At 36.1% G+C, this 71,191-nt stretch overlaps 7 protein-coding genes across 8 annotated transcripts in view; 4 read left to right on the forward strand and 3 right to left on the reverse strand.

The window, feature by feature from the left end:
- Positions 1–9,672: 9,672 nt before the first annotated feature.
- On the forward strand, positions 9,673–10,339 carry LOC131958327 (large ribosomal subunit protein bL27-like). The gene is made up of 2 exons (XM_059323292.1): positions 9,673–10,041; positions 10,319–10,339. Exons 1-2 carry the CDS (start codon positions 9,673–9,675, stop codon positions 10,337–10,339), a joined length of 390 nt encoding a protein of 129 aa, XP_059179275.1.
- Positions 10,340–10,708: 369 nt separating this feature from the next.
- Positions 10,709–17,508, reverse strand: LOC131958328 (germ cell nuclear acidic protein). Its single transcript, XM_059323293.1, has 12 exons — positions 17,413–17,508; positions 14,906–16,257; positions 14,710–14,759; positions 14,270–14,330; positions 13,924–14,043; positions 13,182–13,483; positions 12,754–12,886; positions 12,507–12,591; positions 12,289–12,418; positions 11,692–11,788; positions 11,426–11,533; positions 10,709–11,037 (listed from the first exon to the last, which is right to left on the reverse strand). The coding sequence occupies exons 2-12, from the start codon at positions 16,168–16,170 to the stop codon at positions 10,761–10,763; spliced, it is 2,628 nt and encodes an 875-aa protein (XP_059179276.1). The 5' UTR covers positions 16,171–16,257; positions 17,413–17,508; the 3' UTR covers positions 10,709–10,760.
- A 1,288-nt stretch (positions 17,509–18,796) lies between these two features.
- On the forward strand, positions 18,797–22,563 carry LOC131958329 (uncharacterized). Its single transcript, XM_059323294.1, has 6 exons — positions 18,797–18,921; positions 19,818–19,932; positions 20,114–20,202; positions 20,928–21,044; positions 21,274–21,330; positions 21,480–22,563. The coding sequence occupies exons 1-6, from the start codon at positions 18,853–18,855 to the stop codon at positions 21,591–21,593; spliced, it is 561 nt and encodes a 186-aa protein (XP_059179277.1). The 5' UTR covers positions 18,797–18,852; the 3' UTR covers positions 21,594–22,563.
- Positions 22,564–24,671: 2,108 nt separating this feature from the next.
- Positions 24,672–28,940, forward strand: LOC131958330 (uncharacterized). Its single transcript, XM_059323296.1, has 3 exons — positions 24,672–24,731; positions 26,282–27,358; positions 28,328–28,940. Exons 2-3 carry the CDS (start codon positions 26,291–26,293, stop codon positions 28,457–28,459), a joined length of 1,200 nt encoding a protein of 399 aa, XP_059179279.1. The 5' UTR covers positions 24,672–24,731; positions 26,282–26,290; the 3' UTR covers positions 28,460–28,940.
- Positions 28,941–30,317: 1,377 nt separating this feature from the next.
- On the reverse strand, positions 30,318–42,904 carry LOC131958331 (ribonucleoside-diphosphate reductase large subunit). Its single transcript, XM_059323297.1, has 18 exons — positions 42,784–42,904; positions 37,672–37,760; positions 37,260–37,437; positions 37,050–37,150; positions 36,868–36,927; positions 34,766–34,805; positions 34,604–34,680; positions 34,402–34,487; positions 34,127–34,268; positions 33,847–33,930; positions 33,518–33,759; positions 33,137–33,338; positions 32,781–32,930; positions 32,357–32,611; positions 32,065–32,269; positions 31,603–31,739; positions 31,348–31,470; positions 30,318–31,143 (listed from the first exon to the last, which is right to left on the reverse strand). Exons 1-18 carry the CDS (start codon positions 42,800–42,802, stop codon positions 30,877–30,879), a joined length of 2,457 nt encoding a protein of 818 aa, XP_059179280.1. The 5' UTR covers positions 42,803–42,904; the 3' UTR covers positions 30,318–30,876.
- Positions 42,905–45,190: 2,286 nt separating this feature from the next.
- LOC131958333 (zinc transporter ZIP1-like) lies at positions 45,191–55,302 on the forward strand. The gene is made up of 8 exons (XM_059323301.1): positions 45,191–45,331; positions 45,610–45,715; positions 46,593–46,831; positions 50,172–50,356; positions 52,165–52,421; positions 52,603–52,763; positions 54,350–54,488; positions 55,085–55,302. Exons 3-8 carry the CDS (start codon positions 46,595–46,597, stop codon positions 55,300–55,302), a joined length of 1,197 nt encoding a protein of 398 aa, XP_059179284.1. The 5' UTR covers positions 45,191–45,331; positions 45,610–45,715; positions 46,593–46,594.
- A 4,000-nt stretch (positions 55,303–59,302) lies between these two features.
- LOC131958334 (putative methyltransferase NSUN7) overlaps positions 59,303–71,191 on the reverse strand; it is a gene marked incomplete at its 5' end in the record, with an annotated part of 13,251 nt that continues 1,362 nt past the window's right edge. Inside the window, 11 exon segments of one of the 2 annotated variants that reach the window (XR_009389222.1) lie at positions 59,303–59,535; positions 60,071–60,110; positions 61,546–61,575; positions 63,722–64,038; positions 64,542–64,673; positions 66,223–66,347; positions 66,811–66,912; positions 67,339–67,482; positions 68,446–68,662; positions 69,460–69,652; positions 70,777–71,060. Coding sequence is in view for 1 of the 2 variants with exons in the window: in XM_059323302.1 (XP_059179285.1) it covers positions 59,529–59,535; positions 63,722–64,038; positions 64,542–64,673; positions 66,223–66,347; positions 66,811–66,912; positions 67,339–67,482; positions 68,446–68,662; positions 69,460–69,652; positions 70,777–71,060 (1,521 nt within the window). 2 annotated transcript variants of the gene reach the window in all.

A 71,191-nucleotide genomic window follows, 5' to 3' on the forward strand; every position in this document is an offset into this window, starting at 1 on the left:
AACTCAAAACTTCATGTAAACAACCGGGAGCTCTAGTGCGCAACCACGCAGTTCCATAAACCTAAGTTGAAATCCAGAACTTGTCTGAGTTTAAAATCAAAGTCAGCAGTGGGATGGAAAAGCAATTAGACCCTAATTACCATTACATTTACACGAATGCCTCGGTAAAGAAAGTTTTTAGACCTTACATGTGAAGTCACACTTCACATGAATATAACGTGCAACAAAACCACACTGAAGGTGAATATAATGTGTTACCCAGCACAACAGAAATGTGAATATAACGTTGGCCTATAAACTAGTATAAACCAAACCAAATAGAAACGTGTGAGGTTTAAAAAAAAATGCAATGAATACCTAGCTCTTACCATCAGTCTAAATACCAAAAGATAAAATACTTTGACATTGTGGATAACAAAAAAACATAAAATTTGGCTTAAGTTGACTTATGTGATCTCGTGTTACGACTGTTTAGAGGCTTACACAGGCTCTGTAATGGAGTTTTTATTTCAATTTCCTTCCAGTGGCTAACCACGTTTAATACACCAAGCCGATTGTCTGGTATCTCTAACCCATTAGTGTTTGAATGTCAAATGTGTTGTGTTCCGGTTCGTGGTCTGACCTAAAATCCAGCCAGGGTGAAGGAATCCGAGTGTAACGTTAGCCTCCAATGCCGTCGTGTCTTCTTTCTTTGTACTCTCGTTCTTTATTACTTTTCGCGCCGAGGTGTCTATTGAAATATCCATTAGCATATCCTCACAGGAGGGAGGTCAACAATTTTCGCAAAGTCATCTTGCTAAAATGTTACCAGCTCTGAGAGAACCAGGACCAAAACAGTTTTGTTCACACACAAAAAAAATAAGCGTAGTGTTTGACATCAAACAAAAGATGACATTCGTGAGACTAAGATGACAATGTTCCTGTGTTGTTAACAACAGTTTACAATACACATTAGCTTATTTTGTCATACCAAGTGCCTTGCATCGCGTTTTTTAGCGGTTCTCAAAGATTGCCCAAGCAGCTTCGGTGATATTTTTGGGCAGCATCTTTTACTATTTAGGGGCCTATTTTAAGTAACTTGTTAGTCCAAATTACAAGAGCGCTCATGTCTTTATCATTGATAGCAAACTAAAAAAATTCCGATTAAAATATGTTTATTTTTAAAGCCCTTTGAGCATTTATTAATGTTATTTTGAACAATATCCTTTAACCTTAATCTTTTTAATGATAATCTTGAATAAAGAATTCCTAAGAAACAGTATGCTGAAAAAATTCAAACACTAGATTATATTACTTTTACCCGAAAATACAGGTATAAGAGTATCATAGAGGGCTTAGTTACCAGAAGTCTCAGTCGTTTGTCTCTAAGTCATCTGGAATTTCAGTCAACTGGAGGTTCAGTATTTCTAAGTTTCAGTCACGTGATGATCCAATCACGTGAAATCATTCGGAAGTTTGGTCATCTGGGAAGTTTAATTAATCTGAAATGTAATTTTTCCTTTAAACTAATTTTTTTTTTTTTTTAGATCTATATGGTTTCAGCTAAATTACCAATATTACCATGTCTTAAGCTTCAACACCCCAAAAGCAAGTGACAATTTTAGACTCTTTCGCCAGAGTCATTTTTGTTTCGTGAAATCCCGCGAGATTACGTGCCCGAATAAAAATAATTACCCAGCATTCTTTCAAACTCCACGAATTCAGTATTCATGTATTCGGAGTTGTGTCCCCTCTCTCTCTTTGCGTATTCAGCCTTGCAGAACGCTCGTGTCAAATAAATAACCAACCATAAAAGAAATCTTAAAGATAAAAAAGATTCACCTGAGGAGTTTAGAATTGAAAATATAAACCGCTCGATACGGCTCCATAAACACAGGAGAAATAGTTCGTTTAAACTAGGATGTCTTAAAGTAGCTAAGCAATCGGGAATTAAACACTATCTTTATATATATACTAGGCATGCTGCCCAGCTTCGCTTAGGCTTTCGAAAACATTGAGAATTTTAATGCTTAATTAATTCGCCTGAGGGTCGATCTACGACCTCAAGAGTTATGAAGAGGTTCCTCCGTGGACATTTTTTTTCGATTTATAGCTCATATAAGGCGCCGGTCAGTCGAGGTCAGTTTTGATCGTAGACTTTTCGGCCAACCGGCCCTCGTGTTCTGTCGCCCCAAGGCAAGATCCTGCCAAATTTGAAGCGCCTGCGGCGCCGGGAAGTGCCCTATCGGACACCCGACAACTTTGCTTTATATATTATAGAGATTAGCAAATTGCATAGATAAACAAAGATTTCAATAAAGTAATTAAGGCCTGAAATACTTTAGTATAGAAATGTATTGTTTGAATAGATTCTAGATCTAGGTAGGGTCTTCATCTGTGTAAGGCTAGTTTTTCCGTAAATCTAGATCTAGATTCCTAATAGAATTTTTTTTTAAGTTTAGCCCGAGCAAAATAAAATAAAAAGATTAACCAAATTGACTTGGTGTGTCTCGAACCCGCACCACCTGCGTGGGTTTAAACACACTATCATCTCCGCTATATAGGCACCTTATACATTTCCAGTGTTTCTTCCAGACTTTTTTCTCCGGGGGGGCACTTGAAATCTTCGGGGGGGCACTTGAAATCTTCGGGGGGGCGGTAAACTTTCTTCGGGGGGGCGGACACTGTTAAAAGTATATATTTTCTATATAAATTATATAAATTTCATTTCGTTCGGGGGGGCGGTAAAAAATTTTCGGGGGGGCGAAGCCCCCCCGAAGAGATGCCTGGAAGAAACTCTGTACATTTCGGAGAATGAAAGACGTATTTTAAAATCTTAACTTACGCGAATATGCCTATTCTTTCAAATTAATTTTTTATCCCAAATGTTGAAATTAGCCAGTTCCAAACAAAGATTTTGTATAAAATAATTATGTCTTGAAATAGTTTAGTCCTAATATAGAAATTTATTTTTGGAATAGATTCTAGAGAAGTTAGAGTCTAAATCTAGATCTTAGCGTCTACGTCTCGATCTAGATCTAGATATTGCGTAGATTTGTAGATTTAGATCTAGATCTAGTGCTAGTCTAGATCTAGAATCTCTAGATCTAGAATCCAAATAAATAAAATAAATTTTATGAGTTTAGGCCGGAAAAATTGTATTGTGTACATTTCATAGTGTACGTAGATCTAAATCAAATTTGAATGAAATAGTTCATTTCTTTTTATTCTAACACGGCAGATGACGTCATTAGTAAGCAATAGTGACGTCACAGTTTTATGCGTTCTATTTCACATCTATTAATGCTTTTCCGGTTGCATGAATAAAATTGCTTTTCTACATTCGAATACGCCTATATTTTTTATTTTTCTTCTTTAAATAAAATTGTGGTTATACATTTAAAACATCTACCATATTATTTTCAACAAAAGTCTGTATAAAGTTCTCCATATATCGCTGCCGTTTCTGACGTGATGTCCGGCGAAAATATTTTGCGGACAGACAGAGAGAGAGAGAGAGAGAAGAGCGCACATGGCGTTTTATATATTAGGATATAGCTTAAAGCAAATTCAGTAGTTTTTAGCCTTAATTTTTTAAATGTATTTTTACAAAAAGTTACACATGTAAATATTTTTCCTTTAATTCATGACTGTTGACTTCCATTTACTCCTCTACCATAGACCTGACTAATAACTACTGCTTGTCATTCCAACAATATACATGAAGACTTCTTTTACTTTCACCTGCGTGGTTGAATGGTAGAGCATTCGTTTGTTATCCTGAAAGCCTCGTGTCAGGATCCCTGGTTCGAGTCTTAGCATTTCCCTGAGTCCACCCAACTCTGGTGGGTATCTAACTCACGTTGGGGAAACCAAAGTCGACTGGGCATAGTGCTGACCACACTGTCCCTTCATATGCCGTGGTCATTGAGACAGGAGAACTCCCTTATACCTGCATCGTGTACCGTCGGGTAACTTTACTTACTTTACTCATTTACGTTAAACTGACCAAAGCTGAATCAGAACGGATGTTTAAAACTATGAAGCTGATTCTTTATCAGTGGCGTAGCGAGGTCGGGTGTCACCCGGTGCGGCACTTAATGGTGTCACCCCCCCCCCCCCCCAGAGGCATAGAGACCCTTCCCATGGACAAACTTTCAAATTTTCGATTTGCATCCCCCCCCCCTCAAACTTTCGATTTGCACCCCCCCCCCCCCTCGAGTTTTCGATTTGCACCCCCCCCTCGAGTTTTTCTCTATATATTTTGCTATTTTTTGCCTTGGTATCACCCCCCTAAATGGTGTCACCCGGTGCGGTACGCACCCCCCGCCCCCCCCCCCCCCCAGTGTTTCTTCCAGACTTTTTTCTCCGGGGGGGCACTTGAAATTTTCGGGGGAGCGGTAGACTTTCTTCGGGGGGGGGGGGGGCGGACACTGTTAAAAGTATATATTTTCTATATAAATTATATAAATTTCATTTCGTTCGGGGGGGCGGTAAAAATTTTTCCGAAGAGATGCCTGGAAGAAACTCTGCCCCCCCCCCCCCCTCGCTACGCCCCTGTTCTTTATTTATAGCTTTGGTCGCCAAAATGTGTAAGAGATCTCATGAGCGACCAAAGCTTTTATTAAAGAAAGAATTATGTTTTTATTTTCTTATTTTCCGTACATTTAAAAGTCTTATTAAAACAGTTTTTTTTTTCATTTTTTTTTCGCAGCAGAAGCCAACCGAGAAGTGTTTAATTAAAGGGATGCTATTCAAGAATAACATTTTAATACATTTTTTGCCATGGATTACCTTTCCTTTTAGTTTGTAAAAGGGTCGTCTATAATACATGACATCACCCAACACCGCCGAGACGGCACTACTTTTTTAAAAACTTTTAATGCCAGAGAAACCTTCGCTGGAGTGTAATCAACAACTATTCCCAATGGTTCATGACGTTAGTGCGAACGATGACAATGCATAAAAGACAGACCTACAAACAACATACTTTCTTATATATATATATATATATATATATATATATATATATATATATATATATATATATATATATATATATATATATATATATATATATATATATATGTATATATATATATATATATATATATATATATATATATATATATATATATATATATATATATATATATATATATATAGGCCTATATATATATATATATATATATATATATATATATATATATATATATATATATATATATATATATATATATATATAAGTGTGTGTGTGTGTGTGTGTGCGACCACGATATAACAAAATAATAAGCCACCCCAACCCGCTTTTTTCTATATTATGTTTTATCTGTAGATTACGATTTTGATTTTATTCGATGGGAATACAATCATTACGCAAGGCTGCACCACATAAAAAATTACATTAAAAATTTAATCGATTAAATTTTTAATAGTGGTAGCCTGCACTATTAACATTTATAGGCTACCATAAGTCTTCTTGGCAACCTTTGCAATGTAATAAATATATCAATATATTGAACTGGCTACTAATTGGGTTAACTCGAGTTGTTGTTAATTTTGTTTTTGGTGTTTGGAGAGATCATTTAACCTCCAAGAAGAGAGTGAACCCCCTTACTAACAAAAAGAAATCTGGTTTGTAAATCTTGGCCTAAAGCATAACATAAACATATTTGTTAGTAACCCTTTGTCTCGCTTTGTTTTGAGTCTTTTCATACTATTTAAATTAGGTTTAGCTCTAGACTATATGATATGGTAATCGGTAAAGTAGAATCACGATATGATATAGATCTAGATCTAGTTTAGTTAGCTTCGGAAATTATCTGGTATTTGAATTTGTTGAGTTTCGGTAACATTCGACTTCGTTACTGAATACTAGTGAATACTGTATGACATTGTCAAGACTTTAATAGAAGTATACTGTGATATATTTGTGTCGAATATTATAGATAAATGAATAAAAACCTAAATCAATGGCTGAACATATATATTATATAGGCCAGAAATTAACTTTAAACAGCAGTGTTTGCGAGCAAGATTTGCTATATAAAAAGCAGTCATTTGTAAAATAGAGTGGCTTCCCCTGAATCTGCTATAAGTTTACATGAAAATAATAATCATTAAAAAAGTTTTAAAAAACCCACGTTTTCTGATTGAACTAAAAAGTAGAAAATAAATGCTATACATCACAATAATGCAAGCGATCACTCTACTTAACTATAAGCGATGAAAAACGTGGGGCGCCGAAGTAAAAGTTATATTACTATTGATTAGATCTTTTTTTCTTCTTCGTTCTTAGTTATTAGTGTTGAAGGTGATCGAGATTTATCGGCCAGTGGGTTTGAACTCGAGACTTTGTTCGAATGTATCAACCATGAGCTTTTTTGCCGACTCGACCACGCCTCCAACACAATTAAGCGTTACGTGTCAACTGGTTATGCGCCATTGAGGCCATTGACTCCGATTTCAGCCTGCTTTTCTTTTTGGATTTGCTTCCATAGCCTTTGTCCAACCAAGAACAAACTACAAGGCAGCAGTTGTTTAATTTTGGAGTTGTCTCTCCTAAAAGAGTGGCTGTCTCCAGCTAACGAGCCTCATCTGCCCGAGGGTTCGAACTCGAGACTTTTCGGTTTAGCAACCATGAGCTTTACCGACTCGACCACGCCGACCCCTTATTGATTAGATAATACTATTGACTTTTATTAGGGAGCTTGTAGAGAGTCAACAGTATTGGAAACTGTAAGAAAATCACGGCGCCCCACGTTTTTGATCGCTTATAGTAGAGTGATCGCTTGCATTATTGTGATGTATAACATTTATTTTCTACTTTTTAGTTCAATCAGAAAACGTGGGTTTTTTAAAACTTTTTTAATGATTATTATTTTCTACTTTTTAGTCTTTGTCTGTTTGTTTGCATTAAAATCTTGCTATCGATTTTATCTTTTCACTTTTTTTTGGGTAAACGAAGACAACTCGTAAAAAGACAACTTGTAAAAAACACGTTGTGTGAATACGTTACTGACTAGAACACATAGATTTGAACCCGTGTCGAGTGGGATAGCAATCGTGTGCCCAACCACTCGACCGTATCGTCTCCCCCATACTGGCCACCAGTTGTTACGGTTGTTTGTACACAAACACCGCGTGAACACTACTCAGTAAGCAAAGAGGGAGAGTACCGAACCTTGTTTTCATCAAATTACAGTTACTGGGTGATGTCCCTTTTTCCCCACGTTTTTACTACAATTATATAGCGGTCTAAAATGCTCAATAAAATGTTTCCATGGATCAATTTAGTAATAATAACAATTGAATATTCTATTGTCATCCAAAACAAAGCTTCCCTGAAAATTTCAGCGCGCTAGCTAAGTGGGAAGTGCCAGAAATTTCGATCGCAAGATTTGATCGGAAAAACAGAGACGAAAGCAAGTTAAAGAAAACGTGGGAACAAACGTAATCAAGATGTCTGCTATAGTAAATGAGCATGTTTCATCTGTTGGAAACATCGCTAGTCTTCTTTTATTACTGAAAAGTTTTAATTCAATTGTTTAAAAACAGATACATAAATGAAACAAGGAAACATTTTTGTATTTTTCAAAACATAAATCCTCCTCAAAATGTGAAATAATTATTAAAATTTAAGGAGTCACCTGTTTTTCACATTACTAGTCGCTGGCGATTTTACGTACCTAAAACGATAGATTACAAAAAAATTAGCAGCAATGGACACCAGCGAGAAAAGTCTTAAAGGTGTTTGAGAGGTCGATAAATTAATTTTAAAATCTTGCACGGCGTAATTACAATTAATATGGTTATAAAATCCTGTCTGTCTGGTTTTTTTCGGACTTTACTAAAGATTGGATATATTTGATGTTTTTAATATTTTCGGTAACTAAATAAAAAATTTTAAAAAAGCAAAAACAATTTGGTTTTCACGTGTAATGGCGACATAAACAATGGCATCCTGCTATTCGATAGGCCGCTATAAATTTTATTGTACACATTGTAAGCTAAAAATAGAAAAACTGGGTCATGGTGTTTAAATTTGCATTGTTATTTAAAAACTTGATCTGCAAAGTTTTGTAAACAAAATAACTATAAAGTGGGGCTGTCAGAAATCGATCACGGAGTTCCTTTACAGCCAATCAATGTTTGTCTTACGAAAGTGTAACATATGGTTATAACTTAGGCTTGATGAAAATAAATAGAAATGTAGCCTTAAACTCAACAAATTATTTTCAAGTTCTCTGGATCTGCAACTTGTATAGCATTGATTCTAAAAATATTAAATTTCTGAATTAATTTTAGGCTTAAGTTTTTAATAAAATTTTATCTTTTATTTTCATGGTCCTAAATCTAAAAAAGCACATTTTTATTCCATGTCAACAACATTACGGAAGGATTTTCGTCAACTCACTGGTGTCCATTAGATCTAGGCCTAGTAAATCTAAATATTATTAAATAAAGTCGAGTGTAGTTATTAATGTTTTTTAAGAAACAGAAAAACCTGCAGAAGATTTGCGACAACTAGATCTAGCTCTAGTTCTTTTAGTAAAATAAGACGATTAGATTTACTTAAGTTTAAAGTAGTAAGAAGAACTAGAATAATGTTTAGTATTGTTTAGTAGCAGCAATAATTAGCACAGACACTTAAAATAATTAGAAATACAAAATAATTAGCAAAACAGTATTTAAAATGCAACTAAAATCAACCCTTGCACATTTTTAAACATTATGGATTAAAAATAATATGGCGGCAAATAAATGATGGTTTACAGTATTTCCAGAACGGCTCGACAGACTAAACCATGGTTTTACTGTTTTTTACTGCTGTACAGTTCTGGAATAATAACCGACGCTATATCGTGATTTTACCATCAGTATAACTTCATTTTAGCGAATTTTTTATTCCCTGCTTTGATCAATTCCTATTACAATTTATTTCTTAAACGCAAAAGGCTGTCTGAATTACATGAGTGCAAATAAAGTTTGAGAAATGTAGCTGCAGCACTTAGCTTCTCGTGGGCCCTGAAAGTATTAAGTCAATGTCTGTCAGTTGCATTACTCTGTTTACAACACACACAACCACTTCTTTTTATTGTTTAATTATTTCCTCTACTTACATTGTCATTTTCTGGTGCTTTAATTATTCATTTTGTGTAGTATAAAAATAAGTGACAATTTAAAATAATTTAAATTTAAAGTATTTCATTCTTCTGCTACTAATTTTTTAACTGGTGTTAGTCCACAAATCTGTTAACAATTTATATGGCGATTTTGTATGAGATTGTGTCTTGCCAGATTAATTTATATGTAATTTAATGTATAATATCATGATTTATTATATTGCACTAAATCTAATTTAACATGTCTATAGAATGTATTTACTGATGCATTGACAAATTTCATGTTTTAAACGCAATATAGCTCAACAGCTGGTTCCAACTTTTCTCCAACCATTAAATCACTACAAAGTATTTGTTCAAATATTTTAATCAATCATTTGTGTAGAATAGTGTAATGTTTTTTCAAACATAATTTTAAGGGTTTTAATTCTCCTAACCTTAGTAAAACTCTTTTCACAAAAAAATCAGTGATAAAATAAACTCTAGCTGTACCAAGACATTTTTTATTGTAGAATATTATAATTACAAACTCGAAATTTTTTTATTTTCAGGTACTAGCTTATGAAACATGTCTTTGAGCCAGCTTTTCACAAGCTGGAAACTGCCCTCCGCAGCCGTGACATTACTTAAAGCATTACCTGCATTAAATAATCAGCCTGTCAGGTTTGCAGCTAAAAAGGCAGGAGGCACAGTGCGAAACCCAATTGGTAGAACAAAAAGAAAACACAGAGGCATTAAAGCTCATGATGGACAGTTTGTTCACAAGGGCTCTGTGATTGCTACACAGTACGGCATCAGGTTCTATCCAGGAGAGAATGTTACAATGGATAATGACTGGACCCTGCGAGCAGCTTACGATGGTATTGTTGTACATACAAGTGAGGTACTGAATCCTTACCCTGACAGCCCTCTTTATGATCCAGTACAGAAAGGGACAGTAATTCACAAACAATTCTTCCATATTATACCTACTCCTCTGCATGGGAAATTTAAACTCATATCGGAAACATAATTGTTCTTGTGTAATATGAAAAATAAAAACAAGTTCCTCCTTGATAGTGATGTTTATCATTAATCATTTTTCCAGTTTTTTTTGTGGTTTTTCAAGGGCTGAAACAGTTTATCAGCAAATGCAGCTATTATTTAGCAGACCTTTGCATAAACCCAAACATTCATGCTTACACTTCATACTTAAATAAATCATTTTTTGACAGTCCATGGTGCAAGAGAAGTAGAGTACACCTGTTTCTGTGACATAATAAGGGATAGCATGGTCAGCTCTTACGCCCAGCCTCATTTACCATCCGTAACATGAGTCATCCGAGCTGGGTGGATTCTGAATGGTCTAGCATAAGAGTGCTAGAAATGTAGAATGCTAAACTGAAAATCTTGGGTTGGACCCATGTTCAAAGATTTTTGACCCTGAGTCCACCCAAACATTTTTCATGTTTTAAATGATTTCCAAACTTTAAAATATAGATCTAACTAAAGTTACATTTGTTTCTTTTAGAGTAGACAGACATACTAACTTAACATTACGCAATCTTATTCATAAATAAAAGAAACCATTTTTTTCCTCCAATTATTTATTTATGTACATAAAATTTACAGACAATCCAATCCCTTTTTCATCAGCCACTTTAGCATTAAGTTCTTTCATGTTTCGTTATTAATTTTATTCTTTTCTGCAAACTCTTTACTCAAGATCTTCATAATGTCCGAGTGTTTTAAACCTGTTTCTTTGCGTTTGACTGAATAACATTCTTTCACAAACAAGGCAAACTTGTTAGGCGTCCTGGGTGTGACAGGGGTACTGCTGACAGAGCCTTCCGTTTCTGACAACAGGTCTTTGGTCAGAAAAACTTCAAACTTGCCATGGCAGTATCCACACACCTTTTTGTCGGTATCAAGAGATTTGGAATGGCGGCCAATCCTGATGTACAAGAAAAAACATGAATATATACAAATATGATTAAACTGTTACCATTTAAATTAAATGATTTAATGTTATAAGCATTATATTTTAATCAGTGGTTGCTGTATTTTTGAAAAAAAAACAAATTTTGAGATATCTGATAAAGAAGAAACTAGGGCTTGTATGTAGGCTATTTTACTATGATAACTAATAGTACTTAAGTATTTACATCAGTTTATTTACTAGATGCTTCTAGATTATCTTTTCAATTGTTCACCATTAATAGTTTAACAAACAGGCAATGTATTGTTGGATAGTAAACACTTTAAAGTAATGAATCACTAGACCTATGTTCTGAAACAGATTTCTAAATAAATTTGATAACAGTTCTTGTAGGCAGACCTACCTGTACTTGCACTTGACGCACTGATAGGTGTACTTTGTGTTGATGACGTAACTATGGCATGTGGCTATCACTGGCAAGAAAGGAAACGTCCTGTTGATTTGTCTGGCCCTGTTCAAAAATTGATACACAGCAGTTTTGTAAACCATTTTTTTATGTAGGACTTTACTTTTCAACCAAAAAATAATACTTTTTCATCTATCGAAATACATCAAATGTTTTAAAACAGACCAATTTATTACAACAGACTAAATTATCGACTAATTTACCAGGATTTCCATAATGGTCCATGCCCTTCATTTGCATGATTGATTAATCTAACAGCAGCATGACAAAGCTCATGGGCAAGGGTATCTCTAACTCGTTCTAAAAACAAGAAAATATGTACTTTTTTTTTTAGATACAACAGGAATGTTTAAACAAACATTTTTAAAAAAATAAAAAACTGGGCTTCACTTTTTAAAAATGCCAAAATTACTTACTGATCTGAAACTATACAAAAGTCTTTTTGCTTTTTTATACAGGTAATTTTAATCATTTGTTAACATATTTCAAAGTTCATATTGATTTCACTTTAAATGTGTGAACATACTACAGGATACTTAAGTAAAACCACATATAGTCGGTTTACACAGTGAACAGTCAATCGTGTCACAATATTTCAATAACACTCCTTAAAAACTAACCCACCGTATTTCTGAGTATCAGTCATAACATCATAGGTAATTTAAAACAAACAAGATTTTTCGAAAATCCTTTTCTAGGCTACAATAATTAAGTTTAAAATCTTAGGCGACACCCTACATATAAGAAACAATGCAAAACTCAACAAGTTAAGAGACTGTTATTAATTATTATACACAAACCTGGGGAGTCACAAATCTTTTCAGATAGCATTATTTTTGTCTTGAAATTTTCTTGGTTGCCTTTGAAGTGGAATGTGCCTGCAGTTGATCTATATCGTTTGCTCCATTCTATAACAAAATCTTTAGAAAGCTAAAATATGAAAAACATATTTTTTTAACCAGCATGAAGTCAAGCTTGAACAAATTGTAGTTGCCAATCAATAAAGAAATCAACAAACCTTGTTGCTAAAAACATGCTCATTGAAAATTTGAAATATTTGCCTTGTTAAATCAGCTCTTGTTGTTTTAAAATGTTTTATATATCTGCAAAAAAAAAACAATTAACATTGAATTTTATTTAAATAATAAATAATAATGCAAATTCTTTGATTAAGAAAATTGTAAAAAAAAAACAGCAACAATTGGGATGTGTGATATTATTTCATATGTTGAACTTAAGATTAGAATCAATGCAACAGTATTTACCTAGCAGCAGTTGGGTGTCTATTACGTTCTGGGTAGCTGCTATTCAGAGATTTTAGAAAATGTGCACTTTCATCATGCCTGCCATCACAAGGATAATCCGTATGTAGATTTGTGGATGAGTTAGTTCTTAACTCTAAGGAAAATAAAATAAATACTGAAATAATTTTTAGGATACCCTAGATATATTATAGTCCTGCATGTTACATAAAACAGGATTTCAAAAAATTAAAAATAAGTGTTGACTGAATTGTATAAGTATTCAAAAGAGAAAATATAAAAATGTGTATATTAATAAAATAAATGAATGACTGCAACTTTGAAATTTAATTTTTTGAACATCAATTAAATGACTTATTGTGATTTTACTTTTAATCTGGTAAACTATTTTTTATTCGAAGAACAAAATGTTAAGTATTACTGTAGGCTACCTGTGGACTTGAAAGGAGTTTTACTATCGTTTTCTTTCTTGCGAGGCACAGGAATTTTAAACATTGTTTCCACTTGCTTTCCTGACTTAGGCTCAAGATTATTATCCAGATTTTCTTTTAAACTCTGCTGCTTTCGGCTGACTATGTCTGGTAAAAAATCATCATCGTCTGAGGTTTCTTCATATCTAGTTTTCCATGAGGCAGCTTTAGTGGGTGCCTTATTTTCATGAAAATCATCCCCAGATGAATTCAAATCGCTAGAGGAACCATCAGAACAGTAATATGAATATTCTGCTTCTTCACTGAAATATAAATGTTTACATAAATTAAAATAACGATAAAAAAAATTAGTTTATAAGCTATTTGTCACATACAGTTAAAGTATTTTACAGAAACATCAATTCAAATTTTTTTTTAAATAATGAACTGCATTTGACAGATTATTAGGTTGACAAAGATTACATATTTTCTAGACACAAATTTAAATATAAAATTAGTGTATAGGGCAAGAAAGAATTAGGGTTGCCAAATACAAAAGTTATGGCAAGAGACTGAATTATATGAATTTTTGTTGCTCACATCTTGATGCTTTGTGCACCAATGGCCATTGAGAAATGATGATGATGAGTCATATCATAGGATTTTAAAGAACAAATATGATTCCATTTTATTGTTTAAGAAATCTTGTCTCAGTTTTACGAATTAAGAAATACCATAAAAAGTTAAACATCATTTGATTTACCATTTCTGTTTCTGTTTTTCTACCTTGTTATCAACTTGAATGTAAAACAGTTCATCATCACTCTCACCACCTGATACTGAAGATTCTACATCATCTTCTACAATAAAGTCCTCAAGTGAGCTAAAATTTTAAAAGTAAAAGCTAAGTTGGTCAACTAGCTGTTGCTTTTTAAAACAAAAAAAACAAATGCATTGTTTTTCAAGAAGCGGTTATAAATCAAATTTGATATTTTTTTAAATCACTTAATAACTGCACCAAAATTTGTAAAAACAAATTCATATAGGCATAACTAATATAAAACAAAAGGAATATTATATTTGCAAGTATGTGAGATGACAATACTTACACTTCAGTATCTTTAATTTGCTTTTCAATGGGCCTATCAGATTTCTTTATCTTGTCTAGAACTTTAATGAGCAAACAAATATAAACAAATTTGAGCATTAATTTTTTTAGGCCTATATTTGTCATCTACTGGATGTTAACACCATGACTAGATAAATAATGTACCCTTTAAAGGGCTAGAGTAATGGTAAAAATTTAATGGTGTGCAACTGCATGGTAGTTAGCGGGAAATTTTTTTTTGGGAAAACCACTTCTCAAGAATGAAGTTTAAGACTAAGATTTAACACTTTTGTTTTAAAAAAGATTTATATAGGCCTAATGGTTGTGTATTTTTTTTGTTGATTAATATAAGTTTTATGTATGTAATTCTCTTTACGAGAGTTAAAACAAACGTACTAAAACTGTAGACTACAACTACAACTAAAATATTTTCCTACTTACAAGTATCGAAGGCATCATCGCTAGAACTGCTGCTGTATCTTCTTCTGGTTCTGAGGACATGCATTAATCAGTTAAAGCTGCAGCTATTAAATTACAACACCATCACATTTAACTTTAGGCCAATATTTTACAAAATTATTAACAATGAAAAAATTCTTAACATTAACAATAAGTAAACAGAAACAAATAGCAGTACCTGTTAAAGGACAAGGACTCAAAGCTTGTTATAACATGATCAATGCTGCCTTGGTTGTCCTCATCTGCTCTTGCATCTTTCTTTGTAGTTTTGATAACATTCCCCGTTTTATTCCCTTGATCATTACAGATACTTGACCCATCTGTATTATCACTGTTACTTTTATTATTTGCTATTATGTTTTTAACTTTATGATGTGTTTGCTCCTGTATGCGAAAAACCTTTGTACTCTCTTTTTCATTACTGGAACTATCCAATAGTTCTGGAGAGCTACAGTTATTAGCAGAATCTTCTAAACTTTTTTCTACTATATTATTCTCCTCATCTGTTGTTTCATCAATGGCTGCATCAGCATCACAATACTCTGTGGTCTCGATAGCATTGTCACAATCACTCTCAGAATCAGAGACAAGCAAGTCTGTTGCTGATGTTAATTTTACAGAATTTTCACTGTATGAGTTTTCATGGGATTTTGGGGCGTGGTTAAAAACACTAGCATGGAAAGATTCATATGCAGTTTTGTACATGTCTTGACTGCAGCTACTTAAATCTTCAAAATCTCTTGAAGCTTCTGAACACTTACTCATATTATGGTATGGAGAACTATTTTCTTGAGCCTTAGAGAAAGTATGAGATTCTTGAGAATCTTTATTGTGGTCCATGTCCCATACTAAACTTGTTTGAATAGACATATCTTGCACTTCAAAACTAGATGACGAACACAAACTATCATTTATACTATTGCAGTTTAAATCATTTCCTTGTTTCATCGTACTGCCATTCATAGATATTTGCTCTTCTTGGTGATTAAAACTAGTCTGAATGGAAATATCCAAGACTTCGTAAAAACTTTCACTTTCTAAAGTTTCATTACAAAAAACTTTCAAATTTTTTTCTTTGTCTTCAGAATCAAAGCTAATTTCATTTTCCTGAATTAAAGGACTACATTGGTTCTGGGAGCCTGAGATTTTCTCGTTACACTCCCTTGACTTAGTTGTGGATAAGTGCCAATTTTTCGAATCCATTGCTAAGTCAGCAGAGTGCTCTGTTTTTACCAGATTCTTTTGAACAGCATGTATTGGTACATTATTTTCAAAGACCTTTCCAAACTTCTCATCTTCATGATTGGGCTTTAATTTTTGTTTGGTAATTACAGATTGTTTTTTCACTGTAACTTGTTGGTAAGGTTTAATTCCTTCCTCATCAGATTCATCAGAGAAGTCAAGTTTCAGCTGTATGTTTTTTGGCAGTTTTTTTGGTGCCATATTTATTACTAGATCTAGTGTTCTCCAAACTCTATTCAACTTAGCTGGTACATGTTACATGAGGCATCATGAGGAGTGCTGCCAGATCTGTTGATATATTTTTAAATAAATTATTTTAAAATGATGGGTATAGTATAATAATCATTGGAGATAAAGAATGATATGATTAATAAGCCACAAGTGATAGAAATCTAGAATTTATTTTATAGTAGCTACAACACTAGAATACTAGATCTAGATCTTAATTATTATTATTTAGCTAGTATTTTCAAGTATTTAATTTTGGTATTAGTAAGCTAGATCGGTAAAACTCCATTTTAGCGTATTTTATTCGCCGCTTCACGTTCACCTCCGGTTGAGCGTATTTTATTATAAACACAACCAAAACACAAAAATGTTAGGAAAACACTAGGATAAGAATAATTAGATGATAGGCCCTAGATATAATATAGATCTACTTATTTTTTATGAATGTGTTTTAATTAGAAGAGGTAAAAAATTTAAATTAGCATTACAGCACTACGTGTTATCGTCGGCAGGAGAAAAATCCCTACCTGTTCAAGGGTTCACCGTGAGTTCACATTGACTTTAATAATTATCAGCATAATATGATATATGTCATAGCTTAGGGTCATTGTGAGTTCATGTAAGTTAATTTATAGTATCATGCCTTACAATTATGCGTTTCTACTTTACCCATTGCCATGAAAATCTTAACTGACACGAACATATTTTCAAGAAAAAAAAAGTTAAATCTAGATATCTAGATCTAAAAATAATAAATAGATCTAGATCTAGAAAATCTAGTACACATTCAAAATTTTGGATTTTTCTCAAGTTTTGACAAAATTACTTAAAAATACTAAACCAAAAATTCAAAAAGAAATAGGCCGAGGCCGAGTGATTTCCTAACGTTTTTGCGTGTTTCTGTGGTGTTTATAACTTTATAATAAAATACACTCAACTCAAGTCAACTGGAGGTGAACGTGAAGCGGGGAATAAAATACGCTAAAATGGAGTTTTACCAGCTAGATCTAGTCTCTAGATCTACTCACTCATCTAGATCTAGATCTCTAGGTCTATTATTCTCTAGATCTAGTGCTGTGACAACAAATAACAAGTGAAGGCAGCTAGATCTAGAATTCTAGATCTAGATCTCTGATCTAGTCCTATTAGTAATTTCAATTAATAAAATATTAAAATTCTAAAATAATGTTCTACTGAGTAGATCTATAATACTACCATCTAATCTAGTTTTAGATCTATTTCAAACTATCATTATTTTCTGAAGTTAGTAGATCTCTAGAGAGTGAAAGCGAAAATACAAATTAAGTTTAGTTTAGGGCATATTGAAGTTCGGCTACTCTCTTCTAAAATTTCATAAGTTTATTTTTGGCGGCAAGCAAGGGCGGATTTTTCTGCTGATCCTTGCCAGTTCTATTACTTGTTATTTAAAAGCACAAATTACGTGCTGTAACTGTAAAGTGTTTTGTATCAGGCTTCAGCTAATATCTTGTTTTAACAATTTCTACTGATCTTAATTTAATTACGTCAGCTAAAAAATGTAAATTTTAATTATGAGTTTACTGTTTGGCAGTGTTTAGTGTTTCTTATAGACTTTTTTCTCCGGTCTGGCTCGACAGTAATTTATCGGGTGCCAAAGACCTTTTGCTGGTTCTATTAAAGCTTCTCATCCTCTTATTTATCTGGGATATAGGCCTTTAAGCATGAGAATGTGTGCGACACTACGCTCCTGAAAATGCAAATTATTACAATGAATATGAGATTTAATCTAAACCGAAAATTCCCGAGTTTGAGCCCCAGAGTAGATGAACCTCGATGGTTGGGGATAACAACACACCTAGGAGAGAAAATTCCAAAATCTGACTGGCTGAAATTTAATTCAACTGCTTATATATATTGCGCATAACAAATTGACACGTAGCCTAATACATGATTGTATTTGAGGAAATACAGTTCAACACATTACAATTAAGACTAAAGAAGGATCAACGCTTCTGTTCGTATCATAGCGCCAAGGACTTAAGTAAGAAAATAGGACATTTGCTGTCGATGTTGTAATAATCCAATGAGTTACTCCCAATTTATTTTAGTTGAATTAAAATTTGATTACTTGACAGGAATTCTGTTACTATTTTTACCAGTCTCAGCCTGGGGCAAAACGTCGCAACCTTGACTAAAGCAATTTTGTTTTTATTTTAGGCTTATAGCTTAGATTCTGAGATAAATGAACATATTAAGTTAATTTTATTTTTCAATGTGTTGTATGAATGTATGTGCTACACCTATGGTTTTTTATTTAAACACAAGGGGTCAAGTATGACGGACAAATTCATTACTTTTAATTCCACCTTCCTTACAGTTACCATGGAAATCTAGATCTAATCAGAGGCGTGGCGACCCTTCCGGCGCCCGGGGACAAATTTTTCGATTTGCACCCCCCCCCCTTCAACCTTTCAATTTATTTTTCCAACCCATTTTGGCGCCCCCTAAGGTCGGCGCCCGGGGAAATTAACCGGTCTCCTCAAATGGTCAATTTTTTATTTTGTTTCCTTTTCGACGCTGCGTCTTTTTTTATTTAGCCGTTCCGGAAATCATACCTGTGCCAATTCTAAATAGGTCACAGGTACTGGATTGTCCTATGGTTTTTCTCTTATCAACATGGCGATACGGCGTTGTTTGTGTTGGGATCTTCGCACTGCAACCTTCGCTAACTTGATTGCCATCGTTGTAAGTTAAATTAACCCACCACCTTTCAATGCGATTACATATTTTAAGAGTATGAATTGTACACACATGAATTAATTGTACAAAATCATAAAAATACGCCTTTCAATTCAACACTTCCTGACTTCCGTGTTTTGATTTTCTTATTAAAACAATTTTTATTTTTAACACAGACCTAGATTCTAGATATATTCATGTTCTAGATCTACATACTGGATCTTCATCCGTAACTTTAAAATGTTTATGGGCTTTCACATATTTATTATTTTTTAATATTTATGTCGTTGATGAAATTAAACTTTAGGCAGCTTGGCATAGTGCTGACCAAAGTTTGGTCCAAACTAATAGTTAAACTAATCAAACAACTAGGCCTATGGGCTATACTTTAGGCTAATTTATTTATCCAAATTCATATGTATTATTATGTATGTTGAGCTCAAGAATAAGGTGAACAATGGATCACTTTTCACACTAGGTCTAAAGAGGAACTTAACTTTCTTTTATGTTAAACTAATAAACTTCAGTTCCTTTTAACCTCCCCTACATTTTTACATTGGATTGGACACTACAGTAATCCTCAGCACTCATTCATCATTTTTGTTTAAGATTTTTATAAGCAAAAATATGTGGCAGACAATGCAGTCCTGGTTTAGTTGTCTTTGATCTTGTTGAGGTATTTTCATAATTAATTGCCGGATTTTTAAAAAAATAAATGGAAATAAGGTTAGTAATAGTACTTAGGGACGTTCAAGTTCAAGTGAATTTTTCCTATAGGCCTAAACAATCCACTTATCCACCTGCACGGAATCGATAAATTATTTATTAAAACCGAAGTCTTAATTGATTGCTGGTACTTTCTTTTGTGCTGAATTGACATATTTTTGTAATTTTATTTTCAGATTCTAGCTGGTGGTGCCTTACTTCTGCGTCTTCTAGATATTGGTGCCTTCATCGACCCAATCTTTGAAATAAGTCAGGGTTTTAAAACACAGTGGAGAGCACATCAATGGGAATGTAAATCAAATTTTTTAATTACTTAGGCCTGAACTATTTTAGATGTTCTTGTTTTTTCGACTCAAATTAATATAGATTTTTACTCTCTGCACTTCTATTAAATTGAGCACTTTGTAAACTAGCAAGATTAATTATTGACAAAAACCTGGACTAAATTTTAAAATGTATTTTCCATCCACAGTGTTTTTGTCCTTTGACATCATCATCATATTTTGCCATGTGGTCATCATACTGTTTACAATCTACATGATATACATGGTCACTCAAAAGGTTTGTAAGATTCATTTTTTGTGTGCTCCTGGCAGTCTATTTGTAATGTACAAGTTGTCTATAATAATGCTGACACCAAAGATTTATTGTCAGAAATAAAGTACAACAGTTTCAGAATAAACAGCTTGATTTAGAGTTCATTTCACATTTTAAAAGTAGCTTTGCACATAATGTCAGTCTTCTGTCAATATCTAAATGCAAATTGAGCAATACTTAATTAATTTTTATTTTATGTGGTTCGAACACATTTTGGAAAATGAAATATATTCTAAAACATTAGCAGAACTCTTGCTGCCTCAAGCCCCATTGTGTGGCTGGGTAAACCCCATTGTGTGGCTGGGTACATCTGCAAAACTATTTTTAGTAACTTTACTATTTTGTTTATATCTTTTGGATAATTCAGTGTATAGTAATTCAGTTTACTTTGATTTTTACAAAAGATCTGTTTATAAAAATGTAGCTGCTAATGCTAGATTGTTTGGTTAAAAATTTGGTCATTAAAATAGAGTCCTGGGGGGGGGGAGGAGGGGAGAGAGAAGATAAAAAGGAACAGAGGCTAATGTATTTTTAAAATTTGGAGTGAGAATGATTTTTTTTACTATTGACATGAAATCATGCACCAGAAAAGGCATCATTGTTTATCATAAAAAATGTTGTGAATTCAGTTAAATATTTGGATGGCCTATATTTAAAAATAACAACTTTGTCAATCATCTTTGTTTCAGCACTTTGTCCTGTACATGGAGACAATGAGGATATTCACCTACATCTATATTATGTATGCTTTCATTGAGTTTTGTTTATCAGTTGTGGAGTTCTCTTTCTATGGCCTGAACACATTTGTAAGTATTATACAATTTTGTCTATTTTAAAGAAGTATTATGATTTAGTGTTAATAAAGCCACAGTGATTACTTATAATAACAGATTCTCTAAACTTTAATATCTGGGACTTATTTAACAAAAATTTACGTAGTTTGGATATAGGTTTTAGTTTGATTAGATACTGAAATATGTCGCTATGTACGTAATATTATCAGAATAGTAAACAATAAAATGTTTGTTTTCTCAGAGACTGGCTTTTGTGGTTTTCATTTGGCTGTACTGGCTGGCAAGGATGATTGCCACAGTGAGTTTATATTTAACTATAAATATTAGCTGCTGCTTATTAATTTTAATTCTATTCTTGTATCAGCAAGTAAGAGTAATACTTCTTTACAACAATTATCTGTGTAACTTTTTTCATCAATAACCATGCATCATTCTTTACATCCTCAGATTTGTATCTCATATGTACTGTTTTCCCGACTTGATGAAATGGAAAATGAAATGGCGTATGAGCTTCGATCATCTGACAGGAAATACGTCCACTCATATTCAGCCCTTAGTTAGACATCATTAAAATATTTTCTGACTTGTACATATTGCTTAAACAAGTACAAAAAGAAGTTGCATGTTTTTGTAAAATGTTTAATTTTGTTTACTTAATTTCTGCAGTTAATAATACGTTTTTAACTATATGAAAATTCACCTCTTCAAGCGTTTTATTTTATTTCATTAGAATTTAGAACCTTATTTTGAAAATCTGAACTAAAGCACTCTTTAAATATAAGTTCATAATGTTAAACAACAAATTTAATGTGAATGTTTCAAAGAACAAGAATTACAGTTACTAAGAAATAACTTATGTTCATGTATTGCTTTCAAACATGTATTGTTAATACTAACCTCAAATCTTTTTTTACATCTCGACAAAGCTACATTCCAAGTGAGATCAAAGTGACACACCTTTAAATTTTTGTTGAATGTCATTATTTGTAAATTTTCTATCAACATTTGTTAAACAATTACATTTGCATAAATAGTGTATTCCAGCTTTTAAAACGTCAACATCATATTGAAATTAACAGACACTTTTATTAAGTTTGAAAAACATAGTTTAATCTTAGAGTTGAATAATTTTTTAGAATCTCAGGGTTTGGTTTCAAGATAATTCTTAAAATATGTAGTTAATTAATGTATTGAATTTCTAGATAGGTCTATGTATTTGTACAGTAACTACATTAAAGTTAGGGCTCATAATGTGCATATTTAAGAGGTTTAGATTTTAATGAATTTTAAAAAGTTTAACTACCCAGGTCTCTAATTGGATTATACTTGAGTGTAAATATGTGTACATAGTCTAGCTAAATGTAAAAGTTGTACCAATACTTCAGTTTGTAAGGGATTGTTCATTACATTATTATGGTTTATGCATTGGTGTATCATTCCATCTACAGACATTCCATTTTTTTTGTATCAGTAAACTACACAATAGATTTTTTTTACTATATGATTATGATAATAAAAATAAATATACTTAAAGTTGCTTGTTGTTTTTCTTTTGTTTAGTAACTCTTTCTATAAAACTTGAGTTGGACATGGCTGTGGAAAGTGTCTGCTACAATTGTTAAAACACAATTTATATATATATATATATATATATATATATATATATATATATATATATATATATATGTTACGGTCAAAGCCCGAAGTCGGCCAATGTTAGGATTGGCCGGCCAATCCGCGCATTGGCCAATATCGCCTCCCATAGGTCGGTCAAAGTCCGAAACTTTGCTTGATTTCGGCCTTTGGCCGGCCAATCCGCAGACTGGCCATGGTGGACTGGCCAAAGTCTGAAATAGCTCTTGATTTCGGCCTTTGGCCGGCCAGTCCACGGACTGGCCATGGTGGACCGGCCAAAGTCTTAATTAGAAGATCATCTGGCTAGGGACGACCGGCCAAAGTCCGAATTAGAAGATCATGAGCAGATTTTGGTTTTTTTTAATGCCGTAAGGATCATGAAATTAAGTCTTTATTGATTATTAAATAAAGTAAATGACAGAAACATTCAATTTTTTTATTGTACTATAGTCTCAATCTACCAATATCATCATTTGTTACAACAAGTTGAACTTTTATGGCAGCTTGTTATTTTTACACTTGCAGCGATTTGTTGTGCACTTAGTTGTGCAATTGCAGCGAGTGTAGCCTTGGCCCTCAGTCAATGATTGTGAAGATGCGATGGTTCGTAGTGATTTTTCCTCAGTGCCAACTGACGACAATAAGAGCAGTTTTTAGTGAAGAATTGAAAACTCACTTCTTGCATACAGTTTTTTAGAACACCATGTTCCATTCCTAATTTGTAGAAACCGCCCTCGACGCTCATGACAACTACAATCACGCTTCGGGGATCACCGTGACCTCTGTCAACATCTGGAAAACGGATGCGTACATTGTCACCCACTTCACCATCTTTAAATTTTGTATTTGATGTTTTAAGCATCTTTGCACCTTGAGTTTGCAAGCTAGTATGAGCTGCTGACCTGTTGTCCATGATGTCTTGTTTGTTGTGACAGAATCTGCTGGCAATGTTCCCTCCGAACCCTTCGTCTGCTTCATTGGGTATTCCACAAATAGCATGGACATCGTTGCCACAGGATCCAAAAGAATGAGCTGCACTAGAATGTTTTTCACAAACTATATAGAATCTGTTGGCCACATTATTGTCACGCAACTTGTCTGGGCGTTCCGCCACGGCAGTAGATGTGTTAGCTGAGGATGTCGTTGCATTTATGGCAACCTCCATTTCTTGTTCAATGTTCTCAAGATCTTCCTCAGTAACTATTTTATCGAGAGCCCATATATGGAAACTAACATGGATTTACATTTGTTTCTTTTGACATCCATCAGCTATATCTGTCTCATGGTCTGACGGCCCTTTTGATACATGTCGCCTTGCATATAGAATGCTATAGGGCTTGTAAGTAGGTCACAACTTCTCGTTCTCGTACTATGCAGCTAGTAGATTTCAAAGCCGTAGACTTACAAGCCCTTTACAAACAAGAGCTCAACAATACGTTACTCTCAATGAAAACGCACCCAGAATAATGAAAATGCGATCACAACTTAGTCTAGATAGAACATTGGCCAGGACATCCCGGCCAGTGCGCGCATTGGCCGGCCAATGTACAAAATACGCTGTCAAGTTTAAGCGCTTCGGACTTTGGCCAGTACATCCCGGCCAGTGCGCGCATTGGCCGGCCAATGTACGAAATACGATCTTAGTGCTAAGTTCTTCGGGCTTTGGCCAAGAGAGCCGGCCAATGCTAGGATTGGCCGGCCAATCCTAGCATTGGCCGCACTTCGGGCTTTGACCGTAACATATATTTATTTATTTATTTATATATATATAATATATAGGCCTATCTATCAAAGCGAGAAATTATGCATGGGTTTCAAGTAAAAGAATAGAATGGTATATCTGAATATATTTATGTGGGGTTTGGTCTTTTTTTTTATTGTGAGGAGAATTCGGCAAAAAGCGACGCTATTTCAGCTATAACTTACTAACTACATTAGCGATAAAGTTTAGGTGGAGGGCCAAAACTAAGAACTGCCCAAATAAAGGGGAAGCAACTAGAGCGATAAAGAATATTTTAATATGATTAACCGTTCTTGGACAAGGCAAAAGCGAAAGTAAAAGAAGTAATGTCAAACTTTGACTCGAACTTTACTTACTTATTATTACTTAGATCTAGATAGATCTATCTACTAATTAAAGCAGAGTTGCGAGGGTTAAATTAAAGAAATATAAAATTAGACTACACTCTAGGTCTAGTACTAGACTCACTCCTCTACTAGAATCTAGACCTAGAATCTAGTAAGTTCAGTAACTAGGCGGCTAGTGCTAGTCTCTAGCTAGTTCACTAGCTCTACTGTAGCTAGATCTAGAATCTAGATCTAGAAATCTAGTATTTGAAAAAGGCCTAGAGTCTACAATTAGTCTAGATCTACGTCTAGTCATGATCTAGTGTCTAGTAATACTCTAACACTAATTTTATACTAGACTCTTGCTTGATGCTAATTATTATAATAACTAGATCTAGACCTAATCTACTAATCTAGAGTAATTAAAATTGAATTTTTTTTGTGGTAGAGGTAGAGATATAGGGACTACGACTGGAGATAGACTTTAGACATTATAAATAGTGTAGTCAAGTAGAAATTTACTGTTGTAGTGTAGACACCAGTGGCGTAGCTACCATAAAGCTAGCGTAAGCAAGGCAAATAGCAAATATGAGCCCTTTTTTGAAAGTTTGATGGGGGGGGGGGTGCAAATCGAAAGTCTGAGGGGGGTGGTGCAAATCGAAAGTTTGTCCCCGGTGTCCGGGAAGGGTCGCTACGCCTCTGAGGGGCCCACTAACACTTTTGGCATAGGGGCCCAAAAATCCTAGCTACGCCACTGGTAGACACTGTAAAGTTACTGTAAACGTAAAGAATGTAGATTGTAGATTCTATGTGTAGAGCTTCAATTAAGATTTTTAAAATTTAATCACAGTTATTCAGTGAATGAGTGATTCCCTGTAAATGAACTTGTCACAAAATAAGGCATCTTCTATTGTTTAAGTTTAAGCCAGTTTAAGGCCTGGCCAAACATTTGACGTTTGTTATAGAATATAGATCTAGGAGCTCAATCCGATTACTAAACTATCTCTAACTGTAAATATAATATATTATAATATTCACAAGTTCATTTGTTTCTTGACCTCGGCATATGAAGGGATAATTTAGTCAGCACTATACTATGCCCAGCTGCCTTTACTTTCTCTAACATGAGCTAAGTACCCATCAGAGCTGGGTAGACTCAGGTATGTTCCACTGACTTGAACTCTGATTCGAACAATGAGACTTTAAGGTTCGCAGTCTAGTACTAACGATTAGGCCATTCCATCCCACCAGATCTAGATATAGATCTATGTAATATGTAAGCTTGTTAAGTTCCCCTTTCAAACTTAACAATCCATAGGCAGATGAAGTAGAGTTTATATGTTTCTTGATTATGCTAGCTCAAAGGTCTTAAATTCAGATCTCAGTCCGGACAAGACTGCAGGATGCCCTAAATCTAGAAAGGAAAGGGTGCTGGTGAACTCTACTTCATTTGCCCCATGGACCACCGGTTTGCTAGGGCTTTTTTATAATATAAATATATGAATTATTTCATTTATTATAAACTACTAATACTAACTTTTTTTTAGCAGTTGAAAATGGCCTGGAAACTGCAACATTTCAGACTTTCATCGAAATGGTGTTTCTTATTTAACATATCAATGCTTCAAAACACACAGAAAAAGATACTTGTTCAAAATGGATATATACCTTTTTTAAAGTTTTCAACTTTGGCACATGTACAGCAATATTCACTTGGATTCCCTTGCTCTGACATGCAGACAAGAAAAAACAGAAATGTATTTACTGGGATTTCTTTATCTTCAAACTGTTTGTCCTTGCATCAAATACACCCCAGAGCTACCCTGGCCACTGAGAGTCAAGCTCGGCAAGGTTTTCAGGACTCAACTGAATGTTTAATTTTTGATGTCAGTGAAATTCTCATTAACAAATCCACTTTCAAAGAGGCCAAAGCCTTGGCAGTTAAACAGAATGCTCGGTTGGTTTTTATGAGTAAGAATAAAGATGGTGTACCATGTTTTAAATTACAACTCTTGCAGCATTCTAATCCTGCAGCCCAGTTTCTAGAGAAACAGGTAAAAACACATACTGATTCCGGCAGTAAGGTTTCTCAACAACCTTATAGTAAAGGTTCAGATGCGTCATTGAAAGGGTCTCAAAAACAGGAGAAAAAACAGTCTACTACAAGTAAAAGTTATCGAAAACCAAGTAAAAAACAGTCTGAAACTGCATTAAAAGGTTCTCAAAAACAAGACAGAATACTTAGTGATCCAGCATTGATTGATACTCAAGAACAGGATAAAAAACAGTCTGATCCAGCATTGAGTGCTTCTGAACAACTGGATAAAAAACAGTCGGATCATGTACTGAAAGTTTTTGAACAACCGGACAAACAGTCTGATCCAGCATTGAGTGCTTCTGAACAACTGGATAAAAAAAAGTCGGATCATGTGAAAGTTTTTGAACAACCGGACAAGGAGTCTGGTGCTCCGAAACAAGCTGGACAGAAACCTAAAGAGGATGCACCAAAATTGTTTAGGATTAAATCTTCTATAAATGAACACGATTTAGGCATCAAAGTTAAAAAAGGTCACAACTTATTGACCAAAGGACAGTCAGTGAAATTTATTGTTCATAATTCTGGGGTTTGTACTTTACACTTATAGCAACAAATTAAATTATAGCTTTCTCTTACCTTCACCTCACATCATGGTTGAGTATATTGTGGATTGAACTAGCCATTTACATATTTATGGAGTCTAAAATATGATCTTCATCATCTTTTCCTTTTTGTGCCCAAGACACATGGGGCAGCCACAGAAAGCTCCCTCCACTTGTCACTCACCTGCAATTTTCCTGGCAGTCCTTCTGCTAGCTGCTTCCCTGCCATGCGCCGCCACATCTCTCTTGGCCTTCCTTGATTTCTTTTTCCTTTAAGCTTCCAGTTTAGTGCCATTCCTGCGATATCTTCTGGATTAATCCTTAGGACGTGCCCCATCCATCACCATCTTCTTTTTTCAATTATTTTGGAAACTGATACCATTTCCATCCCTCCTAGTAATTTATCATTTGAGATGGTGTTAGGCCAGTGTATGCCTTTTATCCTTTGCAAGCACACAAAAAATATATAGACAGTTTATGGTATTATTACCATTAGAACACTACCATACATACATCATACTTTCTGCCTAAGGGTTATCCATTAATGACATCATTTACTGACAGTTTTTACATCCCCACAGTCATACATTATCATGAAAAGCCAGACACCCCAAAAAAAATGACACCACAACTCAGCCTACACCCCCCCCCCCCTCACTATTACGGTGAGGGATTAACACTCATACAGCACATCAAGGGTCCTTTTGGGCTGTAGTATAGGTGAACTCGTATCCCAATTAATATGATCCAAGTGCAGGCATTATTTACATTTAAATAACTAAGTTTTAGAAAACAAGATCATATGTCTAAGAAAATAGGACTGGTGACGCATTTTAAAAATGTATTTATTCATGAAAGGCTATACTGCCTGTAAATGTTTTTAACTTTTAAAACTGTATAGAAAAAAATATTTTTTAGTTTTTTTTTTGTCAGATTTATCTTTTTTTTTTCAGGAAGAAAAAAGCAATTCTCCTGTAGCTAATAAAATTACAGAAGAGTTTAAGACTGATTTCAAAATCAAGCAAGAGGCTTATGGAAGAGGTTCTCAAATCACTGTATATCCCATTCCTAAGGAAAATCCGTAACAATATCACCTTTTAAAAAGAATTTTTAAAAATGTTCTATAATTGTAATAATACCTTTTCTGTAACATTGTATTTAATAGTGATAATAACTTTTATATGACATTGTAACTAAGAATGTGTCTATGCTGTGGATTTTTTTTTAGAATACATTTATGTGGTGAATATACATTTTAAATACTATTATCACAATAAAGGTAATTTTTCTGACAGTAAGAACAAGTTCTTCTTAGTGGTTGCTGACTGCTTAGATGTTTTCTTTCTACTCAGCTTAAGACAGGTACCATTTCCATACAACTGGTATGTTATGTGATTCAAATTCAAACCTGTTAATACCTGATGATACAGCTAAGGCTTTAGATTACCACTTGTAGAGCTGATACAGGCTGATGGATCATATGATGTCAATTCTGGATGGCTGATAAAAATATTAAATCACACAGAAAACAATGCCCATGTTGCTGTCTTTAGGTTATACAAGATTCTGCAAATATGAAATATTTATCAAAGCAACCATACACCATTAAAAGACAGTAATGTGCTGAGACCTCCAGTTTGATTTATAATTAAAGAAAAAACATTTTGAAGACAAAAAAAATTTGTAATTGCTACTTTCCCTTATAGGGTCATATTTACAGGCTTAAGTTATTGCTCAATAGATAGGCAGACTGGAACAGTGTTAAGAAACAGACATTTCTCTCGCACATGTTACCAGCTGCTGCACACGTGGGTTTCCTCCAGGCTTTTCTTCCTTCCTCAGTGCACCAACAAGTTAGGACATGAAGGGCAGTTTGGTCAGGGGACGACCTAGAGCTCGTTACTTTTCAGGTTAGCCATTCCTTAAGAAACGTAAGATGCAACTGCATGGTAGAGCGCACAAATAACTGAAAGTCACAAGTTTAGATCCCAGGGTTGATTCTTTAGGATGTTCTTGAGTCCAACCAACTCTGATAGGTACCTGACCACACTATCCTGTCATATGCAGAAATTACAAAAACAGGTAAACTCTACTTCATCTTACTTGCTTAATAAATTGTATGAGTTGAAGTTGTATCTAAAAAAAAAATGAAAGGAAATGCTAAGTGGGGCATAGATTGTATAGACATTCAACATGAGAGACTATGTTTATTGAAAAGAATTTGGTTGTCTTTGCCAATCAATAGAAACTCCGATTTTGAAAATTTTACCCCCAGAAGCAACTCCAAGTTGTATTACCCATAATTTACAGTTATAAAAATAGCACCCATGACAATCTTCCCATTTTAAATATGGGTCATAGTGCAAATTTACAAGAGCTAGGATGGACTAAAATTGGATTAGGTCCCCCCCATACCACCTTAAATGAGGTCCTATACCACCTTAGAAGCTATATGATCAACTGGTCACAAATTTTCTGCTTTTATGTCCCAAAACAGCTGAAAATTTATTGCATGTTTTACTTTATTTCAAAAATAATACTGTTTTCTAAATAATAGATTGGTTGTCTTAAACCTGATACTGTGCATGTAGAATAAAAAAAAAAGAATTCAAATTTATATCAGTCATGTTTTTTTAAAGTTTGCCCAGTTCAGGTCCTCTAAACATGAATGTGGGAGGGTTGTCCAATTGAAATGTTAAAATCCTGAATTATAATAAATAGATGACCACTTCCATTAGGTCCATTTTACGAGTTCCCAAATACTTAGTCCCTTGTTTGAATACTGTGATTTATCAAACTCAGGATCATCAATACTGAATATATATATATCACTAACCAATATTCAATCTTTATCTTACATTATATTATAGAGTGAATTATTCATTGAAAGATAAACACATACTATTACAGTGCATTAAAAATGCTGAAACATCTTTGTGACAAATTTTTATTCATTTTATAAATGATGTGTATGACAATAGGAAGTTAGAATTCACTAAACAATAAACACATGGAGCTCAGGAGAAGACATTTAGAAAAACAAAAATTGATGCACATGGGTATAAATATACAGAAAATGTATGAAACAAAAACACTACTTGGAACAGAATGAAAATTGCAAAAAAGATGGATGTTTATACAAAAGTATACTTGACATTCTAGAAAAATCCCACAATACTTCTAATACTCTAACTCCTACAAATAAAATGAAAATTGCATTAATATGGTGATTTGATAAAGCTTGGACGATAACTAAAATGTTTAAACATCTGCTGTTTAAAGATTATGCATAAATCATAGAGCCTAAGTGGATTTACATAAGTTGGAAGGAAAAATAGATTAATCCCCTTTGACATAATTAAAAATTGCCTTTGTCAATAATGAACACACTAATAAGACATTCTTAAATGCACTAAATATACAATAATATATTCACAAATATGAAACATTTTCATCACTTTAAGTAAATCATTGATTAATTACCAAAAAATGAGGAACACATTTATGACCCACACATCAAACAATCCTCTCTGTTCTTTAACGAGCAGGCCAAAACTGCCATGTTCTGGTTCCTTTTGTTTTCTTTGTCTTCACTCTCTGCATCAGCACCGTTGGTTTGCTCCAGTGAAATTTTATCTGTCTTGTCTGTGGGGGCTGCGGCCCTTGTGTTGGTTTTGTTGGTCTCAGACAACCTCGTCTTGTCCACAGTGAACTGTATAGCTTGTGCTGCTGGCTTTGTGCGCAAGTAGTACATGCCAGTTTTCAATCCCTGGGTGGATAAAATCAACACAATTTTATTACGCATACAAGCCCGGTCAGGGATAATGGCTTATATGGCTAGATACATGCCGGAACAACCCCCTCTATTCAAGTTAGGTAGACTAGGTGAGAAGTTAATCACACCTTGAATTTGTTTTCTCTAGTAAAGGATTTACTATTGTGGGTCAAATATTTTATTTAAAAAAAAACATACCAGTTTCCATGCATAGAAATGCATGCTTGACAGCTTTCCATAGTTTGGTTCAGCAATGTGGATATTTAGTGACTGACTCTGGTCGATAAATGCACCACGATCTGCTGCCATTTCAAGTACAACCTGTATAAAACAGTAAAAAGTTAGGTAAGCATGTAGATTAGATTATGAAATAATACAGCTGTAAAGTAACATTTTTAAAAAAGTTATAAAATATAAGTTTATTCATGAGTTTGCTGTGAAAAATAAATTTACCTTCTGTTTTATTTCCCACACTGTTTTATAAAGTGCTTTGAGATCATCTGGAATCGAGTTTATGTTTTGAACAGAACCATTGGCGGCAATAATTTGATTTTTAATATCTTCATTCCACATTCCCCTTTCTGTTAAATCTGTTGAATGTAAATGATAGGCAAATTATTAATAAAACAGGTATCAAATTTCAGAAGTAGTTGCAGCCCACCTCTAGCAAACATTGAACTTTGAAGCAGGTTTTAAGAACAAATGTTAGTTTCTGCCCTATCAAAATAATTGCATTTTAAACTAAAATTTTCTACATAGAGGTTTTGGTAAGGTAGAGAAAGCATTACATGATGCAATAAAAGGTTGCTCTAGATCAAAGTTGCATAACAAAACATACAGCTCAAAATTATAATACATGTACACGGTATTTGATGAAAACTAATTTAAAACAATTAAGAAACAGGTGCTGCTTACCTTTTAGGAGATGCTGATTTACAATTTGAAACTCCCCTGAAAGAACTCGTCTTGTGTAGATATTGCTTGTGTATGCTTCTATGGACTCATTGTTACCCAGAATTTGTGCGGTAGATGCAGTAGGCATGGGGGCCATCAAAAGACTGTTTCGTACTCCAAATTTGGTAATACGCTGCCTAAGACCAGCCCAGTCCAAACTAGTAGTCTGAGGATATTTTAAGTTTTCAAATAAAATAATCATAAACAAAACAGCTACACTTATTAAATTAAAAAATAAATTGTAGCGTCTTACGGGTTTCACATCCCACATATCATGCTGAAGAATTCCCTTTGAGACAGGACATCCAGCATACGTCTCATAAGGACCATCTCGTTCAGCAAGCTCACAACTGGCATCAAGTGCAGCAAAGTAAATTGTCTCAAAGATTTCTTTATTCAACTGCTTTGCCTCTGGACTGTCAAATGGAAATCTCATCAAGATGAAAGCATCGGCCAGACCTTGAACACCCAGTCCTATGGGTCTGTGGCGACGATTGGAGCGCTCAGCCTAGAATAAGCACGTTTTTTTAAATAACAAAAACAATAACCTTTGGGTTAATTTTGAACATCTGAATTAAACTGAAATTTAATCTAAATTAGAGAATTAAGTTACAGCTAAATTATCAAAGACAAATAAAAAAAATAAATAAATAAATCATTAAAACACTACTACTTACTTCAGGGACAGGGTAATAATTGATATCAATAATTTTATTGAGGTTTCTGACAGCAACTTTGGTAACTAACTGTAGTTTCTCGAAGTCAAATGTCTTGTCAGGTCTAACATACATGTTGAGGGCAATGGAGGCCAAATTACAGACTGCCACCTGGAAAGTGTGTTAATAAAATTACTAAAAAAATATAACATAATATTAAAATTCATAATACAAATAACTTTAAATTGATAAGTCACAAAACTATATGAAGCAGGGTCAAAATGTGATGTTAAACCATATGCAATAAAAAAAATTAAAATATGAATTAAAAAATCTAAATACTATAAAATGCTATGATGGTAAATTAGTTTTTTTACCTCTTCAGGTGAACTGTACTCAACAATTTCTGTACACAGGTTACTGCACTTGATGGTGCCCAGATTTTGTTGGTTAGACTTCCTGTTACAACTGTCCTTGTACAGCATGTATGGGGTTCCAGTCTCTGTCTGCGACTCAATGATGGCATACCACAACTTTTGGGCCTTAATTGTCTTTCTTCCCTTACCCTGTGCCTCGTAACTGGAATTTATAGTAACTTAATGTATTGTTTGTGAGAAATAGAACATAGGGATACAACTTATATCAACTAAAATAAACCTGTAACCCACAGTAAAAAAATTGGCTTATAATGCAACAAATGAAGCAAGTTGTAAGAAAAACCTTAATTTGTATTAGATTAGAAAATTTGTTGAGTCTACCTTTCATACAGTTTTTCAAACTCTTCCCCCCACACATCAGCAAGTCCTGGACATTCACTTGGACACATGAGTGTCCAGTCTTCATTAGCTTCCACTCGTTTCATGAAAAGGTCTGGAATCCACATGGCATAGAAGAGATCTCTTGCTCTTTGTTCCTCCTTTCCTGTATTTTTCTTCAGGTCTAGGAACTCAAACACATCAGCGTGCCAAGGTTCCAAGTAAATTGCGAATGCTCCGGGTCTCTAAAAATATGAAACTTTATGATAAATAATTACTCCAACAAAATTAGTTGAAATAAAAGTATGAAAAATGTAAACAAATTTACCAACCTTGTTTCCTCCTTGATCAACATATCTAGCAGTGTTGTTATAAACCCTCAGCATTGGAATCAGACCATTTGAGGTTCCATTGGTCTAAAAGAAAATACATCAGTTATCAAATTACTTTGCAAGAAACATGTTATATAAGAAAAAAATTTACTTTATCAATAATGAACAGATAACAAACTAGAATCTGTCCCAAACCCTTCTATAAATTAAAAAGATCCTAAATATCAAACAAAATGCTATTGTTCCATAAACAAGTGATTAGCCCTATTTAATAACTCACCCCAGCTATGTAACTCCCAGTAGCCCTGATGCAGTGAACATTAAGGCCTATACCACCAGCACTTTTTGAGACGAAAGCACATGTTTTCAGAGTTTCATAAATACCCTCAATGCTATCAGAGTGCATGGTCAACAGAAAACAGCTAGAAAAAAATACAGGTAAAATGTTAATGTGACAAAAATGTAACTTCTTTCAAATAAAAATACTGAAAACAAAAATTCACAGCAATTAGTAATAAATTATATAGACATTTGGGATAAATAATTCTGAATTACCTTGACATTTGAGGTTTATTTGTTCCAGCATTAAACAATGTAGGTGAGGCATGAGTAAACCATTTCTCTGACAGCAGGTTGTATGTCTGAAAAGAAAAACAGTAAAGTAAGCAACATAATAAAAAAAACAGGTTTTAGAAAAATCCCAAATAAAAAACTACTTTAGCAAATGACAGGAAAGTGCTATTGAAATATATACTACCTCGATGGCTGCATCAATGTCTTCCTTATGAATGCCAACAGCAACTCTCATTAACATTTGTTGAGGACGTTCAGCAACTACAGAACAGAAAAGTGTCATATATAATGGAGTGACACTCAAACACAAAAATGCTAAAAACTTCAACACAAAAATACTTCTCACCTTTGCCATTTATTCTCAAAAGGTAAGATCTTTCCAAAGTCTGAAATAAAATTAAAAAAACAATTAAATAATGGAATAGCTTTTTATATATAAACGAGCCGGCCCGCGGCATAACATACGCCGCTATTTAGTTGTTTCTAATTTTCAATAATTCATAATTTGTGAATTCGACAGTACCAACGCTGACACTGAAAATATTTCTTTAAAACACTATAAGTAGCTCGTTAAGGACCATAACCCCCCCCTTCCTTCCCTCCCCCCCCCCCCTACGTTTAAAATCGTTGGCTCTGCTTGTAAACAATTAGAGTGAACACAGCTCACTAAAACCATGTAGGGGTGGGGAGGTAGGGAGAGCGTTTGCAGCTTGTTTTCTAACGGCTCAAAGAAGAGAATTATATATATAGATGTATACTAGAATACCCGTCATCCGTTGGATAACTGTGGGCTTCGGGGGTCATCCATCAAAAAACATCACGTCTGTCACTCAGAGGCATAGCGACCCTTCCCGGCGCCCGGGGACAAACTTTTCGATTTGAACCCCCCCCCCCCCCCCAAGATTTCGATTTTCAACCCCCCCCTCAAACTTTTGATGTGCAACCCCCCCCCCCCCCCCACGCAAACTTTCCATTTGAACCCCCCTCAACCTTTCAATTTATTTTTCCAAACCATTTTGGCGCCCCAACATATGTCCCCCCCGCCCCCCCCTCCACCTCCCCCCGCCTCCCCTTCCCCCCCCCGCCCCCCCCTCCTCGCTACTGCAGTGTCACTTATCGTCACAAAAAACAGACCCCACATTCAAAAATATGTTTTTTATCTTTTAAAAACACCGAAAACAACGATTTCGGACTATCCCTTCATATACTGACGTCACAGGTGACCTACTCAACTCTACTTCACCTGCCCAGTGTCCCGCCAAGTCTCAGACAACAAAAACGATTCCAGCCGAGCATGTCTCTGACCACACTATCCCTTCATTTGCTTAGGACAAAGAAACAGATGAACCCTACTTCACCTGCCCTGTGCCCCGCGAGGTCCTGATAGTCAACCTTATCATTCACATATAGGGCTTAAGAAAAAATAATTGAAAACGTAAAAAAAAAAAAAAGTTCTATTAATGTTTATGACACTGACTTTCAAATTTAGCCTTCATTCTCCAAAGCAAATTTTAAAATGCTTTTCTGGCATATCTAGCCCTGGCCACCTATACCATGTTTAAATAATGTGAACACCCGCCATTTTGCTCGTGGTAAACATGGCCTAAAAATGGTCGGAAGTCTTGCGTCCGGTCCGTACGCCATATTGTTGTTAGCAGCCGACCACGCCTCCAAGTTAGTGAGTAATCCTACTATATCTAGATATAGAACCTAGATAACAAAAAAATCCCATGTATTCTCGAATTAGATGATCATTGAAGCTAAACAAAGATTTATATAAAATAATTAGGCCCGAAATAGATTCTAGATGTAGAATTTACATTAAGTCTAGATCTAGAATTTACATTGAGTCTAGTGACCTAGATATCTAGATCTAGATTCTTGAATCTAGGCCCTAGGCTAGATTCTAGCTAGATTCATAACTTTAGATCTAGAGAAATTTATTGTAAAACTAAATGAAAAAAGACAGTTTAAAATTGATATAAGTGTTGGAACGTAATAAATACAGCAAACGGACGTATTGTTAAAGTTATGACCGACAGAAAATTAGATTTAGAACGCGTTAAACTTTGGAATGGGAACACAATTTTCTTCGATAGACGCCGCCATTTTATTGTACTAAAGAGTAAACAAAAACCTGTGACGTCACTATTCCCACAAAGTTTAGGCAAAGTTTTAACATTTTAAAAAAAAATGGGTTACTCTGCATATGAATAAATCAATTAATTAATTAACGTCTTTAAATAAATTTGTGATCAACAGTCTGTCTGCATTAAAAAATTATTCTCTACCTGCATACTATTTTACAGCTTTCCAGATAGAGTCGAACATATCACAATTTTCGATCAGGCAAACAAATAAATATTCAAACATGTAAACAAACTTGACTTTTAGTAGTATATAGATAAGTGTGTGTATAAAGTTCAATGTCATCTATAAATAACTTACCTTGAAACCAAAATAATTGTATGAATAATCTCTATCATAGATGATGGCAGAATTCAACCGCTGAAAAATTTAAAAAGTCAAATTTCAGGTGTCACTTGAATAGAAAGTTCAAACTATTTTAGATACATACTATTCTAGAGCAAAATGTAAAGTACAAATTTTATATATGAGAATGAACATACATCTGCATTGTTTTTAATGATGTTGTGAACTTCCTCAGAAATCATAGGGGAATGTTTTCCTGTCTTAGGATTAATCCAGTTATAAAGATCAGCCATTGCATCTAAACAAAATAAACAACAGCTATTAAAATTACATTCTGATATTAAATATTTCTGGTGTTTTACATTAATATTTATAATTCAGTAAATCATATTAAACAAGATCCTTACCACTGAAAAGCTTTTTGCTCTCTTTATGCAAATTGGACACTGCTATTCTAGCTGCAAGAATGGCATAGTCAGGGTGCTTTGTGGTCATTGTGGCTGCAGTTTCGGCAGCTAAATTGTCCAACTCAACAGTAGTCACCCCAGGATACAAACCATTGATGACCTTTAATGTTATTGCAGCCTATTTGCAAGGGAAAAAATAAGTGATTGATAAAAAGATTTCCTAAGCACTCGTTAGCACACACACAAAAAAATCAAATAAAAAAAAAGTCTAGTAGCCTACTACTAGATCTAAATACTGATTTCAACATGTAAGTTTTGTATACTTGATTAAACACATTAAGCCTAAAAATCTATAGTTAGGCCTGATTATTTTAGTAATAAATAGGCCTTTGCCTAGAGCAAATATCATTACTGGGTCAACAAAATCTTTGTGCAAGCCATAACAAAGCTTTTGGATTCTTGAAGTGATCTTGTCAAAATGGACACTTTCAGTACGGCCTCCTGAAACAGAGATGAAAAATTGTAAATACATTATGTCATTATGCAAATAATATTAAGTATAACTAGGCTGTAGTATAATTATTAAAATTTTTCTTTGTTGTCTTTACAAATTAATGATTAAATGTCGCATTATGATTCATTAGGATTAGATGAAAATAAATGATCGCTTGTATAAGGGTTGTCGGTATCGGCCGAGATCGCGGTAAAAACACGACCCGAAATCGCCCATTACTTTCTGATACTGGGCGCACGAGATTTGGTTTTGCATACTAATAAGTTTTTAATTTATGGTAATTAATTAAGTTTAAAAGGTCATTTCCTAATGTTAAATGAAAAGTAGAATGGTTTTCCCATTGTTTTGATGGCTTAGCGATCTGATTGCACGCTGTCTCTGCTTTGGTCTTCCCCCTGTATGAAGGCTAGTTTCAAACACGTTGGAATCACGATTTTTTAAAAGGTTATTCTAGATGAGAGAAGATTACTGAGCAAACATATCTTATGTATGTGGAAATGATATTTGTTTTTGGATATTTTGACTCCGACATTAGATATACTCGTCCAGGGGTAGTCACTGTATGTAGGTTGCATTGCCACCATTGTTATATTTTTTCATCCCGATCTTCCGGCCTTTAAGTTTGATCAACTAATAACAGCATTCTTATGGAATGTGCAAACAAATCTAATTTTTTATTTCAAAATATATTTATATACCCATCTTTAATTTTTTCAGCTCTAGTTCTAGTTTTGCAGAATATGTTTTTCCTAAAATCCAATTTTGTCAGACTAGACTGACAAGAGTCAGACCTAGGCTACCTGTCTGTTGCTATACACTAGCATTGTGCTAACTGTAATTTTAAGTATTCAAGTTCTACTTACCCTTAGATATAGTTATATGCTGAAAATCAGAATCCATACACAATTCACACATAAAAACATTGATCTGATAACTTCATTTCACTTATTACAAAATGGCTTTTATATGGACTCTACTTCATCTGCCCAAAATAACAAGGCAGTTATAGACACATTACAGTGTTCAAGATATTTACTTTAGATTTCTGACTATGGAGTTCTTTCATTCACTGTATTTATATAAAATATTGCTTTAGAAACATTTTCATATTTGCGCAGCAGTTTTATAACAAAATGGCTTAAAGATGGACTCTACTTCACCTGCCCAAAATAATGAGGCAATTATATGCACATAACAGTGTTCAAGTCATTTACTTTAGATTTCTAACTTTGTAGTTCTTTCATTTGCTGTATTAATATAAAATATGGCTTTAGAAACATTTTCATATTTGCGCGGCACACAGTTTTTTGGGGTTATGGGAGGAAGCCAACACAAAAATATAACCTCTCTATTATTAGTATTATTTTTATTCATTTCAACAGCATTTACAAGTTCTATATACTAGATATATATATAGATCTATATTATTCTATATATCATTCTAGATTCTAGCTAAACTCTGCAAATATGAACAAAATACAACTGCAAGTAAAATAAGGGCGTGGGGAAATTGCGAGACGCGAAAAGCGAAATGGCGAGGTGGGAAAATGCGAGAAGGGCGCGAAAACGGTTGGTCACGTGGCTTTTTTGTCTCGCATTTTACCACAAGCAGATACTTACGCTGGGTGGTGTTGAAATGCGAAGATTTCTGCGAAAAATTTACAGCACCTGATTTTCAGTGGTATTTGGTCCAGACTTCAAAAATGTTTCGTTTACATTGTTAAAACTTCAGATTTTTCCGTCGCTAGACATACTGATGATTTGTCAACTCCCCCCATCTTTTGTGTTGACTTAGAATACCACCTTGTTCGAAACCAACGGAAATACCGCCGACGATAGATCAACTTCTGTCTTTGGTGTGGAACGCCGTCTTTGAAGATCGCCGTGCCCGGATCCGCTGCCGCCGCAAACATATTTTCTATTGTTGCATAGAAATTTTGTATTATAGCCGCCGCCTACGATTTTTTCTAGCTTTTTTTACCATTTAAATCTAAGCACAACGAAATGCCTACATCATTTGGATACAACTATTCTGGAGGCAAGAACTACTTACTGTGCGTTTTCTCTTCCAATGTTCCTTTACACTAATTTATATTAGATTTTATATCACGGTTGTGACTTTTCCGAATTTTCCCATAAATGTTATATTATTATTTATTAATTAATTGTATATATATATATATATATATTTATTATTTCCATAAATAAGTCAGAAAAAATAACATCAAATTAAGTATGCGATTACTGCCCTATGTGAAGGTGAGGACTAGATTAACCCTCTTTTATGTGTTGCTTATTCCTAAGCTTTTATGAACTCTCAATGCCCCCAGTTTTTTTTCTCTTACTGTTTGGGGAAAAAATAAAGTGACGTCACCGATATTATCAGTTGCTCGTACTATATCGTAAGCTATCGGCCTACTTCAAATATTTTTAAAACCAAGTTGAACTTATCTGAATTTTTTGGTTTTGGTGGTGGTGTTATTTGGGGTCTTCCATAAATGACTTTTTGCAAGTACAAAAATCCATAAATAGATGTTGCAAAATATCTCTCCTGCTGACAAGATTATACCAATTTACAATGACACAGCTCACGTTTGTATAAACATGAGCGGGCTAGATTTTTAAATTAATGCCAACTAAGACGGGATTTTCCTCTCGCTAACAAGAGCGGGCGATGACAGTAGCACAGCAACGATGTTAGGATTTTTAAATAGATAGATCTAGATCTATCTATCTTCTTAGTATCTAGATAAAAAATAACAACATACAACACTTGTGTTAAAGGATATGGCTAAATGCTTGTTTATTTTAAAACAAAACAAAAATAATTTAAATAAATAGGCCTACCTAAAGATGGAAAAAAAAGAAAAAAACTTTTTTCACAAAAAGTGTCTCGCTATTTACCCTTAATTCCGCAGGTATGTCTCGCATTACCTTCTCGCATTTTCCCGCCTCGCCATTTCGCTTTTCCGAACTTTTCGCGTCTCGCAATTTCCCCACACACGTAAAATTACTATCCGGTAAAACTCCATTTTAGCGTATTTTAATCTCCGTTGCTTGTTTACCTCCAGTTGAGCGTATTTTACTCTAACAACCGAAACACACCAAAACATTAGGAAAACACGAATTGAATATTTGTATTGTATTGTTGCTTTTCATAAATGAATAAAAATGAATATTTAAAAAAACACGACTTATTTATTTGTTTTGTATTTTTGTTTTAACAAATGAATAAAAACAACAAAGAGACTGACTGAAATGCTTTGTTTGTTGGTTGCAAAAATAGAGATCCACACTTTGTACAAATAAGTGTTCCAATTTCAACTAACAGAATAAAAGTATTAAAAGGCATAAGGGGTCGTTCATAAATTACGTCACACTGTAGGGGGGGGGGATGGGGGGAGGGGATCCGTAATTTTGTGAGTGATGAGGGGGAGGGGGGGGGGGGGTTCAGATGGTGCGACGTCACACTTTTGCATTGTAAAAAAGCAATGTTAGAAAGCAAATTCTAGACGTTATTTCGCGTTTTAGAAAACTGTTCTAATAAATTGTAATAGGAGTTGATTAAAATACTCTATTTTGACAGAGGCTGAGGTGTGACGTTATTTTTGTGACGACGTGTGAAGGGGGGAAGGGGGGAGGAAAAATCGTCAAAAAAGCGTGACGTCATTTATGGATGACCCCTAAGAATGCTGCCGAAAGTGGGCCGGGGGGGGGGGGGGGGGTGGAATTTGGTGATGGATGGCTTGGAGTGTTAGAGAATGTGTGACAACTCGCGTTGTCATTTAAAAAAAAAATAATGTTAGAGGTCGTCCATAAATGACGTCACACTCGTAAGGGGAGGGGGGGGTCTTGCTTTTTGTGACGACACGTTTTTTTTACGACTTTTACCTCCCCCCTCCATTACACGTCATCACAAAAAGTCAGGACCCCCCCCCCCTAAAATGACGTCACACTTCAGCCTACAACCACCCCCCCCCCCCCATCAAAATTTCTGTTGAATTTTTCCAAAATCTTGTCAGAACTCTGTCAACATAGAGCATTTTGATCAATTCCTATTACAATTTATTAAAACCGTTTTCTAAAACGCAAAATAACGGCTAAAACTCGTTTTTCTAACATTGCTTTTATATAATGCAAAAAAGTGACGTCACACTATCTGAAACCCCACCCCCTCCCCCTCATCACCCACCGTCACAAAATTGCGGACCCCTCCCCCCCTCTCCCTTACGAGTGTGACGTCATCTATGGACGACCCCACATCAATTTTTTTTTAAAGTCAGATATTTACTCATACAAAAAAATCATACTTGATACAGATATCAAAATATTGGGAAGAATGGTAGATTTACTATGAATTTAAATAATATACAACTCTATAGTAAAAATATTTTATCAGTTTTGGCAAAATTGTCAAATTAAAAAACACAGAGTTTGTACATTTATTGCATAAATACAAAAATATAATACAGGATAATTAACAGTCAACAGTGTATCAGTTTCATCATGAGACAAATGCCTTTTTAAAAAAAATACAATACAAATAAACAAGTCGTGTTTTTTAAATATTCATTTTTATTCATTTGCTAAAACAAAAATACAATACAAAAAATAAATCGTGTTTTCCTAATGTTTTGGTGTGTTTCGGTTGTTAGAATAAAATACGCTCAACTGGAGGTAAACAAGCAACGGAGATTAAAATACGCTAAAATGGAGTTTTACCTTACTATCCTATGCTCAATTTATTAGTGATTTTGGTAAAAAAACACTAATCATCATATAAAAACAAAAATTACATATTCTTGTAGAGTTCAACTAGATCTAGAAAATCTATATGACAACAAAACAAAAAAGATTTTCTGTCTAGTCTAGCTCAAATAGTTTTTTTAGCGAATTTTTTGTGAGGGGTGGAATCCCCTTGCTTTTGCATTGGCCAATTGTGACAAGTCCTGGTATACCTGAATAAATTGAGCATAATTAGACATATTCAGATAGATTCATTTTACATACCCCGTTTCTGAACAAACATTTTCAATATCTTTAATCGTGCTGTAGACCAATCCCGCAAACTTTTTACACAAGAAAATAGGACAATGAATATTGGCGGGTGAATTAAGCTCCTCTAGTTGCTTCCCTTAGAAAATACTTGTGTGTCGCTAGTCGAGTTTAGGCTATATAAAATTAGATTCGTCTTTTTATATTCAAATAAAAATATTTAATAGGCCTAAATTTCAGTAAACCAACGTATATTCAGTAAACAAAAATTTTTCATAAAACCCAAACCCAAAGAAACAAAAATGCACAGTATAGTCATAGATTCATCATATTTCTACCTCAAAGCCTTAAATTATTTTTTATTCGGAAAGACAATCAATTACAGTAAAAATTATACATATTTTTTAAAGATATAGCTTTGACTTTTCATGGTCTCTTGTTTTCTAATGATACTCTATCTAAATATGCTTTGATTAAATTTAAAATAGGCATTTTTTTATATTAAAATAACTTAAAAGATACAATAAATGGCAATCAAAATAGGCCTCTATTTCATTGGAGGTTATCTCCCCTTGTCACGTTTTTTGTTTGATCTCTTCCCAGAGGCGTAGCGACCCTTCCCGGCGCCCGGGGACATACTTCCAATTTGGCGCCCCCTCGAGAGCAAATTTTCGATTTGCACCCCCCCTCGAACTTTTCATTTGCACCCCCCCCCTCTCAAACTTTCGATTTGCACCCCCCCTCGAACTTTTCATTTGCACCCCCCCCCCCTCAAACTTTCGATTTGCACCACCCCCCTCGAACTTTTCATTTGCACCCCCCCCTCAAACTTTCAATTTGGCGCCCCCCCCCTAAGGTCGGCGCCCGGGGACATATGTCCCCCCCGCCCCCCCCCCCCCCCCCTCGCTACGCTACTGTCTCTTCCTGGTCATTAACTTTCATTAATCAACTGATTATTTATTAACATACAATTTGCATAAGGGGTCATCCATAAATGACGTCACGCTTTTTTTGGAGATTTTTACCTCCCCCCCTCCCCTCCGTCACACTTCGTCACAAAAAGCCAGACCCCCCCCCCTAAAATGACGTCACACCTCAACCTACAACCCCCCTCAAAATTGCAGTTGAATTTTTTTTAAACATTGATATTTTTAAAAAAATCTTGTCTAAACTATTACAATTTATTAAAACAGTTATCTAAAACGCGAAATAACGTCTAAAATTCGTTTTCTAACATTGCTTTTTTATAATGCAAAAATGTGACGTCGCAACATCTGACCCCCCCCCCCTCCCCCTCATCACACATCGTCACAAAATTACGGACCCCCCCCCCCCTCCCTCCTACGAGTGTGACGTCATTTATGGATGACCCCTAAAATACAATTAAAATTATTCGCCTATATCACTTCATTATTCAAATACATTGTGGAAATTAATGACAGTTTGGTTATGGCAACGAGGGCTGTTATTTCCCCTTAGGCCCAACATCCCACATGGATTATGGAAACAATGAAAGTTGTAGCTATATTAACAGATACGTATTTGTTGCTGGTAAAATATTCAAAATATGTGGTGCCATGAGTCTGCATACAGGCCTATTTTTGTGTTAAATTAAACGTTTCGTTTCTTTAAAGCAAAAGAAAACAACAGCCGTGGCATGGACAATATTTTCCTGGCAAGTCTACTGTTGGTTATTAATTTTTCGCGCAAAGATTTTCTAAATTAATGTATGCTAAAAAAGAAAAAGAAAGAAAGAGAGCCTCATCTATACTTAGCATACTTTAGGATACCATAAATCGTGGAAAATAGGCCTGTATGAAAATAAATGTTAAATTACAATATGTTAAAAATTATTATTCCAGTAACACAATCCATTTTAAACTTTATTCAACTATTTTATTAATAAACAACCAAACGACGGCGTGTCCGAGAAACAGAGCGCTCGAATTTTACCCGAAAGTCTCGAGTTGGAATCTCATGTTGTCCGACATAGGCTTTTGTTTTGTTTTGCTCTCCCAGACTTAAAAGGGTTAAACTGAACTATCATTTTATGCTCGGTGTTACGATAATGGGAAGGGAGGGAAGGAGACTAAGAAGTAAAAATCTAAAATAACAAGATGTCATTTATGGGTTACCCTCACCGCTAGCACAACTTTGACTAAAACTAATTATGTCTAAACTTAAGCCTAAGCCAATGAATTTAGTTAAATCAAGCCCGCGTGTTCTCCCCCCCCCCCCCTACCCCTCCTAGGGCACTGACTTTCCATGAACATTAACTCTTTAAAAAACTCTCCCTACTTTTGAATCTTCGCGGAGCCCTCTGTTCGGAAACTGACACGCTCAGTCCCTATCACTAAGGCCAGGTAATTTATTATCTCGATAATGAATGCAGCTGATTGATAAGTTCTTACACCGGCTACATCTGGTTAGAAAAACACATCCTAGCAATCAGCTGACGAACACACACATGTTTTCACCAACTTCGTTGTTTTTCTCTTGGTCTCATTGTCTTATTCAACGAGGACATTTCTCAATCATGTACATAAAAGAATACGGTGAACAAGTAGGTTTTTTTTTTGTAATTTATATCGATAATTGTGATACTAGGCTAAGAAAACTTTATCTTAAACAATTCATCCACCAGCAACTTAGCAACTTGAATACGTAAACATGGTTTAGTCTAAGTTTGATGACCTTTGTATTTGTCTCATCCCTTCAACATGTGACGCTTCATGAACTTTAAATGTAAATCGTGGCTAGCATAATTTTTTTTATTTTACTTTTTAAATTGAATTTAGATATTATAATTATATTTATGTCCTATCATGCGATTCCACCCAGCTATGTTACACTGAGGGTGAAATGTCTGTGAAATAAATCCTGGACGTAGGAGTTTAACCGCTAAAAGGTGTTGTCTAGAAGAGCCAGGATACGGAAAATCTATCAGGTACGAGAAAATTTCCAAAGTGCACATGTAACATGATCCTGATATGATCGCTATGCTAGGCTAGAGCTAGCTCGGGCTGTTCTCTACTGTTTATTCTTATTTTAATTCTATAAGCCAATTTACATATGTATGGAGAATAGATATTTCTTTTAAAAAGGGGAAATGGGTGGTTGGGGAAATTTTGTTCTGAAAACATTTTTCAGTTGTATACAATACAATTAGATTTTATAACCCCATATTTATATCTACAGGTATGATGTAAACTACACTTGGTTAAAAATTTCATAAAAAAAACTTTTTAATAACAAGTTTCTATGTAATAATTCACTAAAAATGAGAAAATAAATTATAGACTACTATTTAAATAAATATAAAGAACAGCGTGGGCCACTTTAGTATCTATTAGATACCTTTACTAATATTTAGGAAGAGAAAGCTTGTTATTAAAACGTTTTTTATGAAATTTATTTTAGTACTTTACATGTTTTATTTACAATAGAGTTACATGACTAAAAACAATTGCGCACCAATTGAACGTGATGACGCCCTATTGAACGTGATGACGCGATATAATAGCGCGGAATAGTTTGATGAGAATAGTTTGACTACTAATTTGGTCACAATTTTAATTAATTAATAAAAAAATTAATTAGGCAACCAATTAAGACAAAATTAATGTCATGTTGCATTGTCTCCTTGTCTTGACCCACGTACCAACTACGAACCGTATCTGTCAGTTAGAAGTGCCTGTAATTTCGCTAGGGTGTTTTGATCTTAACTGACGACAGACTGACGACAGACAAAGGAAGTGAGTTAAATAAAAGCTTGTAAAAATATAGCAAGAGTGTACCGATGAAAATATTTGAAACTCTGACAGATATGGAGGAAACAGGCACCAAGGGACTGTGTTTGGTCTTGCTTTTCCTGGACACCCTGCTCTTCGGTCTGCCGCCATACCTGCTGGTCAGGGAGAGCAGCCAGACCGGCAGGTCAGCACACATCCGGGCTCTGGTCATCTCCTACCTGACCTGCTTCGCTGGGGGAGTTTTTCTAGGGGCATGTCTGCTTCATCTGCTGGCGGAGGGGAGGGAGAGCATGGAGAACTATTTCAAGGAGGTGAGGCTTACATGTCTTCTTTGTTGGTTTGGATGTCTTTTTTGTTGGGTTAGATGTCTTCTTTGTTGGGTTAGATGTCTTCTTTGTTGGGTTAGATGTCTTCTTTGTTGGGTTAGATGTCTTCTTTGTTGGATTGGATAAGTTGTCTTCTTTGTTGGGTTAGATGTCTTCTTTGTTGGGTTAGATGTCTTCTTTGTTGGATTGGATAAGTTGTCTTCTTTGTTGGGTTAGATGTCTTCTTTGTTGGGTTAGATGTCTTCTTTGTTGGATTGGATAAGTTGTCTTCTTTGTTGGGTTAGATGTCTTCTTTTTTGGGTTAGATGTCTTCTTTGTTGGGTTAGATGTCTTCTTTGTTGGGTTAGATGTCTTCTTTGTTGGATTGGATAAGTTGTCTTCTTTGTTGGGTTAGATGTCTTCTTTGTTGGGTTAGATGTCTTCTTTGTTGGGTTAGATGTCTTCTTTGTTGGATTGGATAAGTTGTCTTCTTTGTTGGGTTAGATGTCTTCTTTGTTGGGTTAGATGTCTTCTTTGTTGGATTGGATAAGTTGTCTTCTTTGTTGGGTTAGATGTCTTCTTTGTTGGGTTAGATGTCTTCTTTGTTGGATTGGATAAGTTGTCTTCTTTGTTGGGTTAGATGTCTTCTTTGTTGGGTTAGATGTCTTCTTTGTTGGGTTAGATGTCTTCTTTGTTGGGTTAGATGTCTTCTTTGTTGGGTTAGATGTCTTCTTTGTTGGGTTAGATGTCTTCTTTGTTGGATTGGATAAGTTGTCTTCTTTGTTGGGTTAGATGTCTTCTTTGTTGGGTTAGATGTCTTCTTTGTTGGATTGGATAAGTTGTCTTCTTTGTTGGGTTAGATGTCTTCTTTGTTGGGTTAGATGTCTTCTTTGTTGGATTGGATAAGTTGTCTTCTTTGTTGGGTTAGATGTCTTCTTTGTTGGGTTAGATGTCTTCTTTGTTGGGTTAGATGTCTTCTTTGTTGGGTTAGATGTCTTCTTTGTTGGATTGGATAAGTTGTCTTCTTTGTTGGGTTAGATGTCTTCTTTGTTGGGTTAGATGTCTTCTTTGTTGGGTTAGATGTCTTCTTTGTTGGGTTAGATGTCTTCTTTGTTGGGTTAGATGTCTTCTTTGTTGGGTTAGATGTCTTCTTTGTTGGGTTAGATGTCTTCTTTGTTGGATTGGATAAGTTGTCTTCTTTGTTTGGTTATATGTCTTCTTTGTTGGGTTAGATGTCTTCTTTGTTGGGTTAGATGTCTTCTTTGTTGGGTTAGATGTCTTCTTTGTTGGGTTAGATGTCTTCTTTGTTGGGTTAGATGTCTTCTTTGTTGGGTTAGATGTCTTCTTTGTTGGGTTAGATGTCTTCTTTGTTGGGTTAGATGTCTTCTTTGTTGGATTGGATAAGTTGTCTTCTTTGTTGGGTTAGATGTCTTCTTTGTTGGGTTAGATGTCTTCTTTGTTGGGTTAGATGTCTTCTTTGTTGGGTTAGATGTCTTCTTTGTTGGATTAGATGTCTTCTTTGTTGGGTTAGATGTCTTCTTTGTTGGGTTAGATGTCTTCTTTGTTGGGTTAGATGTCTTCTTTGTTGGATTAGATGTCTTCTTTGTTGGGTTAGACGTCTTTTTTGTTGGGTTAGATGTCTTCTTTGTTGAGTTAGATGTCTTCTTTGATGGTTTACATGTCTTCTTTGTTGGCTTGTATGTCTTTTTTGTTGGGTTAGATGTCTTCTTTGTTGTTTTATGACAAACGATCTCAGGAAAAATAATCTTACAAAATATCACAGACAAGGACAAACGATCTTAGGACAAAATTTCACGTTTTTACAGAGAAAATAGAGAGGCATATTTTAGTATATCTTGATATCACCAACCCATTATCGAAGTTAAACATCAGCCTTGATTTCCCCACTTTTACAGGTAAACCTCAGCCCTAATTTCCCCCACTTTTACAGGTAAACATCAGCCCTGATTTCCCCCACTTTTACAGGTAAACATCAGCCCTGATTTCCCCCACTTTTACAGGTAAACATCAGCCCTGATTTCCCCCTTTTTTACAGGTAAACCTCAGCCCTGATTTCCCCCACTTTTACAGGTAAACACCAGCCCTGATTTCCCTACTTTTACAGGTAAACACCAGCCCTGATTTCTCCCACTTTTACAGGTAAACATCAGCCCTGATTTCCCCCACTTTTACAGGTAAACCTCAGCCCTGATTTCCCTACTTTTACAGGTAAACACCAGCCCTGATTTCTCCCACTTTTACAGGTAAACACCAGCCTTGATTTCCCCCACTTTTACAGGTAAACATACGCCCTGATTTCCCCACTTTTACAGGTAAACACCAGCCCTGATTTCCCTACTTTTACAGGTAAACACCAGCCCTGATTTCTCCCACTTTTACAGGTAAACATCAGCCCTGATTTCCCCCACTTTTACAGGTAAACCTCAGCCCTGATTTCCCCCACTTTTACAGGTAAACCTCAGCCCTGATTTCCCCCACTTTTACAGGTAAACACCAGCCCTGATTTCCCCCACTTTTACAGGTAAACATCAGCCCTGATTTCCCCCACTTTTACAGGTAAACATCAGCCCTGATTTCCCCCACTTTTACAGGTAAACATCAGCCCTGATTTCCCCCACTTTTACAGGTAAACATCAGCCCTGATTTCCCCCACTTTTACAGGTAAACATCAGCCCTGATTTCCCCACTTTTACAAGTAAACACCAGCCCTGATTTCTCCCACTTTTACAGGCAAACATCAGCCCTAATTTCCCCCACTTTTACAGGTAAACACCAGCCCTGATTTCCCCCACTTTTACAGGTAAACATCAGCCCTGATTTCCCCCACCTTTACAGGTAAACATCAGCCCTGATTTCCCCCACTTTTACAGGTAAACATCAGCCCTGATTTCCCCCACTTTTACAGGTAAACATCAGCCCTGATTTCCCCCACTTTTACAGGTAAACCTCAGCCCTGATTTCCCCCACTTTTACAGGTAAACATCAGCCCTGATTTCCCCCACTTTTACAGGTAAACATCAGCCCTGATTTCCCCCACTTTTACAGGTAAACATCAGCCCTGATTTCCCCCACTTTTACAGGTAAACATCAGCCCTGATTTCCCCCACTTTTACAGGTAAACCTCAGCCCTGATTTCCCCCACTTTTACAGGTAAACATCAGCCCTGATTTCCCCCACTTTTACAGGTAAACATCAGCCCTGATTTCCCCCACTTTTACAGGTAAACATCAGCCCTGATTTCCCCCACTTTTACAGGTAAACATCAGCCCTGATTTCCCCCACTATTACAGGTAAACATCAGCCCTGATTTCCCCCACCTTTACAGGTAAACATCAGCCCTGATTTCCCCGTGTTTGAGGCCGTGTCCGCCATTGGATTTTTTCTAATCGCCTTGGTTGAAGAACTGGCCCACAAGTTTTTGATGCCGTCCCCTCCTCCCCCGAAGAACGAGACAGGACCTCTCAAAGAGAGATCCAAATCCAGCGTGTCGCTAAAAAACCACATTCCAAGGTACGCCTGCTTTCCTCTGTTTCACATCTTTTGTCGTAGATCGAAATTAAGTACAGAGTTTCTTCCAGGCATCTTTTCGAAAAAAATTTACCGCCCCCCCCCCCCCGAACGAAATGAAATTTAAATAATTTATATAGAAAATATATACTTTTAGCAGTGTCCGCCCCCTCCGAAGAAAGTCTACCGCCCCCCCGAAAATTTCAAGTGCCTCCCCCCCCCCCCCCCCCGGAGAAAAAAGTCTGGAAGAAACACTGATTATGTATTAATTAGATTAGTGGACCAGAACTGCCAAAATTAACATTCGCGTTATTATTTACAACGCCAATTAATTTAGTTTACTGCTGTTTAGCAAAAGGGAGATAATTATGTGGTAAAACTACTAGTGGTGGTCATACGACGAGTTATGTGACCTGGTGTTGATTACACATCTCGGAAGCGTAATAAGGGAGTAATTTTACAAGGCAAATTCAGCGTTCTTTCAAAAGCACACTTTTTAAAATCAAAATGTGTTTCGACTTAAAATTTAGATCGACTAGGGAAAAATAAATAAAACAAATAGATTTTTAAATTTAAGATGTTGATTTACTGTTATAACATTAAAATATCCAAACAGGCGCTACCAAACGTATAAAATAAAAATAAAACAGGCTTGATTTTGATTGCGCTCAAATGATTTTCAAGAACAATTTCTGACTGTTCAACAAAGTGACGTCCCCTTGCTAAAGCTGTAGTGGCACCCTAAGGTCAATAGATGTAGATGCAGCGTAAACACGGTAGCTATTTCACGGGTCTACGACAAGTTCCCGAAAGACACTTGCCCGAAGGCCGTTTTCTCGAAAGGACACTTGCTCGAATGCGACAAATGCCCGAAAGTCACTTGCCCGACGGCAAGTGTCCATTCGAGAAAACGGCCGATGGTTTTGGGTGTATTGATTCGACAGCCATTACGTAGATAACAATGTATTCAAACGCTTGTTTTTGGATAGGTTCGCTCAGACACGATAAAAGGAAGAGCGTAAATCGCTGTCAGCTGTATTCATACCCTGACTTTGATAACCTCTTCTTATCACTTCATGTCTCGATACAAGCACTATAAGCGTAGTAATCTTACATGTCTCGATAAAACTATTCTCAGTATAGCAAGCATACTAATCTTATATATGTCTCGATAATACTATTCTCAGCACTAGAAGCGTACCAATCTTCCATGTCTCGATAAAACTATTCTCAGCACTACAAACGTACCAATCTTACATGTCTCGATAAAACTATTCTCAGCACTACAAGCATACCAATCTTCCATGCCTCGATAAAACTGTTGTCATCACTTTTAAAGTACCAACTACAGCGAGAATGTGGATCTACTTATTAAAAGCAGCATTGATAGACTCTTCTGTCCCCTAGCAGCACTGACTTGAACTCAAATATGAACTAGCGACCCAAATTATCAGCCTTGTGACCCCAGACTACTTAGTAATGTCACAGATAGTGGCTATAGAACATTTGTAATTTGTGATACGTTTTCATAGACCGTGATAATCTTCCATCGTGTAACTTTCATTGTGTGATTTTCCAATACCTCGGTCATACATCATACGCAATGATTGCAAGTGTACCGCATTGTTTTTTAAATACAAGACTTTTTATGAAAATAAATAAAAATAAATTCTTTATTTAACTTTTTTATTTAGCGAACCGCTGTTTTCATACAATCTTTATATAATTTAGTCTTATGAATGATTTGTAAAAATGTAATATTTTTCTTGAGTACAAGCATATTCTGAAATTTGATCATATCTTTTTTTTAGTTCGAACGAACCAAACTTGGTGAGTTTTTCAAAAAGTAGGAATTTCTCAATATGCAGCACTGATCAAACCTATAATACGTTCGTCAACCCAAATTACGTTGCCAACAATGCACCAAAAGAAAGTAGTACCCCAGCCGATACTGCACAAGCCGCTAAAGGTATTGACCACGGGAATGTTATTATCGGACTATCGCAGTCTGAAGTTCAGAAGTCTACTTCTTTGGTAAGCAACAAAAACGAAAGGAATAAAGAAAAAGGTAAGAAAGTTCGAGCTAGAAGTTTAATTCATAAAAATAATAACAGGAATTTGAAGAAAAAATTTTTTTGTTGTTGTCTAAAACATGACATTGAAAATAATTATTGGAAGTTAAAACACCAAGTAGAATAGAATCAATCGCCTATAAATCTATTATAATAAAGTGATTTGAATCTCTTTAGAGGCAAGCAGTGATAACACGGACAGTGCTCTGGTCGACGCCCTCGAGACACTTCCGGTCAACCCACTGAGGGCTTTCTTGCTACTCGGGGCTTTGTCCTTTCATACGATCTTCGATGGGCTTGCTGTTGGTCTACAGACAGACGTTACAAGCATTTGGGAGGTTCGAGACCTTTCTATTTCATATTTGTTATACACGTTCATTATCAGCTCTCGTGCAGACCGCATCGCGATTTAGTTGCGAGCCTTTAATCCCAGCCGCTCCTGGCCCCTCAGTTTTTACTAAAGTTTTCCCTGTTTCTCCATTATGTTACATCCATGATTAGGGGGGAAAAATGTAGGGGGATGGGACGGGTAGGTCATGATCCAATTAATAGGCACTGGTCTCGTGACTTTCAAGTTAGCCAGGTCATGCTCTACGTCTTGACCACCCCCTGATATTGCAGGAATAGATTTCCCTATTGTGCAATAGAAAATGTATATCACTTTTGGACCCTAAACTTTGGGGCCCCTGGGCCCAGCCCTGTCCTCCCCCCCCCCCACCTTATCCGCTACTCTTCTTGGCTGTAGGATCAAGGGATTAAATAAAACATCATCATCACTCAAACCTCAACCACCTAGAAAACACAATCATCCCCAATCCTACCCATCCAAAAGACACAATCATCCCCAACCCTACCCATCCAAAAAAACCCACAATCATTCCCCCATTAAAAAAACACAATCATCCCCCAACCCTTACCCATTGAGAAACATAGCCCTCACCTATTCAAAGAAGATATAATAAAATACTTAAAAAAAACTTTTTAAAAAACCACGTTTTTCTTGTGGACTAAAATGTAGAAAATAAATTTTTCTTTTGTGCTTCCTCGAGCTGTGCAGATTCTTGTGATGACTGACAAAAAACGTGGGTACGTTCACCATCAAATTTCCCGACCCATCTGCCCGACCCACGTTTTTTGTCAGTCATCACAAGAATCTGCACAGCTCGAGGAAGCACAAAAGAAAAATTTATTTTCTACATTTTAGTCCACAAGAAAAACGTGGTTTTTTAAAAAGTTTTTTTAAGTATTTTATTTTCTCCTTTTTAGTCCGTTGCTACACATGAAAAACGTGGTTTTTAAAAAAGTTTTTTATATAGTTTATTTTCTACTTTATCTAATGACTTGATTAAGTATGACTTGACTAAGTGTTTATAAATACACGGACTAAAAATCTTGAGCGACCAGGATTCGAACCTGGGTTGTCGCGGCCACAACGCGAAGTACTAACCACTATACGATCACGGCCAGCGCGCTCTCATCGATTGGGGCCGAAGTAACTGTCTCAATAGGCCTCCAGTCTTGTCGGTATCTTTAGAAATCATGTCCTCAATTTTATGGTCCTTGGGGCGTAATTAAATTAAGCTAATTACGGTCTCTAATTGCTAGTTTTTATGATTGCATCTGAAATTGTTAGGCGAAAGTAGCCTACATGCCAAATTTCAGATCCATAGAGCAATCAGAAGTGGGCTAATTTTCGATGTCAATTTTAACAACAAACATCCAAACAAACAAACGCGAAGCTGAGTTAAGAAAAACGTGTTAAAAATTACATGTCTGTAGGTCCGAATGTATTTTTCATCGAAAGGGGAGCGAACTACCCTAGTATATTTCAACGTGAGAACAAATAATTTGTTTCATTTACAAGTTTTAAAAAAAGTTCCAATTTATTTGGGAGCGGGTTCTCTATCAGCATGTTATTTCTCAGATGTTCGCGGCCATCTTTATCCACAAATCTCTGGTCGCGCTGTGTCTTGGCATGCAATTGTTCCTGGTCTTCAAGTCCAACCCGCTCAAAGCGTTTGTCTGGATTTTTATTTTCGCCCTCATCTCACCCGTCGGTGTTGGTAAGTAAAGGCTTAATTAATCTGTAGCTTTATTAGTCCATTGCGTGTAATTAATTAATCCACTGTGTGGCCCACAGGCGTAGAGACGCTTCCCGGCGCCCGAGGACAAACTTTCAATTTGGCGCCCCCATCGGGAGCAACCTATCAATTTTCAATTTGCACCCCCTCCTCAAACTTTCGATTTGCACCCTCCCCCCCCCCCTCCCCAAACTTTCGATTTTTACCCCCCCCCCTCAAACTTTAAATTTGCACCCATTTTGGCGCCTCCTTAGATCGGCGCCCGGGGACATATGTAACCCCCCCCCCCTCGCTATGTCTCTGATGTGGCCTTTTTATCTCACAATAAGTAAATTAATTAATCCACAGTATGTAACTCAAGTAAGCCTCTCCATACAGCTTAATTAATCTAATAGGTTTAGCTTAATTACCCTAATTTAATAGACTCACTACATGAAGTTTAACTAACCTAATGTGTATAGCTAGATTTTATTCTTGTTATTCGTTTTAAATCTAATTTCGGAAGTTGGGTGAACGGGATGGGTCATAAAAATAAAAGAAATGTAAAGAATTATTTAGTATATATTGTATGGTTTCAGGGCTAGGGATGGGCTTGACCTCAAGTCACATTGACCAGCTGGCCGAAGGTCTGGTCAGTTGGATCCTGCAGGCTATCGCCACTGGCACCTTCATGTACGTGACGTTTTTTGAGATTCTCAGGGAGGAGCTGGCCGAGAAGAGGGGATTGTTGCGTCTGGCATTGGTAATCCTGGGCTTTGGTGGGATGGCGTTGGCCAAGTTCTTTGACCGGGATTAGAGTGTCTTGACTTCATTGTAACTGGTTTTAGCATGTGCTCGAGTTCATGGTAACTGGGATTAGCATGTGCTTGACTTTAACTGGGATTAACCTGCGCTTGTGTTCAATGTAACTGGGATTAGCCTGTTCTTGGCTCTATTGTAATTGGGATTAGCCGGTGCTTCACTTCAATGTAGCTGGGATTGACTTTATTATGAGTGACAGCTGAGCTTGAGTTCTTTGACTAGGGTTCGCCTGTACTTTAATTTTGGTGATTATAATAAACCAGTGACTAAATTCATTGTGACTAAAATTACCCAGTGCTTGAGTTCATTCTTACATGGATTAGTCTGTGATTGAATTCACTGTGTTTGATATAATTGTGATCAAGATTAACATGTGCTAGACTTAATTGTGAGAAGGATTAGCGTGTGTTGACCACATGTTGGAATTCAATGTGTCACGTTTAGCTGTGTTGGACGTCTGAACTCGTCCACCCTAATTCTACCAGTTAAAACGTTGATTTTGTAGTAAAGATATTTTGTTGGATTGGATTGATTCACTCGCGTATTCTGTTACAAAACATTAGGACTAATCCAAATGTGGTGATACTTTATTTCAAGTTTTAGTTTTCACAAGCAGCTAAATCGCACATAGGACAATAATTTATCGTGCATGGATCCAGTATATAAAATAAATCACGACATTTGTTTGCCTTACATTGATAGTTTCAACAGAAATGTGTTATTTATATTGTGAAATAATTTATTGTAACCTTCAGATCAAAAAGACACTTCCTAGTTGAGTTCGATATCGCCAGGCGAAAGTGCAACACTTCGTTATATAGAGATCTACATACGTAAATATTAAGGCTTATTTAAAATTGGTGACAAACACAACGTTCTGGTTAGCATTGTCATACATGTTTGATTTATATTTTTGTGTTGATATTGGTCTTCACGTTTTGATGTCATAAAACCACATCATGGGACAAATTCATACAAGATATTCATTCAAATAACGGTGTTTAAAAAATTGGACGGTGCAACATTATTGTAATATACATAATTTACACTGTTTTCACAACACCAAAAATTGCATTTAAATTATGAACAAAAATGTTAATCCTCAAAGTAGTTATAAAATGCAACGTGTCATTGTTCAAGAATAAAATTCTGTGTTTTATATATACTATTATATACTATTATTATTTTACTAGAAAAATGGCCCGTTGAGGAAGGATACACCGGGCGCTAGGTTGATAGTGCTGTCTCTTTTCTCTAAACAAAAACCACCCCCCCCACACACACCACCCCCATCCCCACCCCCCCACCCACACCACCCCCCACCCCCCCCCCACACATCACCCCCCACCCCCACCCCTACACACACCACCCCACACACACACCACCCCCCACCCCCCACCCCCCCCCCCCCCCAAAAAAAAACATGTCTACCGTCCCATTCAACGAAATATAATTATATACTTTTTCCAGTGTCCGCCCCCTCCCCGAAAATTCTACACCCGCCCCCGAAAATTTCAAGTACCCCCACCCCTCTCCGGGGAGGAAAAAGTCTAAATTAAAACCACCCCCCACTCACCCCCCACCCCCCCCCCCCACACACACCACCCCCCCACCCCCCACCCACCCCCCACCCCCCAAAAAAAAGCATGTCTACCGTCCCATTCAACAAAATATAATTATATACTTTTTCCAGTGTCCGCCCCCTCCCCGAAAATTCTACCCCCGCCCCCGAAAATTTCAAGTACCCCCACCCCTCTCCGGGGAGGAAAAAGTCTAAATTAAAACCACCCCCCCCCACTCACCCCCCATCCCCCCCACACACCACCCCCTCCCCCCACCCCCCACCCACAACCCCCCCCCCCCTTAAAAAACATGTCTACCGTCCCATTCAACGAAATATAATTATATACTTTTTCCAGTGTCCGCCCCCTCCCCGAAAATTCTACCCCCGCCCCCGAAAATTTCAAGTACCCCCACCCCTCTCCGGGGAGGAAAAAGTCTAAATTAAAACCACCCCCCACTCAACCCCCCCCCCCCCCCACCCCCACCCCCCTCAGACGTTCTTACGCGGGGGGTGGGGCTTCGCCCCTACCCGAAGAATTGTATGCAAGAAACTCTTCACGCAAACCATTTAGATTAGACATTTCCTGTTTATTCAATGTTTACGCGATAATCAATGACGTCATTACTGTGTGCACTTTCCGCCTTGAGATTATTTTCAACTTTAATATGCTAAATGTGTCGACGTCATATTTCGTTTTTCGAATTACTGTGCATGTTTTTATTTTGCTTGTGTTTTCTCTAGAGCGTTCTTGTCAGACAGATAGACAGATAGATAGAGAGACAGCGAAACTATTAGTATTAATTTTATACAAAATTTAACACGTTTTATTATTTATATAAAGTACTAAATCGTATTTTAAATCTTTTTTCTCGACCTCAAAAAGTGAGGTATCTGTACTTTAACTATTTAAGGGGTCGTCCATTAATGACGTCAAACAACGAGAAAGGTAATACATTTTAACAATGTTCTACATGCTGTAGTGTAGGTTCAAGAAGTATGACGAGACATACTTGTTTTATTTTTTTCTAAGTGACGTCAATTTAGAGGGAGGAGTCTGGCATTGAGTGACGTGCCTTTTAGTGTGGAGAGAAAAAGTCGGTTAAATTACATGATATTTTTAATAGACGATACACCAAACGTGGATATTGTGTTCTCTGACAAGGTGGATAACTTACTTATTAATCGTCTTTTTTAAAAGTCTTGGTTATCTTTCCTTTGGTTAAAACACGCGTTATTGTTCCTGTATAAAACCTTGTATATAAGTTATTTCTGTATTTAAATTATCCATGTTATTATTAAAATAAAATAAAAATTATGAATAACTTTGCTATTTAAATGACTTTTGTACATACTTGTGAAGTTCTCAGTATTAAACACATCACTCGGCGTGTCTCACAGTCCAGTATATCAAATCATCCATGTATCAACTAATGTTTGCTACTTACTGACATTCATCAGACAGACATCTTAGAATACCTTTTAACCAGATTTTTAAAATTGACATCGAGGCATGTAAAACTAAATCAGCTGCCGAAAATGAAAAAGCTATGCTTTTAAACTCCAGTATGTATGTTTTTTTTTAAAATTTAAGTCTCACTTTTCGCAAGGATATCTGGCTCTCACAATCCCAATTTTTAAATTTTTTCCTGCAAGTGCCAGGTTTTCAACGTGGATGAAATATGGCCAGAAAAAATTATCCAGAGACCACATGTGGCAAATAAAGAAATATGGGTACGCATGGGTAAGTTGGAGAGACTAGCTTAGGACTGATATGCTTGGAAAGTTCTCGTCAGCGGCCTATGTCTTTGGTGGGGCGACAGGCTAACCCAACCCAACCTAACCTAACCTAACCTGTGGCAAATCACAGTCCATAGACAGGGACATTCAAGCCAGCAAGGGGGGTCGGGCACGTCCTGAGAAGGTGAAAACTGAACAAGACAGGAGGGGTATTGGAACCCACGGAGGTGAGAAAAAGGTGGCTGGCCTAATAAATCATGGAAGGTGAAGCAAGGCCTTCAGGGTTTACATTGGCTCAATAAAAGAGAGCTGCCCAAATACAGAGTCCGATAGAAAGGTGTAGCTGCAGTCCTTTGCTACTCAGGGGCCTCGCATAATTAAGTCAAGTTGGTCGAGTAACGTAGCTGTGTTTTCTCAAGGAATTAGTGCTCACTAAGGAATCAAACACCTGAAAATACGCTCGACAAAACTACCCTACACAGAAAATACTTTTCTAAGTTTTTAAATGACAGCGTAACATATACAGCACATGGTCGTGTTTTTTAAATAACCGTAACAAAACGTGTACTCTAAATGACAAAAGGAACCAAAAAATTCACACAAGCACTCGTGTTAACGTTTAGTTAATACCATTTTTAAAAAAAAAACAAGCAAAAAAAAAAACAAGATTGTAAATATATTTTCTTTTCATATCACAATTTATTTCTTCAACGAGAAGGTTGAATTTTAAAAATGTAATTTACGAAAAGTTTAAAAATTCAAGTTGTATCAGTTCAGATATAGATCTACATTTTATATTTATATCGACATACTTGCAAATGTCGGATCAACTTTTTAAACGTTCCATTCTGAGGCTCAGGGTAAGAGAGGGGCCAGTACTCTAATGAACAAACTGGATACTGGTATCATGATATGCCATTTCAACCTCTGTTTAAAAACAAAAATAAACACTTACTAAGCATTTTTACAGTCAAAATATATCTCTACCATTACAAAAATTACAGATAAACATACATTATGTAAAATTATTCTAATGAATTTTAAAAGTTAAAAAGTTCAAAATAGCAGATTATATCAGGAAAATGTTTTACTTCTTGTAAAGGTTATTTATGTTAAATGTACGCTAATATACTATGATTTTACTTTGTTTCTTACAAAATGGAAGAATAATGTAATAATTCTATTTTGAAAAATGTATTAGCTATTCTTAATCGTACATTTTTTTAAAATTATAGATTTTTATATTTGGTATTGTGCTCTTTTTCAGAATGCAGAGAACTTTAAAAGTCTTTTAAACACAAAAATGACTCAGATAAAAAAAAGGAAAATTGCACGGTTTAAAATGTAAACGTTAATCTATTTCAAAATACAAGGATTATTTAATATAAATCAAGTGTATAAAACGAAAGTCAATTCTATTTTCGAAAAAAATTCAAAAACAAAAAAATGTTTTTATACTCACCTAGGTTCTAGCTAATTGTGGACAAGAAATCCAAACCATTCTGGCAATAGAACGTAATTATGTCATGTTTCTTTTTGCTCTGAGTCGTCTGTACACTTAGACTTACCAGATTTTACACTATGGCAATAGAACGTAATTATGTCATGTTTTTTTTTTTGCTCTCAGTCGTCTGTACACATACACTTACCAGATTTTACATTATAGATAAACCTCTACTTGACCCTTGCCCTGTTTAATTTGTGACTTGTAATCAATTTTTGCCACTTATCCCCCTAAGCTAGTCTCATTGTGGCGTAGCTAGGTAGGGAGCTGTGGGGTTCCAACCCCGAGTGCCAAAGTTTGTTGCTGCCCGCAGTTGTTTAATACCTTTACAGCTGGAGTTACCTCATGCGGCGATGCCACCATTTAATTGGGCCGTGATAAGGGGAGGAGGGGGAGGGGGTGAATCATGTTTAAAAAGTGATTTACGTAAATCAAGTGACAATACTCATGTAAAACGTGAAATGCTAGTCTTGGTGTGATGTGAAACAATAATACACCAACGATCTCAAAAAAGTGATAGACAAATGATCCTTGAGAAACCTCGAGAAACTTGGGCACCAGAATTAGACGTACAGTATCGTCGGAATTCAAAGCCGTTACAATAGAACCTCTAGCTTCAAATTGGTTTCCGCAATACATAAGCACATCAAAATGGCTCAAATTTATAAACATACAGAATATACAAATGTGTGTTGCCTTCACGTATGGTTGGGTAGTCTTCGTGTACTCTGACGTCACATTCTCATGGGTAGTCTTCATGTACCGTAACATCACATTCTTGTGAGTAGCCTTCATGTACCCTGGCATCACATCATTGGGGGTAGCCTTCATATAGCGTGACATCACATTCTCGTGGGTAGTCTTCATGTAGCGTGACATCACATTCTTGTGTGTAGCCTTCATATAGCGTGACATTACATTCTTGGGGGTAGTCATCATTTATCTTCAAATCACAATCTTGGGGGTAGCCTTCGTGTACCGTGACATTTGAAAACAACGTTGACCATAATGATTCTATCTTATAGACGAGTTGAATCATACTGGTAGACCGACTTATCGTGTCCGCGCAGTGTTAAAATCTGGTAAGCAGATAACTCTTCAAAAGTCTCACACTTTACCTGCAGACGTCTTCAGTGCCAGACGATACTACAGTGGTTCTAAATGGCAAGACGTAATTTAAAGTAAACCTAAGTTTATATTCATGCATTGTTCAAATAACGAGGTATAGACCTTTAAGCCGAAGTTTTCAAAAATTGATCTTTAGACTAACGTGAACTTATTATAGGTTTAAACGCAAAATCCAACAAAAATCTTTCAAAAAGCATAACTTGGCAATGTAGTGAAACAAATTCTAGATAACCGTGAGACGAATAATATCATAACGAAACAACCAATCTTAAAACTCGAACAACCATCAACACATTGATCCTTACCCATCCGCCGCCTAATTCTCAGTTGGTTCGCTATTTTAAAACAAATTTCAAATATTAGAAATTGTAACTTGAATGCTGCTAGTTAATACAGCGCATTAACAAAAGAAACAAATATTTAACACAACTATTTGTTAGGTCATTGTATTTTTTTTGTAAGTCGCCAAGACTTTAAATTCTTTAAAGTATTGTTCCAACCCCCAAATTTTCCCCCCTTTTTAAAAATTGAACTCAAAATTTTGAAAATTATACCACTTTTGATAAAGAACATTTATTAACAGTTACACTTTACATTATGCTGATTAAATATGCATTAATTATGTTTATCTTTATCTCGTATCAACAGTCGAGTAATAAAAAGAACATCCATTATTAAAACAATATACAATTATTTTTTTTTTACATTAGATAAATGTCATCGTTTTAGCAGTTTTATAGCAAACAGCAGTTTGAAATTAGAATCTAGTAAAATCTTGCACTCTTAAAATCACGAAGGAAATAAGTCAACAAAATGTGTATTAATTGGTGAAAATGTTATTGCTGTTGCAGATGTCTTTGTGGTGTTACGTAAGAATATCCTTATGTGTGCGAATTTTCTAGAAGTAAAATCCATTAAATTCTGACAAGTATGCAATAAATGGGTACTTTTGATTAAATTAATATTTACAAAAAATGACGTTAGATACAGAAAAAAAGTATTATAGCAAGGCAGTAGGAACTAAAAGTTTAAAAGATAATAGGATTATAATCAGGATAGGGTGATACACATCTTATTATAACAAGGATCAGATGAAACACAACTTATAATAATCTTATAATAATCTTATATATCACTCAGAGACAGGGTGAGCCGTATAATTAAGGCTCTGTTTAATTATCACAGGACTAATGCGATATTTTGGCAGGAAGTTAATGATGAAGAAACTAAGAGGGAAATTATATACACGTGAAATACATTTTGTTAAAAGAAAGTCACATACAAATGCAAAAGGTATCTTAACTGTTGTATGTCTAGTTGTGTGGGGGAATGTGGTGACGTTTTTTACCTGTAGGTATGTACCTATGTGTAATATATCCATGTATACAAATTATATAAGCATGCATGTATATCAACATGTATCGATGTTGTTAAGTTAAACTATTTCAACGAGAATTTAGACGCTGATATTGTAACCACATAATTTTGTTTGGTTAAGTTAAACTATTTCAACGAGTGTTTGGACTTTGATATTTCCTATAAAAATTTATTATTAAATAAAACACAACTATTGCTTGTGTTTTATCGTAGGCTTATATCATTACTAGCTGCATACCGTGCTCCGCCACGGTAAATCTTTTTTAAATGTATCAACTTGGGAACAGAACTTAGATACTTAGAGATACATGTGTAAACTTGTATAATCACATTAGCCTATCAACTATCAATTATAAAAATAATCTCAAATTATATATTTAAAAATAAAATAAAACAATAACAGTTAATAAGTATACAATTAATGGTTAACAAAATGTTAGAAAATGTTAATGTGAAAACTCGCACTGCACATCAATGAAGTGAAACGAAATATAAGACCACACGTGGAATAATGTCATAAAGAATGTTTGTTTTTGGAAATATTTAGAAAAGTGTTCATCTTTTTTTTAAAAATAGAGCCCACCCCCACGTGTCAAAAAGTAAATGCAATTAAAAAATAGGAGGATATTAACAAAAACAAAAGGTGATCCAAATTATTTTGCTCTCTCCCTAATTAGTTTATTGCAAAAATAAATAAAGCGTACTAGTTCATTTACTTTGGAAGAGCCACGTCATACTTATTTGTTTATGTTTGTGACTTACATTCGAGTGAACACTTTTCCCTTTATTATTGTTTTGCCCACCTCTCCCAAAAGTAGAATGTGGCTATATAAACGCCCACGTCCCCTCAACAATTTGCAAAGCTTTTAAAATTTATCTTTGAATTTTAAAATATGTTTTGAGGTAATTTTATAATTCCAATATGGAAGTCTTAACATTAAAGTAGGATAATAATCTTTAGTTTTCACAGTTAAAAGAATATGGTATGTAGGTGTTGATAGAAAAAAAATGTTATTAAATTATCCTGTGATTGGGAAAAAAATTAAAATTAAATCACTCGTGAAATAAAATAAAAAAACAGCCAACTCAACATCTGAAAATCACCTGAAGGGGGCGGGGTGCTTGACGACCTTGACATGCTCAGGCTTGTGGGCCTTGAGCTTGACCTGCTGCATCTTAGACAGGAGACCGGCCTGGTACAGCCTGGCGCCGATGGCGGCCGCAGATTTGTGACTTGAGACCTTGACCTTGAGGCTGGTCACTTCCGAGGCCGAGGATTTCCCGTGGTGTTTCCGCGAAGCCTCCGACTTGCTCGTGTCGTCGCCTTCGCCGTTCACCTCCGCGCCTTGACCTTTGCCCAGCATGCCCTTTGACCTGGCCTTGGCTATCGTGTTCCTGGCCACTTCCTTAGGATCCTGGGGCTGAAACGTGACGTCATCGTTAGAAATACTTTATATATATATATACTTTATATATATATATATATATATATATATATATATATATATATATATATATATATATATATATATATATATATTGTATATACTATATACAAATGACTAAATCGGTTTTAATGATAAAAATGTGCAGTTATTCCTAGTCATATGAAAAACAAAATCCTTATTTCTGATATATATTAATAATAACAATAATATTTAAAAGGATTTTGATGTTAATAATAATGCTATTGATAATGTTACTGATTTTGCACAGCTAGTGCTAATAATGATAAAACAATGGTTCTATGATCCTAATAAACATGGATTTAAAGCTGTTGAACTAAACACACTAGATTTATTTTTAGTTATAAAGCTTTACATAAGGGTCATGAAAATATTTGAAATTTTACCCCAAGAAACTATTTTAACATTTAAAGAACAGTAATCCAATATAACGAGAGAAGTATTTAAAGTGTAGTTACCTCCCTTGATATAACAGCAACAAAACAGCCGTTGGCTTTGGATGAAGGCAAAAATCGAACAAACCGTCCATCAACTCCACTCTCGCCCGTGTCAATCTCATCACCAGAGAAAGGTAACACTGGAGGGGTAACCTGCAGATACAAAACATTGGAGGTAACATTGAAGGGGTAACCTACAGATAATAAACATTGGAGGTAACACTGGAGGGGTAACCTACAGACAAAATATCCTGCGAATTCGTTGGCCTAAAACCATCAGAAATGATGTTCTATGGCAACGGACAAATCAACTGCCAGTTGAAGTAGAGATCCTCCAGAGAAAATGGAAATGGATTGGCCACACACTCAGGAAGCCTGTATCCAGCATAACAAGACAGGCCCTCACCTGGAATCCACAAGGCAGGAGGAAGAGAGGCAGACCAAGAAAGACCTGGAGACGTGACCTGGAAGAAGACACCAAGAAGATTGGATACACCTGGGGACAGTTGGAGAGACTAGCCCTGGACAGAGACGTTTGGAAAGCTCTTGTCAGCGGCCTATGTCCCAGTAGGGACGACAGGCAAACATGACAACATGACATGACTCCACTCTCGCCTGTGTCAATCTCATCGCCAGAGAAAGGTAACACTGGAGGGGTTACCTACAGATACAAAACATTGGAGGTAACACTGAAGGGGTAACCTACAGACAAAATATTGGAGGTAAGACTGGAGGGGTAACCTACAGACAAAATATTGGAGGTAACACTGGAGGGGTAACCTACAGATACAAAACATGGGTTACCTACAGATACAAAACATTGGAGGTAACACTGGAGGGGTTACCTACAGATACAAAACATTGGAGGTAACACTGGAGGGGTTACCTACAGATACAAAATATTGGAGGTAACACTGTGGGGGGGGGGTTACCTACAGATACAAAACATTGGAGGTAACACTGTGGGGGGGGGTTACCTACAGATACAAAAGATTGGAGGTAACACTGTGGGGGGGGGGGGGTTACCTACAGATACAAAACATTGGAGGTAACACTGTGGGGGGGGGTTACCTACAGATACAAAACATTGGAAGTAACACTGGAGGGGTTACCTACAAATACAAAAGATTGGAGGTAACACTGGAGGGGTTACCTACAAATACAAAACATTGGAAGTAACACTGGAGGGGTTACCTACAAATACAAAAGATTGGAGGTAACACTGGAGGGGTTACCTACAGATACGACAGTAAACACATTTATATGTAAATACAGATACGGGAAAGCATGGTCGAATGGTAGAGCATAAGAATGATAAACGGAAAGTCTCGAGTTTAAATCCGGGTTCGTCCGTAAAAGTTCCTGAGTCCACCCAGCTCTAATGGGTACCTAACTCATGTTAGAGAAAGCGAAGTCGGCTGAGCATAGTACTGACCATACTATCCCTTCATATGCCGAAATCGCAGAAACAGGTTACAGGTGAACTCTACTTCACTTGCCCACGGACCGTCTGATTCGAAAGGGAATATTTTATGTATACAGATAGGGTTAGAGCTAGTGATGTAGATAGAGCTAGAAAAATGTGTGACGCCTTGTGTCTCTATGAGCGTGTGTCCTTGACCTTCATGTCTGCAAGTGTGTGTGTGTGTGTGTGTGTGAGTGCGTGTGCATGTGTGTGTGTACAGGCCAAAGGTCAACTCACCCTGAACGGTGCCTTCTTGTTGGCTGACGTCATATTGATGTACTCCAAGACCCTGGTCACCACCGACTCGTTCTCAGCCTCGTAGCGGGAGCGGGTGGTGTACACAACGGCCTGAACTTTGGGAACTGGCAGTGGCATGTACACAGTAGATACAATGGGTTATATAGAGTTGTACACAGTAGGTACACAGGTTTATATAAAGTTGTACAGAGTAATTACACGGGTTTATATAGGGTTGTACACATTAGATAATAATGTGGATCTTCAACTGTACACATTAAATACAACTATTCGAATTACACAAGTACATTAGTATATACACAGGTCTGCAAATATACTCAATAAATACACAAGTCTGACTGCATATTTAAACATTTTGAACTCCAACGTCAAAACATGTAGGCCTACACATGTAAATCAGAAAAAAACAACCTACACGTGCACGCTGCCTATGCTAATAAACTGCTCATGCACAAACTATAATACGAGCACCTATCTTACACCTGTACTTGATGTAGTATGACAAACAGGTGATCAAACAGTTGCACCACCAGGTATATGCATGTAGTAGAGAGTTAGAGTACTCACATTTGAGGGCTTGTTTTAACAGTTGTTCGTGTTCTAACTTCAGGTTGCCGATATGGGTTGCACTAGAGTCGGCCTTAGACAGTTCTCCAAGAACTTTCATATCTGATAGAGGACAAACGTGTGTCATAGGACATTCGTGTTTCTTAGGACATTCGTGTTTCTTAGCGAGAGGTGTGGGACATTCCTGTGTCTTAGAGAGGTGTAGGACATTCGAGTATCATAGCGAGAGAAGTGGGAGACCATGATGTCTTAGGTGTAAGACAAGAGTAGGTATCTTGGCGATGGAGGGTAGAAAAATACAGAGGACCACAGCTACTTCACATTTCTAGACGCCCTCGAGAGCTAGCTATAAACTTAACCCACCAAACCTGACCAACCTAAATAATGATCCACATTAACTACTGACCATGGCTCACCTGAACCATGACCCACCTGAAACATGACCCAACAGAACCATGACAACCCACCTAACCCTGGACACACATGACCCACCTGACCGCTGACCCACCTGACCCATGACTCACTCACCTTCTCCTTCACTGACTATAAATTGGACAGGGCTGGTGATGGCGGATTTGCTGCAGTTGGTCGAGATTAAAATGACCTTGACGTTTTTGAACCTTGTATCCTCTGGATCAACATCCATAAAATTATCCATCAGTACTTTCGTATCTAAACATCATGAGTTAAAGACCTTTTGATACCGACAATCTTGTACGAAACTAAAGAATAACAGTAATATTTCTAAAAAGAACACATACAATACAGATATTTATCAACGCATGCCCAAGAAGGATGCTAGCGTCAGCTTTCACAGCATGAATCATCGTCGTTGAAGAATTATTTCAGCAAACAAACTAAAGACACGATGAAGAAGAAATTCTCCAAAGAAAAAGTAGCAGTCAAAGGAAAATCTGAAGACGCAACCTCAAAAAATGACATCACCTGGGTTACCACTGGGGACAGTTGGAGAAACTAGCACAAGAAAGATAAGTTACCACTGGGGACAGTTGGAGAAACTAGCACAAGAAAGATGGGTTACCAATGGGGACAGTTGGAGAAACTAGCACAAGAAAGATGGGTTACCACTGGGGACAGTTGGAGAAACTAGCACAAAAAAGATGGGTTACCAATGGGGACAGTTGGAGAAACTAGCACAAGAAAGATGGGTTACCACTGGGGACAGTTGGAGAAACTAGCACAAAAAAGATGGGTTACCAATGGGGACAGTTGGAGAAACTAGCACAAGAAAGATGGGTTACCGCTGTGGACAGTTAGAGAAACTAGCACACACAAAAAATGGATCACCATGGGGACAGTTAGAGAAACGAATCTAGCGTCGAGTTGTCTGGAAGATTTGTGTCAGCGATTTATTTCTACTGGGACATCAGGTTAACCAGCTTTGACGTATAAGTAAATGTTTACTGTAATTTCCTTATAAATACCACGCAGGTTGAGACAATAGAAAACATAACAAATTACTAAACAAAGACAATTTAAAACTAAAGAGTCCTATTTATTTGACTAAAGAAGATTATGTAAGGTAAGTTAATAAAAAAAACTCCAATTAACTTATACAGGTAAACCCGCATGAAAACTACCTATCCAACGGTGTGTACGAATTGAAAAGGATACTTTTGACGCCCAAGAACTCCAAATTCTTGAGCGCTTTCCTGGCTTTCTCCGGGCTGTCGTTGGCGAACCCCCAGATGTGGCTGTGGGGGGACTTCTTGCGCAGCAGGCTGGCCAGGTGTGCCGTGGACATACCTGTGCCGATGTTGACGTGGATGACGTCCTGTTCCAGACCCAGCAGGTAATGTACGGACTGTGGGGCCAGACAGCTGGACTTGTCCTGTGGGGCGGTGCATAAAGCTTTCTTTAAATAACATTCAAGACTGAAGGCTTCTCTTATAATCATGTAATTTAATGTGATGTTGGAGAAACCCGTTTTTAAATAATATTCAGTGCGTTATGCTTAATTGTTAGTTATTTAAATAATAGTTATATAAAACTACTAGTAACAACAATAAGGTTGGACAAGATGGCAGTTCACAACGGCGGTACTGTTTTTCTATACTAATATATACAGAGAGAGGAAGTTTTTAATTAGATATGTACGTATACATTTGTATTAACACAGAGGTGTTTAGAATACACCAATGAAACTAACATGCTACCTAAATTTAGACCTAACAGTAAATAACTAATGATCTCGTGCTAAGGGTAGTTAACCCAATAGTAACATGTTGTTTAATTCCATCAGCATTCCCCGTCAGTGGCCAAGACTTAAGAGGGAGATGAAATGGAGTTCAATTGTTTCAATAAAAAGGTATAGTGTGATCAGTACTATACCCAGCCGCCTTAGTTTTCCCTAACGTGAGCCAGATACTCATCATAGCTGGGTGAACTCAGGGACAAGAAATCCTACTAACTCAAGTTCGGGATCCGAAGTCTAAACTTTCGAGTTAGCAGTCGTGTGCTTTACCACCCGACCACGTCGTTCCACATTGTTCACAAACTAGCCTGACTCTAACAACAAAATTGTATGAATAGCCACGATTAAAAAAAAATATGTGAATAGCCATGACTAAAAAAAAGTTGTGTGAACAGCCATACCTGCAGCACCAAAAATTGTGTAAATAGCCGTACCTGCAGCACCAAGGCACCGGCCTTGACGTAGTCCGACTCCTTCAGCTTCAGCTGCAGGTGAGGTTGAAAGACCAGGAGATCCGAGCAATGTTCGTCGATTTTGAAAACATCCCCAGTCTCTTCGGTGATGTCCAGCCCGGGTTCGAGTACCGAGTAGCCGTCCATTTTAAGGGCTTCAACAATTTCCTCCACGCTGCTCAAGTAAAAAGAAGAAAATTTAAAGTACAGTACGTTAAAAATCTTGGAAGGCTAGATTTTAGTATATAAAAACATTCCACAACAAACATGTTGCTTGCAAAATATGAACATTAAAACAAAACAATATAAAAGAAAACGTGTAAGTCTCATTATATAAAATAGCTCTATGAAGTATATTTTAAATAATTTTTAAACGTTTGCCGTTTTTAAACAAACAAGAAAGTAATATTAGAACAGAACCACATCTTTGTATTTTATGACAATGCCAAACAAAAAAAACCTAGGGTAATTGGATTTAAAAACATTTTGAATACGGGTCTAGGGCATTCCCCCCCCGCCCGAAATTACGCCCAGTCAATTACCCCCTGAGAAATTACCCCTCCCCCAAGCTTAAGAATCCTGACCCCAACTCTAACTCTAGACATAAATTATATCTTACCTTAATTGAACCCTTAAAAAAAGCCTAAACCTAAGAATTCACCTCAGCCTAAAATTAATACACCAGTGATTTCCAGCGGGGGGGGGGGGGGGGGGGAGGGCCTGTTAGGGGTCATCCATTTATGACGTCCACAATTTTTTTTGGATTTTGGACCCCCTCCCCCCCCCCCCCCCCCCGTCCACAAAAATCTACTTTTTTCCTTATAAAAGTCTATATGCGTCCACAAAAGTCAGTTTTTTTCGGACCCCCCCCCCCCCCCCCCAGCGTGTGGACGTCATAAATGGATGACCCCTTATATTGCGCTGCTGTTGCGGGGGGGGGGGGGAGAGATTATACAGTATAAACCAGAATTCTTCCATACAAGCGAAAGTAAACAAGCGTCCCTGTGGTCTCAAAGGATTTTTTTTATATAGCTGTGTACACCTGCGTACATGACTTTGTTGCTAAGAACAAAATAGGTGAAACTTTACACAGCATCTGTTTTAATACAGTTTATACTGGTTAAAGGGGGGGGGGGGTTAAGATTTAGTTTCAGAAACTAATTACATCACGGGAACAAAAGAAGCTAAACAACTGAGTGTCACATAAAAAAAAGAGTTATTCCAATAAAACTACCAAATAATTGATTCTAGAGATGACTAATATTACAGGAACAAACAAATCCACAAGAAGTAACTGACCTCGTTTTGAACTGGTTGACCCACAAATAGACGGGCGTTTTGCACTTGGTCTCATCCTTGTTCCTGACGTGCTCGGGCAGCAGGTACTCGATGGACGGGGCATTGTTCTTGATCCGCTCCTTGGCGATCACCGACAGGATGCGGGTCTTCAGATTCAGCAGCGCCTCCTCGATCTCGCCGCACAGGCCGTCCAGCTCTTCACCGGGCAGAGCCGTGCGTCTCTGGAACTTCCGGCTCTGGAGGTCGTACAGGATGATGCAGACTAGACTTTGGTCGTCACGGAGCTAAGGGGAGAAGACCATTGCCAGACGTAAGTATCGGTTATAGTAATTTGCCCCTGGTAATGCTAGATTTAATTTTGATTCACTTTGAATTTTTACTTTCATAGCCAGGCTAAACCAAATGGTATCGAGTT

This window comes from Physella acuta, unplaced genomic scaffold, assembly GCF_028476545.2.
Source record: "Physella acuta isolate Inbredline_101_S28 unplaced genomic scaffold, ASM2847654v3 ptg001317l, whole genome shotgun sequence".
Classification (NCBI taxonomy): Eukaryota; Metazoa; Mollusca; class Gastropoda; family Physidae; genus Physella; species Physella acuta.

Bases quoted from the DNA above. Each gene is read 5' to 3' on its own strand.
- LOC131958327 (XM_059323292.1), top strand. From the start codon at position 9,673: ATGTCTTTGAGCCAGCTTTTCACAAGCTGGAAACTGCCCTCCGCAGCC. The intron at 10,042-10,318 runs GTAATTCACAAA...ATTTTTTGACAG, and splicing joins ATCCAGTACAGAAAGGGACA to TCCATGGTGCAAGAGAAGTA.
- LOC131958328 (XM_059323293.1), bottom strand. From the start codon at position 16,170: ATGGCACCAAAAAAACTGCCAAAAAACATACAGCTGAAACTTGACTTC. The intron at 11,789-12,288 runs GTTTGTGTATAA...TCTTGTTTTTAG, and splicing joins AAAGATTTGTGACTCCCCAG to AACGAGTTAGAGATACCCTT. The intron at 11,534-11,691 runs GTAAATTAGTCG...ATTTTTGAACAG, and splicing joins GGACCATTATGGAAATCCTG to GGCCAGACAAATCAACAGGA.
- LOC131958329 (XM_059323294.1), top strand. From the start codon at position 18,853: ATGGCGATACGGCGTTGTTTGTGTTGGGATCTTCGCACTGCAACCTTC. The intron at 20,203-20,927 runs GTTTGTAAGATT...TCTTTGTTTCAG, and splicing joins TATACATGGTCACTCAAAAG to CACTTTGTCCTGTACATGGA. The intron at 21,045-21,273 runs GTAAGTATTATA...TTGTTTTCTCAG, and splicing joins TCTATGGCCTGAACACATTT to AGACTGGCTTTTGTGGTTTT.
- LOC131958330 (XM_059323296.1), top strand. From the start codon at position 26,291: ATGGCCTGGAAACTGCAACATTTCAGACTTTCATCGAAATGGTGTTTC. The intron at 27,359-28,327 runs GTTTGTACTTTA...TTTTTTTTTCAG, and splicing joins TTATTGTTCATAATTCTGGG to GAAGAAAAAAGCAATTCTCC.
- LOC131958331 (XM_059323297.1), bottom strand. The intron at 32,931-33,136 runs GTAAAAAAACTA...CACACTTTCCAG, and splicing joins AGTACAGTTCACCTGAAGAG to GTGGCAGTCTGTAATTTGGC. The intron at 31,471-31,602 runs GTAAATTTATTT...TGTTTTATACAG, and splicing joins TGTGGGAAATAAAACAGAAG to GTTGTACTTGAAATGGCAGC.
- LOC131958333 (XM_059323301.1), top strand. From the start codon at position 46,595: ATGGAGGAAACAGGCACCAAGGGACTGTGTTTGGTCTTGCTTTTCCTG. The intron at 52,422-52,602 runs GTAAGAAAGTTC...GAATCTCTTTAG, and splicing joins CGAAAGGAATAAAGAAAAAG to AGGCAAGCAGTGATAACACG. The intron at 54,489-55,084 runs GTAAGTAAAGGC...GTATGGTTTCAG, and splicing joins CATCTCACCCGTCGGTGTTG to GGCTAGGGATGGGCTTGACC.